A 61,458-nucleotide genomic window follows, 5' to 3' on the forward strand; every position below is an offset into this window, starting at 1 on the left:
AACATCGTTTGAGAAGAAATTATGCCATTAGCTATGACTGATGATAATGATAGATCAACCCTCTTATGTAAACAATGGATGTAATACTTTATCTAGGCAAAATAGGAGGTTATGGTCGTGGGACGGGAAGATAGATTGTTCAGGCCCAAGATTTGCATTATTTGAGCCTAAGAATAGAAGTCTAAGAAATGTTCAGGACTTGATTATGTTAAGCGTGGAGTGATTTTGAAAGAATATGTCATGAGTACTTTGAAAGAAATAGCAAGCGAATAAATATAGATATGTAAGAGAGAAGATAGATACACATATAAATGTGGAAATAAGCCTTTATGAGGATGGAAAGAGAGATAAGGATGCTTTGAATGAGTTAGTCTTACCCCTCCTAAATTCGATTAGCTTAAGACAATAAATAGTCAACATATGAAAAAATGCTTCTCCAAATAATGCACATAAAGTATGAAGTTGTCAATCGGGATTGTGAAAATCCCTTTAGACTTTGCGCAAGGTTATCTAAATTGACTTAATACACCAAGGGTATTTATCCATCCTAGGTTCAATCATGATGCATGCAGCTAGTCTCTAAGAGATTAGGTTTCTAAGGGTCTAACAGAGACTCTCAAGCGAACAACTTGAGAGGGGAAGGCACGGGACCGTCGATTACACCGCTGATCAACTAGTCTTTCGCTAATAAGCCTTTCCCAATTTAAGGGTATTTTGGAATGCGCGATCACTCATCAAGCTCCGCTATGTTCATAATAGGTACGAGTGAAATATGATATTGAAAGCGTGCTCATGAAAGCGATAACACATAGCCACGTAATTTTGCATGATAAGAAAGCACATAAGAACGAAATTTAACAAAGCAAATAAATATAAATAAGAAAGAAAAAGAGAAAGGAAAAGAAAGATAGGTAGCATAATTCTCAAACATAATCAGATATTGAAGCAAATAAAGAGAATGGGAAAGGGAGATACATGGAAGGAGACAAAAATAATCGACAATTAGATACGATACACAATTTAGTAGGCTTGGGAAAGGAATATGCGAGATAGATGAAACAATAATTGGAAAAAGGGAGGGGATATGCATGGAAAGCATAATTATAAATCAAACAAATAAAGAAAAAGGGAAAGGAAGGTACGTTGCAAGAAGTAAAGAAAAGAAAAACGAACAATAATTACAATAACCCCAAAAATCCCACATAAAAATAAAACTCATTATGGTAAGAACCTAAATATCCCCAGCAGAGTCACCATGTTGTCGCGCCCCGTTTTCTCGTGAAAGCGGGCTTCGACGTGTGACAACTCTTTTAAAGGAGGTATTAAAAGAGAAGAGTCGCCACCTAAAGATTTTTAAGATGCGTTAGGGCACCTATTTGCAAATAACTTAGTTTGACTAGTTTATGTCACCAAAGATTGGGTAAGTGCTCAAATTACCTCAAAGAGAAGGTGTTAGGAACTCTTCGATGTCCACAACTCTGGATCCCGACGAACTTTAAACTATGTGGATTACATGATTAGGCTAGGTGATCAAATAATCAAAGGGAATTATAGAAGTTGAAGAGTCTTATCATAACACATTGGGAATTGGTACAAATCCTAAATGATTACAAGGATACATATGCATTGGTCTATGTTAAATGACTAAATATAAATACCAAGTATATAAAGGAGGGGGGAGGGGTCCTAAGTTTTTATAGCTTAAATGATTACCCTGCGCAACATAAATAATACTTCACAACTCTGTGTGCACTATCCGTCCTATGCCTATGGTCCAGGAGGCTTTGGACTTCTATTTGGGTGGTTCTAGACTTAACTAGGTTGCTCAAAATGATAAAACTAATCACGCTTTCAAAACAAATAAGACTATATAGAAATACAATGGATGGCTCAAGTTAGCCTCCACACACAAGCAACAAAAGCTCGCAGACAGATTTCACATTAGGCAGTAGACAGTTTCAGAATCGAGGTATCGTTTAAAACCTATAGGCATGGCTTCTAAGTGACCACACAGTTTAAGAATATCTCATGGGCAGTGCTGCTATTTGGATTATCTAGATTACAAATTACAAGTTATAAAAACCTATAGACATGATCTCTAAGTGATTTGTGCAATGGGGCAGTGAAAGCCATTGGAAAACTCAGAATTACTCGTATTTGATCCTATTGGCATGCTTTCTAAGCGAGTAGCAATATTTATAACCAGGTTCTCTAAAAATTGGTATTTGAATGCAAATTTATCGTGCTTATTCCTATTGGCATGTTATCTAGGTGGGCAGAGTAATAAGACAACATAAAATATTTGATTAGTTAATCAATTGAAGCCTTATAGACATGGTATCTAGATGAGTATATACAAAGGCATATATTAATACGATCCTACAGGTATGCTATCTAATAAGCACACGACAATTGCACAAATTGAGAGAATAGATATTGATGCTTGATTCCTATAGGCATAGTATCTAATAACGCATAGGAGTAGACATGTGAACAAGTAAAGCACTTAAACTCATGCTTCTGATAATGTGTGGGCATTAGATAAGTTGAGTGAGTAAAGTGTTTGAATTCCTATAGGCATGATCTCTATTAGTGTATAGAAATAGGCATATCAAACAAAGTAGCATATAAACCCTATAAGCATGTTATTTACCCATTCATGCGAAATTTAAAGCATCCCAGCTCCCCTTTTATTAACTTCCCCATCATTCGTTATTACAAGTTATTACAAACCATATTGAATGATTACAGACCCAAACATGAATACAGAATAAACCATCAACACATCTGGGCCTTCGAACAAGCTTAGAACTTCATATGGATTGCAGGTCCAAACTCCAAATGCAGACAGTGCATCCCAGACTTCCAGTACCATGATAGGTCCAACATACCAGGCCCAAATGAATGACTTACTTTACCCAAATGGATGCCAAGTCCAGCCATACAAGCGACAAACTATTTATAGAATTAACTAGACATCTTAGACACTTAGTTCTTAAAGCTATAGATAACAACATCTCTAGTTAAGACATATAAACAGGACTAGGCTAGATTGAAGGCACACAAGATACATATGAGGCAAGTTGAGGCTTGTAATTCCCGAAAGAAAGTTTAAGAGCGACAAAATTGACCACTATAGGATAATGAACCATTCCAAAAAGTGTTGCAAAGTAAAGCATTATCCAAAATTAGCCTAGAGGACTTTAGACACAAGAGTTTTACATGAAGGTCTAGCAAAATCAAGGATAGGAACAAGTGAAATATCAGTCTACACATAGCAGTTCTAACATGGGAGCCTAGTGAGCATGAAAAATAGGCTAGTGGGCATAGTCTACAATGGTTGACAAGCAATCACATGGGAAAACTTAACATGCTGAGCATCAGTCATAATACCAAAGTTCAAAAATATTGCCAAGATTAACTGTGTAGGTAGGCATCAAGACTTAGACTAGTTAAACATGTATAAAAGAAAAGGCTATGTACTGAAGTCTTAAGCAATATTTGAGGAACACAAACTTGAAAAAATTAGAAACATACATTATACTTCACAAGTAGTAAGGAAACATGTCATGCTGGTTCAGAAGTTCAAGAAATATTAGCATTTAAAAGTTACATGCATAGATCAACCATAAAGAAATTAACAAGATGTATAGGAATGACGTAATAGGAAATAATACATTAGGACAAATTCTGGGTGTGAATTAATCTATCAATAGAATTTGAAACAAGCAAGGAGATGAACTCATGACAAGAAGCAGAATAGCATTTAGCCATACACAAACACACTAAGCTAAGCATGCTTAAGACAGTACGAAAGTTAGAGCTTTAGGCAAGTTCTGATACTAGGAATCAAAAGGCTACTGGATAACTTCAAAGCAAAGAGGACCATAAATATAATAGCATATTGGTTCATCAAAGTTTGAGTGACATAGATATACAGAGCATGAACACAAGCACAGAAAAATTGAAATTGCGAGAGTTAAAGGTACTTACTAGTTACAAATTAACGAGCAAACAAATGAGAAGAGCAATTTTCAGAGGTAATTCAATTAACAGTAGCAAAGAGAAGCAGAATCCCCAAAATCCCAGTGCGTCAGAGTTCCTAATGGTTTTGAAGGAACCCCGTGTAGTGCTCGCACTGAGAAAGAACATAATCGAATTCGAATGGCCTTGGCTTTCAGCCGGCCAAGGTCTCAGATTTCAGAGTATAACGAGTGAGAATGAAAGAATAATAGTCCTTTGAACGAACAAACAAGGAAAAGAATCGATTAAACATAAATAAGGAAAGAAAATATCGCATGCAAATCAGAATCAGTAGCGGAGATGTAGAATCTCAAACCCTAATTGGGTCCAGTTGCTTGAAAATCAAATCAAAGGTGCAAATCGCTCCTTGTTGAGCGTATATAGATGAAAAACCGCCTAAAATCCAAAGATTCGAGTCGTTCCAGTCCGATCTTGAAAGTGGTACTTGCCATAGTTAGGCAAGTACCTATGTGATACCATAAACGGACGACGAATAACGGGAGAGGGCTTAATAAGGTCAGAGAGAATCAGGCAACTGATACTAAGGTTTGGGGAAGAGAGGGGAAGGTTCGAGAGAGTATAGAGGCGGCTGGCTAATAGGAGGGGTCTCTAAGGTTAGGGTTATGGGGATATAAGGAAAGGAGGGGGATTATTATGGGCCGTTATTCATTTGAGATCAACGGCAAGGATCGAAAAGGGAGTGGGGCGGGTCGTTTAAGCAGGTACCGACCGGGTTAAGATTAAGGGGTCATTTGGCTTGGGCTGGGGAGTTGGGCCAACGATTTGAGGGGTTTGGGCCACTATTGTAGTACGAATAATTGGTATAATTCAGGCTACAAATTAAATACACAAAATATTGTTAATAAAAATAATTTATAAAACTATTTAATATATAAAAAATATTACTTGTGAAATAAAATGGTTGAAAATAATAACTTAATATTATAAAAATATAATAAATGCCATTTTAGCATGAATAATGTAATAAGTGCAATTACGCACAGCGTATAGGCTATTATTGTAAAATTATGTAAATAGCCTAAAAATATAAATATAATTATATAAATGAAGTATAAATATTATGAAACATATATGTGGATACAAAATAATAATTTTGGTTGATTAAGTCATCATAAAATAATATAAGAGATAATTAATAAATATTCAAGTAATTTAAATGCAAGAAAAAATTAATTTTAAAACTCTAAGAATTATGGAAAATTATAGAAAATGCTCATATGACTCTTGTAGACTAAGTAATTATATTTTGAAAGTATATATAGTATTTGAAAAAATATGAGGGCAAAATTGGGTATCAACAAAAATCATATACATTTTTAAGTTAAATGATAAATATTTTTCAATTCAAGATCACACTTGACGCCTTTCATGATAATAACAATGAGACTAAGTAAAATAAATATATTTTCATGTATGTCATGTACAACCCCATTACTACAACGTTTCACAACTATCTATGGAGTCTCTATACCAAAGAATAGAATTAAATACTTGGGCTAATACCCGACTAGCTTAAATTAAGAAAATAACATGATAGGTACCACAAAATATGAGTGGTGCCTCACCATATACCTCAGGAAGAGAGTCATCCTAGCCCTGACCGCATGTCACGTATCATACCTCATCCTGAAATATGTAAAGTAAGCGGGGCCCTAGGAGGGACCCCCTAAGGGCTGAGTACACCACAACGGTACTCAATAAGTGTCATAGACTTTCTCTAACTTAAGTTCTTGGGACAAACTTTATAAAAATAATGCACCAATATTTGATATAAAATGATAAGAAATTTTATCAATTCATTATCCTTGTCATTTTAAATAAAAGCCAAGTGAAATATAATCCACAATATAAACTTTTAAAACATTTATATCAACCCAAGATTTTGGATAAAATCATACAAAATCATTCCATTTACTTTAAGTCATTGAAACCACTTTTGGCTCCTTAGGCCTAAACACAAGAAATTCATCCTTACCTTTCACTGGGAGTACTATACCATCACCGACATAAGAAGGTCAACTAGGTTATATACCTAGCGGCAAGTATCTTATACCCTACTTGCTCAGGTCGTCTTATCGTAGTGTCGTACGAATCGACTCATCCATGATAATAATAGCACAAAATAGTACCATCTCGAGGGAGAGCGCTCTACCGTAGTCTATACCACAAACTGGCTATCTACGCCTACACCGACACATGTAGTTTCATGACGACGAACACAATATATCCGAAGTCAATCTTGGTGAACACAAGTAACTCTCAAAATATTTGATACTTCAAAAATAGATTTATAGCATAGTAGCCTCAAAGGATCTATTTTTATCAAATCATAACATTAATAGAAAATCTAAGCCATTTGAACAAAATTCAAATAAACAACCTTTTACATGTTAAAGCCTTTAGCAATTTAACATCAATCTTTGAAAGATACTACAAGTGCTATTCTATTTATCAATTTTTAAAAGAAATACTTTTCATGAAAACTTTGAGTGTCAATTTTCCAACAAGATTTAAAATAAAATTTTATAACACAACATGACACTACATATACAACGTAATATTTTAGTATATGGAGACATTTGTACTTGTTTGGCCCCACAAGCATGAAAGCACATTTGCAAATAACTTAAGCATTAACTCGAAACATGCTTTTAGAAAAAATCATCACCAACAAGTCGATATCTACAATTAGATATCCCAATTACATCAAACTATGATCTAAAATAATGATCAATATCCATTTATGACTCATAAGTTGGCTGCAACCCTCCAACAACTCAAATCGCCGAATAGAGTCACATGCTAGTCCATTCAACTTCATTCTTATATTTTAACACCCATTCGAAGTCCTTAATGACACTACATCAATTGTCCAATGCCACCAAGTTACTATTCATCATCTTCCATAATTAACATGTAATGACCCGGCCGGTCATTTTGAGTATTACAACCACGTTTCCCCATTTACTGCTCAAATTATGCTTACGGTTGTTATTTGATTTGTCGGGGTAATTGGTTCGGGTCCGGTGGGGTTTTGGAATGATTTGGAACACTTAGTTCTAAGGTTTAGAACTTAAGTTGAAAAGGTTAACCGGATGTTGACGTATGTGTAGCGACCCTAGAAAATTTTGCTAAGGAAATTAATGTTTCATGGTGCCGAACTAGGCTTCGGCTCGGACTTTTTAGGTTGAACAATGCACTGGGGAGTAAAGAAAATATTTTGGCAGAAGAGGACATTTCTGCAGCCCACTATGCGGTCGCAGAACCACTCTAGGGACCTCATAATGGCTGCGGAGTGAATCAGAGACGGGGCAAGATTGTAGGAAGTCTGCGGTGCATTATGCGACCGCAGAATAGGTCTGCAGGCAACATAATCACTGCAGACCCACCCAAGCAGCCCCCATTTTTGGAGCTTCAGTTATGCGATCGACTTGAGGACCGTAGATCTGCGTCGGGGCTTCAATATTTCTAATTTTTGACTCGATCCTATTTCGATATATTGAGGCAAAGGGGCTCTTTAGGAGCAAAAAAATGATATTTTTAGAGAGAGGTGAGAGTATTTTAGAGAGAGAAAGAGAAGACCTAGTCATTTGTCCATCAATTCTTGTTCAAGGTTGGAAGATTTCACAAGGATCTTGCTAGGACTTCAAAGAGGTAAGAATATCTTCCCCCAATTCTTGAATTTCGAATTTGGGTAAATATGAGTGATTGAGAGTATGATTCTTGAGTGTAAGAGTATTATTTATATATACACATACCGGTAAGGTTTGTGGAAAGATTGTTGAGTTCAAATGGGTAAAGGTTGGGTTGAAAATGGTAGAAATCTTTAAAGACTTTAATTGAAGATTTGAGGGTCGAGTTGATGTCGGAATTTGGTAAAATTTGTAGGGTTAGACTCATGGTTGGATGGGTGTACATAGTTTGAAATGTTTGTCATGTTCTGACGATTTCGAATTTTATTGGAAAATTAGTATTTTCTTATGGAATTAATTTCAATAATTTGTATTGACTGAATCGAATGAATTGTGGCTAGATACGAGACTTTCGGAGAACAATTCGCGAGGCAAGGGCATAGCGGAGTAAGAAATTACGTGATTGAGGTAAGTAACATTTCTAAACTTGGTTCTGATGCTATAAATCCCTAAATTTCGTGTTGTATGAATTGTTTAGAGATGACGCACATGCTGGGTGACGGGTGTATGGGCGTGCATCATGAAAATTGTGGCTTAAATTGATTCCGTGGAGTTGCATAATTAAATAAATATCATTATCCGCATATCCTCCACGTGTTAGAGAAATTGAGTTGAGACTCATGTTAAAGATCATGATTTGTCTACTTGCCGATATATTTTTGGGACACACATGGGTCGTATTGCTGTTGAATTATTTGTTTAAATTTATAATTTTGTACTCAGTCACATCTATCACTTGCATATCATATCGCAGTCTCTGTTATCATTCATTGATACTTCATATCATCATGTCGGGTGATTTTTCATGTCATTGAGAGCCCGAGAGACTGGGGATTTTGAATGATAGTTATGTTTATTTATTTATGCCTGGATCTGGCTATTATAGCACTTGGGCTGAAGGAGCCCCTCCGGAGTCTGCACCCCCACAGTGAGCATAGTTGATATATATATATATATATATATATATATATATATATATATATATATATATATATATATATATATGGGATGGATCTTCCCTAGGCATGGATCTTGCCATAGATATATATTGAGGGATGGATCTTCCCTGGGCATGGATCTTGCCCGAAGCATTTATATTGAGAGATGGATTTTTCATGGACATGGATCTTGTCCGAATCATTGATATTCGGGGATGGATCTTCCCTTAGACTGGATTGGCCTTATAGAGTATTGAGTGGCTGACTGTCAGTTGATGGATATACATATATATATTTGAGATGGATCTTCCATGGGTTGGATTGGCCACATAAAGTACTGAGTGATTGAGTATTTTAGATTGTGAGTACACAGAGTTTTCACTAAGATGCATTATATACAGTATGTACATTGGCATGTAGATACACATTTGTCATATTCCTCGTATTGTTCAGAATTGATATGTTTTATTTGTACTGAAAGCAACTGTTGAACTTGAAAGCATGCCTAAATTTCTGTATTGTTATTATTTATAATGGACTGTACCTGCGGAGCTCGTCACTACTTTCATCCTAGAGGTTAGTCTTGTTACTTATTTAGTTAGATGTACTCATACTACACTCTGCACCTCGTGTGTAGATCCAGGTGCTTTCGGACACGGAGACTATCAAGGTAGCTGCTTGGAGTCCGTTGACCTTGACTCTCTTTCTTTCAGTTATTGTACTGTTCTATACTTTCAGACAATGTTTTGTCAGTCAGACTTTGTATTCGTATTAGATGCTCATGTACTCAGTGACACCGGGTTTTGGGAATGTATCTTATCTCAGTAATTTGTGAGAGTTTTCTATGGAAATTCAAATATTATGTTTTTAAACTTCAAAGATATGGTGGTTTATTGAGATTGTCGGCTTGCCTAGTATTGAGATTTGGCGCCATCACGACAGGTGAGATTTTGGGTCGTGACAAGTTGGTATCAGAGCTTAGGTTACATAGGTCTCACGAGTCATGAGCAGGTTTAGTAGAGTCTTGCGGATCGGTACAGAGACATCTGTACTTATCTTTGAGAGGCTGCCGAACCCTTAGGAAAAAAAATCACTTTCTTGTATTCGGTCGTGCGAACTTGTTGATTCCGGAAAAACTAAAATTCTGTTATTCTATTCTCTCACAAAAGGTGAGAACATATAACCAGATCGGACGGTCAGCTACTAGTGCCGCCATATAGGGCTGCGAGAGGTCGGGGCCGTGGTAGATGCCGGGGCTGAAGTAGAGGTCGAGGTGTCGCTCGTACAACAGTTGGAGAAGCACCTGTAGCACCACCAGTTGCTCCAGCTCAGGAGCCGATTCCAGATATAGTTGAGCCGATGGGACCAGCTCAGGCACCAGTTGTGCCCATTCAAATTCGAGGCCTACAAGAGGCTTTGGCTCAGACATTGACAACTTTCACTGCCTTGCTCAGGTGGTTTCGACTCAGACCGCACCTTCCACTTCTCAGGTCGGGGGAGGTGCTCATACCCCTGTTGCCCATACTCCAGATCAGGTAGTACAGGGACTTCAGATACCGGGGGCACTACCAGCCCAGCCGTCTGTAGCTGCTCAGACCCCGGTAGTCCCCGTTATGGCAGATGATGAGCAGAGGAGACTTGAGAGATTTGGGAGGATTCAACCTCCATCATTTAGCGGTGTTGAGTCAGAGGATGCTCAGGGTTTTCTAGATAAGTGCCAGCGGATACTTCAGACAATGGGTATTTTGGAGACCAGTGGGGTCTCATTCACTACTTTTCCATTTTCTAGGGCTGCCTTCAGATGGTGGGAGACTTATGAGAGGCGCAAGCCGGTCGGTGCAGTACCACTTACATGGCATGAGTTTTCTATTCTCTTTTTAGAGAAGTTTGTGTCGCAGTCTCGTAAGGAGGAGCTGCGCAGACAGTTTGAGCAGCTTCGACAGGATGGCATGTCTATGAACCAGTACTAGATGGGGTTTTTTGAGTTGGCTCGTCATGCAGTTTGGTTGGTTCCTACTGATAGGGAGAGGATTAGGAGGTTTATTGATGGCCTCATATATCAGTTGCAGTTACTTATGACTAGGGATAGGGTATCTAGTGCCACTTTTGACGAGGTGGTTGACATTGCTCGACAGATAGAGGTGGTCCGTAGTTAGGAGCGTGGTGAGAGGGAGGCCAAGAAGCCTCGAGGTTCGGGCATTTCTGGTGGGGTGCCTTCTGGAGGACAGTCCTACCACAGCAGGGGTCGTCCTTACATACACGCTCAAATGGGTCGTCCAATTCATCATGGTGCATCATCTAGCCATGGTTCATACAGTTCTCATCAGGGTCAGTCATCTCTCAGTACACTTCCAACCCAGAGTATGCCCTGTGCTCCTTCAATTCAGGGATCATCTGTACCAGGTTCTTTTGGTAGTTATTCTAGTTCTCGAGGTCCGCCTCAGAATTTACTAGCCTTTTTAGAGAGGGGTTTCTTTGAGTAAGGATACTTGAGCCACATAAAGAGATATTGCCCCCACCTTACATGAGGTCCAGTTCAGCAGAGGAGTCATGTTAAGACTTCTGCACCAGTTGCTCCACCACCTGCCCAACCATCTCGGGGTGGGGATCGGTCAGCTAGAGGTCTCCCAAGAGGGGGAGGCCGATCAGGTAGCGGTCAGACCCGATTCTATGCTTTTCCTGCCAGACCAGATGTTGTTGCTTCAGATGCAGTAATCATAGGTATTGTCTCAGTGTGCCACAGGGAGGCATCTATATTATTTGACCCTGGTTCTACTTACTTGTATGTATCATCATACTTTACTCATTATTTAGATATTCCCCGTGAGTCCTTAGTTTCACCTGGACGTGTATCTACGCTGGTGGGCGATACTATTATAGTGAACCGTGTCTATCGGTCGTGTGTGATAACTATTGGGGGACTGGAGACTACAGTTGATCTCTTATTGCTTAGTATGGTTGATTTCGATGTAATCCTGGGTATGGATTGGTTGTCCCCATGTCATACTATTCTAGACTGTCACGCAAAAACTGTGACGTTGGCAATGCCGGGGTTGCCAAAGGTCGAATGGAGAGGTTCTCTAGATTATGTTCCTAGTAGGGTAATTTCTTATTTGAATGCCCAATGTATGGTGGGGAAGGGTGTTTGTCATATTTGGCCTTTGTGAGAAATGTTGATGTAGATATCTCTACTATTGATTTAGTACCGGTAGTGCGGGACTTTCCGGATGCATTTCCTTTAAACCTGCCGGGTATGCCACCCGACAGGGATATTGATTTCGGTATGGACTTGGTGTCAGGCACACTACCCATTTCTATTCCTCCAAATCATATAAAACCAGTTGAATTGAAAAAGTTGAAAAAGCAACTCTAGGAACTTCTTGATAAGGGGTTATTAGGCTTAGTGTCTGACCTTGGGGTGCACCGGTTCTGTTTGTGAAAAAGAAAGATGGTACTATGCGGATGTGCATCGATTACAAGCAACTAAACAAAGTTACAATCCAGAATAAGTATCCTTTGCCTCGTATTGATGACTTATTTGACCAGCTTCATGGAGCGAGGGTATTCTCCAAAATTGATTTTAGTTCCGGGTATCACCAGTTAAAAATTCGAGATTCGGATATTCTAAAGACGACATTCAGGACTCGTTATGGTCACTATGAATTTCTCGTGACGTCATTTGGGATGACCAATGCCCCAGCAATATTTATACACTTGATGAATAGTGTATTCCTGCCATATCTTGATTTATTCGTCGTAGTATTTATTGATGATATCCTGGTGTACTCATGTAGCCAGGAGGAGCGTGCACAACACTTGAGTATTGTATTACAAAGGCTGAAAGAGGAGAGACTGTATGCCAAATTCTCTAAGTGTGAGTTCTGATTTAGTTCGGTGGCATTCTTGGGACACATAGTGTCTAGTGAAGGAATTAAGGTGGATCCGAAGAAAATAGAGCCAGTACAGAGTTGACCCAGGCCATCTTCAGCTACTGAGATTCGGATTTTTCTTATCTTGGCCAGTTATTATCGTCGCTTTATGGAGGGTTTCTCGTTTATTGCATCTCCTATGACTAAATTGACCCAGAAAGGTGCTCCGTTAAGATGGTCAAATGAATGTGAAGAGAGCTTTCAGAAGGTCAAGATAGCTTTGACTACAACCCTAATATTGGTGTTGCCTACAGGTTCAGGGTCTTATACCGTGTATTATGATTCGTCGCGTATTGGTCTAGGCACAATGCTGATGCAAGACGGTAGGGTGATTGCCTATGTGTCCAGACAATTAAAGGTACATAAGAAGAATTATCCGGTCCACGACCTTGAGTTTGCAATTATTGTTCATACCTTGAAAATTTGGCAGCATTATTTGTATGGTGTCCATTGTGAGGTCTATACCGATCACCAGAGTCTACAACATATGTTTAAATAGAAGGATCTTAATTTGCGGCAGCGGAGGTAGTTGTAGTTGCTTAAGGATTATGATATCACCATTTTCTATCATCTCGGAAAGGCCAATGTGGTGGCCGATGCCTTGAGTCGTAAGGGGGAGAGTATGGGCAGCTTGGCATACTTACCGGTAGCAGAGAGGCATTTAGCCTTGGAGGTTCAGGCCTTGGCCAACCAGTTTATTAGATTGGATATTTCCGAGTCGAGCCGAGTTCTGGCTTATGTGGTTTCTCAGTCTTCTCTTTATGATCATATCAGAGAACGTCAGTACAATGACCCTCATATGTTTTTCCTTAAGGACACGGTTCAGCACAGTGATGTCAAGGAAGTCACTATTGGGGATGACAGTGTATTACGGAAGCAGGGCAAACTATGTATGCCTAATGTAGATGGTTTGCGTGAGTTGATTCTCCAGCAGGCTCACAATTTGTGGTACTCCATTCATCCAAGTGCCGCGAAGATGTATCATGATTTGAGGCAGCACTATTGGTGGAGGCGAATGAAGAAAGATATAGTTGGGTTCGTAGCTCGGTGTTTAAATTGTCAACTAGTGAAGTACCAGCATCAGAGACCGGGTGGATTGCTTCAGAGACTTGAAATTCTAGAGTGGAAGTGGGAGCGTATTACCATGGACTTCGTAGTTGGGCTCCCATGGACTTTGAGAAAGTTCGATGCTGTTTAGGTGATTGTAGATCAGTTGACCAAGTCCGCACATTTTATTCCAGTTGGAACTACTTATTCTTCAGAGCGGTTGGCTGAGATTTATATCCGTGAGATTGTTCGCCTACACGGGGTGCCAGTGTCCATCATTTCAGATAGGGGCACGCAGTTTACATCATAGTTTTGGAGAGCAGTGGGCGAGAACTGGGCACACAGGTTCAGTTGAGTACATCAGACGGACGGACAGTCCGAGCGCACTATTCAGATATTGGAAGATATGCTACGCGCTTGTGTTGTAGACTTTGGGGGTTCTTGGGATCAATTTCTGCCACTCACGAAGTTTTTTTACAATAATAGCTACCAATCGAGTATTCAGATGGCCCTGTATGAGGCTTTATATGGGAGACAGTGTCCGTCTCTGGTGGGTTGGTTTGAGCCGGATGAGACTAGTCTATTGGGTACTCACTTGGTTCAGGATGCTTTGGAGAAGGTTAAATTGATTCAGGAGCAGCTTTGCACGGCGCAGTATAGACAAAAGAGTTATGCAGACCAGAAGGTCTGTGATGTTGCTTACAGGGTTGGGTAGACGGTTCTGCTCAAGATTTCACCCATGAAGGGTGTGTTGAGGTTCGGGAAGAAGGGCAAGTTGAGCCCTCGATATATTGAGCCTTTTGAAATACTTAAGAAGATTGGAGATGTGGCTGATGAACTTGCATTGCCGCCTAGCCTATCGAGTATTCATCCAGTGTTTCACGTATCTATGCTCCGAAAGTATGTCGGGGATCCGTCTCATGTTTTGGATTTCAGCACAGTGCAGTTGGATGATAATTTGATATATGATGTGGAGCCGGTGGCCATTTTAGACCGGCAGGTTCGAAAGTTGAGATCAAAGAACATAACTTTAGTGAAAGTGTAGTGGAGAGGCCAGCCAGTCAGAGAAGCTACTTGGGAGACTGAGCGGGAGATGCGGAGCAAATATCCACACCTATTTGAGACTCCATGTATAATTCTAAACCCGTTCGAGGACGAACGTTTGTTTAAGAGGGGGAGAATATAACGACCCGGCCGGTCGTTTTGAGTATTACAATCCCGTTTCCCCATTTATTGCTCAAATTGTGCTTACGGTTGTTATTTAAATTTCCCAAGGTAATTGGTTTGGGTCCGGTGGGGGTTTTAAAATGATTTGGAACACTTAGTTCCAAGGTTTAGAACTTAAGTTGAAAAGGTTAATCGGATGTTGACGTATGTGTAGAGACCACAAAATATTTTGCTAAGGAAATTAATGTTTCGTGGAGCCGAATAATGCTTCGGCTCGAACTTTTTGGGTTGAACAATGCAATGGGGAGTAAAGGAAATTTTCAGCAGAAGAAGACATTTCTGCGGCCCACTATGCGGTCGCAGAACCACTATGCAGACCGCATAATGGCCGCAGAGTGAATCAGAGGCGGGGCAAAGAGGTAAGAATTTCTTCCCCCAATTCTTCAATTTTGCGTTTGGGTAAAGATGTGTGATTGAGAGTATGATTCTTGAGTGTAAGAGTATTAATTATACATACACGTACCAATAAGGTTTATGAAAAGATTGTTAAGCTCAAATGGGTAAAGATTGGGTTTAAAATGGTAGAAATCTTCAAAGACTTTAATTGAATATTTGAGGGTCGAGTTGATGTCAGAATTTGGTAAAATTTATATGGTTGGACTCATGGTTGGATGAGCATTCATAGTTTGTAATTTTTGTTGGGTTCCGAGGTGTGGGCCCCACGAGCGATATTTGAGTTAAATTTTGGATTTTATAGGAAAATTAGTATTTTCTTATGGAATTAATTACAATAATTTTTATTGACTGAATTGAATGAATTGTGGTTAGATACGAGACTTTCGGAGACCAATTCGCGAGGCAAGGGCATATCAGAGTAAGACGTTACCTGGTTGAGGTAAGTAACATTTCAAAACTTGGTTTTGAGGGTATAAATCCCTGAATTTCGTATTGTATGAATTGTTTGGAGATGCCGCACATGCTGGGCGAAGAGCGTGTGGGCGTGCATCATGAAAATTATGACTTAAATTGATTACGTGGAGTTGCATAATTAAATAAATGTCATTATCCGTATATCCTCCACGTGTTAGAGAAATTGAGCTGAGACTCATGTTAAAGATCATGATTTGGCTACGCGCCGATATATTTTTGGGACCCACATGGGTCGTATTGTTGTTGAATTATTTGTTTAAATTTATAATTTTGTACTCAGTCACATCTATCACTTGCATATCATATCTCGGTCTCTGTTGTCATTCATTGATACGTCATATCATCATGTCGGGTTGATTTTTCATGTCATTGATAGCCCGAGAGACTGGAGATTCTGAGTGATAGTTATGCTTATTTATTTATGCCTAGATATGGCTATTATAGCGCTTGGGCTGAAGGATCCCCTCCGGAGTCTGCACCCTCACAGTAAGCGTAGTTGATATATATATTGAGAGATGGAGTTTCCCTGAACATGGATCTTGTCCGAATCATTGATATTCAGGGATGGATCTTCCCCTGGGCTGGATTGGCCTTATACAGTATTAAGTAACTGACTGTCAGTTGATGGATATACATATATATTTGGGATGGATCCTCCCTGGGCTAAATTGGCCACATACATTACTGAGTGATTGAGTATTTTAGATTGTGAGTGCAAAGAGTTTTCACTAAGGTTCATTACATACAGTATGTACATTGGCATGTAGATACAAAGATGCCATATTCCTCAGATTGTTCAGAATTGTTCTGTTTTATTGTACTGAAAGCAATTGTTGAACTTGAAAGCATGCCTACATTTCTGTATTGTTATTATTTATACTGGACTGTACCTGCGGATCTCGTCACTACTTTCATCCCAGAGGTTAGTTTTGTTACTTATTGAGTTGGTTTTACTCATACTACACTCTGCACCACGTGTGCAGATCCAGGTGCTTTCGGACACGGCGACCGTTAGATCTCAGAGTTCTATCAGTTGGAGACTATCAAGGTAGTTGCCTGGAGTCCGCTGACCTTGACTCTCTTTCTTTCAGTTATTGTATTGTTCTATACTTTTCAGACAGTGTTTTGTCAATCAAACTTTGTATTCATATTAGATGTTTATATACTCAGTGACACCGGATTTTGGGAATGTATCTTATGTCAATAACTTGTGAGAATTTTCTATGTAAATTCAAATATTATGTTTTCAAACTTCAAAGATATGGTGGTTTATTGAGATTATCGGCTTGCCTAGTATTGAGATAGGCGCCATCACGACAGGTGAAATTTTGGGTCGTGACATAACACTTGCAAAATATACAATTCGGGTGATTACTTAGTTGATCACTTCCAACATTTGCTAACAAATAATCCAATAGGTTCATTGTATTCATAAATTTCATCGCCAAGATTACTATTTATCTTCTCTCTTATTTTATCAAAAGTACTATTCATGCCATGAACTTGTGTTTTATAATCCAATCTTTCAACCATTAAAACATGTAACAAATGCTTCAAATACTTCTAACTACTCATAATAAATGAGTTTGAAGCATAGAAATTACCTATAGTAGATCAATCTTGACAAATCACAACTTTGGTGATTTTTGTGTTCTTGAGGATTTGATGATGAAATCTAGTATTTGGATGCAATAATGAAATTAGAACTCATGTATATTGAGTAAGAATCAACCCAAAATATCATTAACAACTTACCTTAGTTGGTTGGACTTGATTTGATTTTAAAATCGCCTTTTCACCACAAGAACCCTAACCCCCAATACTCAAAATAGTCTCTCCCCCGAATTTTTACTTATAGGCCCAGATTTACGGGTCTGGACGTGGCCCCGGACGCTTCGCATCTCCAGTTCACTCCTCCTCCAAGCTCAGATGCGGACTCGGACGCTATGGCAGTACTTCACTGCCAGCCTTTGGTAATTTGATCATAACTTCTTATAGGAATGTCCAAATGACGAACGATTTGAAGCATTAGAAACTAGACTCAAAGATATTTCATTTTATAGGTTATCTACAACATAAATCCTTATTATATCTAGATATGATCGTCCAAAGTTAGGTCTTGCGTGTACTCATTTGGAACTTTAGTCTATCATGTAATTTTTAACTTGACTTGGACTTAGGGCTCTTCTTAAACCCCACGTCACTAATAATATGCCTCTTACACTTATTATCATATCAAATTAATATTCATAATATTAATAGTCCTCGTCTGCACACAAAATAATGTAATTAGCACATATCAACTTTTTTAATAGCATTTAAGAACTTCGAAATTTTTTCGGGGTGCTACACATACACTCCTCCGAAAGAGAGTGTATTTTATTCTTATCTTTCTATTAATCTAGAGGCTTCAGATAATTGGCGAGTTTCAACGGCCGAGACATCAGATGGCACTCTGCGGATTCCGAAAGGGAGACACTCCTCCTCCCCTAGGGATCTACAGAAGGGGGTGAGTAGTTGTGCCTCAAATATCCGTGGCCAGGGGACTAGGGGGAGGGACATCCTCATCTCAAGCGTCTGCGGCTGGTGGGGGAGATGTAGCAATTGCTGGTGATGAAGGTATGGCCGACGTGGAAGGACATGAAGCTGATGATATTGCAGGTTGAGAAGCAGCTGCAACAAAGGCAGTGTTGTTCGTAGGTTGCTCACAACCGAAGGCGGAAGAAGCCCGTTAATCAGCCTCATAGTACCGGGTGCAGCGACTAGGACCGAAAAAAGAGAATTAGCATTCTCCACTAAGTCAAATTCTCCCAAGAGCACTCAGGCATCGTCATCGGTTGGGGTTCTAAGTTCTTCAGATTGAGCATTCTGTTGAGCTGATGAAAACAGTTGTCTCTTTTGAAGGGAAGCCTCTTCATCACTAGCTTCCCCATCATCATCAATAACCATAGTAGTTGTGGCTGGCTCGAGCATGACGTTCTTAACTTTTTAATTTTTACCCTCGGCCAAGGAAGAACGCTGCCTTTTTGGTTGCTTGTTCTCTGGCCGGGGACTCCGAGAAGAAGCACCTGCACCTGAAGTAGACTCGAGGGCACCTGTTCGGGTGAGAGCCTCCTGCAACAACCTCGTAGCCTGTGCGAGATCGACCAAAACATTCTCCTCAGGGACGGAAACAGAACCCTGAGGGATATCGAAATTAAACAAAAAGGTAGGGTTACCCAGGTTTGTTATATACAAAGATGAAATGAAGGCAGAGTCAATTTTACGAGTCAACTTACCATGGTTCTTGGCCCTCCATCCATATTTTGGGGCCAATTCCTTCCACCGGCGAGTTTCGGGCGTAGTGATGTCCAGAATCTTCTGTACCCACCGATACAGGCCTTCAACCCTTGGAGGTGTCCACTGCGTTGTTGAAATAACGAATAAAGAAAGGTTAACAATGACATGAAACAACCCATGTCTTCAGAGAAAAATATAAGTTGTATACTTACGTAGACAAGTCCAGGATTCGGGGAAAGACAGAGTTGTAGCGGGGATGATGTCCCTGGTGGTAATGACAACAAACCGCTCCATTCACCCACGGTCGTTGTCGTCATCCATGCTGGTGAGCAAAGCATGGTGGCCACGCTTGCTGAAATTTATTACTCCCCCACGAAAAATCTTGGGGGAGTATAGGTTCATCATATGAGCCAAGGTGAGGGGCTCCTTAGTTTCCTGGAATAGCCGTCGCAGACAGGACATCGTTCGCCATACCGAAGGGCCCACTTGTGCCAAATAAACCTGGTACCGGTGGCACAATTCTAAAATCAGGGGGTCAAGTCCCCCGCTCAAAGAAAATGCACCCAAAGTGAAGGGTACATGTAAATATACGTGAAGCCCTTCATGGTGAAGGTTACTCGCTCCACCAGATCAGGAGCAATGATGTTTAGGTCGTGGCAATCACAGTCCTCCTTTACAACATGAATATTGGAAGGGCGAATAGAAGAAGGATATTTACCAACAGCCCAAGTACGAGAGTTTGAAGTGGGGAACTTCTCTTCGAAATCCTTGGTTGTTTTAAGATGCTTGGGGATGATGGTGCTCACAGTAGGAAGGTCAACATCAACATCGATCTCTTTATCTTTGCTCATCTTTGGGCCCCCACCGAAGAGAAGACCAGTGTTCTTGGAAGAATTAGTTTAAGAAGCCATAATCAGCAGAAGGTGATAAGAGTTTTTTGAAGAAGATCGAAGAAAGATAGAAGCGGGAAGAAGTTTAATGCAAAGAAGTTGAGAAGAGTTTATGAAACTGGTAGAAGTGAAAGAAGAAGAATGAGGCGTATAAGTAAAGGAATATGCGGCTAAAATCGTGGCCATGATTACCTCGAGAAGTGAAAATATTGATAAATCGTGGAGTAACACGTGTTCGGGGTATTAAATATGAGGAGGCGTGTGTCTTATCAAGCGTCAGAAACTTTTCAGAAGAGTTCAGAAAATTTTCCGCCAGAAAAGGAATCTTCACCAACTTTCTGGTGAGACAAAGATGTGCCACCGGAAAGCAACGAGACTATCTGTATAGGGAAAAATCGGTTTGTATTAAATGTTCGAATGATAGCATGACACGTGAAACTGGAGGTAGACGGAAGATAAAGAAAGTGGAAACTAAGGCCGAGGACAACGGCTTTGGTTGGCACCAGTTAGATCCCGAAGGGAACAAACGAATATTTGTCACCAAATGTCATTGAATGAAGAATATTCCTCAATATTAAATACGCGGCCGTTACAGAGAATTTTGACATTCATGACCTGCCGTTACATATTCATCAATGGCCCCTATTATTGTCATTTAAGAGAGGCTTGATACTAAGACCTTGTTCCCAAGGTATAACTATAAATGGTGACTTGAGCAACCATTATAAGACAAGAAAATTTTAACACGCTTATGCTATACATTGTTCCCAAACTAAATATTATTTTATTTTATGTCTAACGTTATTCTTATTGATGCCTTCGGGAGCCTTGCTCTTGGAACCAAGCTATCTACTATTTATCTCGATTTCAACGCTAAGTTTTGTATTTTATTTAACTAGTTTTTGGACACGTGCAAAGCACGTGTATCCCATATCATAAGTTAAAGCTAGATCTCTGATTATTTTATAGCTCAAATTTCAAAATGAATATCGTCTAAAATAAAGATGAGCTAGTAAATTAAGTTAGTAGTATGTAATTACAGTATTTATATTTTATGGGAACCAAACATGTTATCTTGGTAGATATTACCATTTACCCGAATTGACCCGACAATTATTTAATTTAGATGGGCTAAAAGGTACATGTCCATTCACTAAAATTACAACACCTCTGAATTCAATAATCCAAATGGATTGACAACCGAAGATACGTTATCTGGTTATATAATTATGATACAATACGCATACAAACACAAACAACGAAACAAAACTTATATATTTCAAACCCCGTAAGCAGCAAGAGAATAGATCAACAAACAGAACAAAGAAGATATATGAAGAGTTTTCTTAGGGCAGAAAAATACATACCCTTGGCCTTGGTAACAATGCGGGACCTCCCAACTTGGAAGAAAGTACAGGCAGGGGCGGATCTAGCGTATTGGGTACGGGTTCAATTGAACCCATAACTTTCGACAAAAATCGAGCATATACTGTACAAATTCAACGAAATTTGGTTATATATTAAACTATGAACTCATAAACTAAAAGAGGCTATGGGTTCAGTGGTGGAAAACATCATCCATTCCTTGCTTGGAGATCCGAGTTCTATTCCCCACTTTCACTCTTATTTTATATTAGAGTTGTAAGAATCTTTTTCGTCCTTTTCTTAGTTTGTAACACATCAGCACATGGGATCCTTTTGGTTCATTTTCATTAAAGAGTGCTTTTTTCATGTTTCCTAAAAGTTATGGACCTATTTAATCATTAAATACTTTTTACTGTACTTCATTGACATAATGGACTTTTATACTCTTTTCAAAAATATAAAAAATTAAAGGGAGTCTTATTCTTCTGTGGCATTAAGAAATTGAAGCTTCTTCAACCCCAAACTTCTAAAGTTAGGGTTTCAAAAATCAAAGGCCTACAATCAATCTTCTTCTTGATTTTGCTGGTACGAATCTATGGCTTTATGGTTATGATTCTCTATTATGATGTACTTTATATATTATAAGTTATAATAATGGTACAGTTGCTCATTATCTACTTCTTATGGATGATTTATTTATTTATTTATTTTGAAGATTTTTGCTAGCAATTAGCAAAAAAAATCATTTTCTTCTCTCAATGATAAAAGTATAGAGAAGAAAGTTAATACCTTTAAGTCTTCAATACTTAATATTCCGAAAAAAACTTGTAACCCTATAAGATTTTAAACACTTTTTTAGGGATAATTTATTAAACTAATATTGATAATAAAGTTGGTTCATATGTAACTAGTTTAGTTGGGCATTTCAATTTATAGAAGATGATTATTGAAAATTTAATAAAGTAGATGACTGACTATCTTATTCAAAATCTATTTTGCAGGGAACACTTTGCTTCTTATATATATATATATATATATATATATATATATATATATATATATATATGACGATCACGAGATTTTTCAAGGCTATTCTAACTCTTCCAAGTTCTGGTACTAGCTCTCCTTTGCCAAGTACTTCTCTATGTCCAATTATTCATGATAATATTAAGCCTTCAACAGAATTAAACAAAGATGAAATGTTGAATTTGGATCTTAAACCTGATCCTGCTGAAAGAAAGAAAATATCAGAATATTCTCCTAATCTACGTGATCGGGTGAGGAGATATTATATTAAATAAGGACCATGTCAACCTTGTAATCATAAGTTTCCAAAAAGAAATTTTGGTGGCCTAATGCGTCAATTTAATCCGGAGTGGTTTAACACTTCATATTCGGGTTGGTTAGAATATAGTATTAAAGTTGATGCAATATTTTGCTTATGTTGCTACTTATTTAAAAATGGGCATGGACGACATGGAAAGGTCGGGGATTTTTTCACAAAGAGTGGATTTAAAGCTTGGAATAAAGCTACAGAAAGGTTTAATGCACATATTGGTGAAGTGAATAGTCTTCGTAATCGATGTTTCAAAATGATGAGAGATTTAATGAATCAGGAACAATCAATTTTAACCTCTTTTGACAAGCAGCCTGAGAAAGCTAAAAGTGAGTATCGACTTCGGTTGACTGCTTCGATTGATGTGGCAAGATTTTTCTTAAAACAAGGAATGCCTTTTCGAGGCCACAATGAAGGTGGAACATCTACAAAAAGAGGAAACTTTCTAGGACTCTTGCAATGGTATGAAAATAGAGATGATGAAGTGAAAAAAGTTATGTAAGAAAAAGCTCCACAGGAATAATATGATGATTTCTCCAAATATCCAAAAAGAGATTGTGAATGCTTGTGGAAAAGAAACAATAAAAGCAATTATTGAAGAGATGAATGGAGATTATTTTGAAATATTGGTTGATGAATCTAAGGATGTCTCTCATAAGGAACAAATGGCTCTTGTTCTACGATACGTCAACAAAGAGGGAAAACTTATTGAGTGATTCCTTAGTATTGTTCATGTTAAAGACACAACTGCATTGTCATTGCAAAAGAAAATCTATTCTCTTCTTTTAAAGCATTCATTAAGTCGATCACAAATACGGGGACAAGGTTATGATGGAGCTAGTAATATGCAAGGAGAAATCAATGGGCTTAAGACGTTAATCTTGAAAGATACTCCTTCAGCTTATTTCGTACATTGCTTTGCTCATCAATTGTAATTGACTCTTGTAGCTGTTGCAAAGAAACATTATGATGTGGATCAATTTTTTAATATTGTTGCTAATGTATTGAATACTATTGGAAGTTCTTTTAAGCGCAGGGAAATCAAGAACTTGGACTTCAAAGGCCAGGAGATACCCGTTGGGGATCTCATTTTAAGACAGTGCATAATTTTATTGCATTATTCTCGTCAATTATTCATGTTCTTGAAGTTCTTGCAAGTGAAGGTGCAAATTATCTTGAGAGATCAATGGCAAAAAGTCTAGTGAATGACATAAGATCTTTTGAGTTTGTGCATTTATTGCATTTGATGTTAAAAATATTAGCAATTACAAATGACTTGAATATCGCTTTGCAAAGAAAAAATCAGAATATTGTAAATGCTATGAAGCTCGTTGGTTTGGCCAAGAGCCAATTGGAATCAATGAGAGAGTCTAAATGAGAATCTTTGATAGCCGACGCCTCTTCATTTTCTGCGAAATATGGTATTGTGATCCCTGAAATGGATAAGAACTATCATCTTGGAAAGTCAAAGCGTAGGAGTTCAAGTGTGATATACTCTCATCATTTGCGTGTAGATATTTTTAATGTTGTCATTGATTTACAACTTTCAAAACTTAATAGTCGTTTTGATACAGTGAATAGTGATCTACTTCTTGGTATGGCTAGTTTGAGTCCGGATAATTCTTTTATAAATTATGATAAAGAAAGAATTATGAAGCTTGCTAAACTTTATCCTCATGAGTATAGTATTTCTAGGCTTGAAGATCTTAGCTACGAGCTTGACAGCTATATTCTTTATGTAAGAGAAGACCGTAATTTCTCTAACTTGAAAAGGCTTGGAGATTTTTCAGAAATACTAGTTGAAACAGAGCTGCACAAGACTTGGGGACTTGTTTATTTGCTTGTGAAGTTGAGTTTGATATTGCATGTCGTTACTGCAACGGTAGAAAGAGCTTTTTCTTCAATGAAATATATCAAAAATAACTTGCAGAGCAGAATTGGTGATGAGTTTATAAATGACTGTTTAATTTGTTATATAGAAAATAAAGTATTTGAAAGTGTACCTAATAATGCGATCATTGATCGTTTTCAAAACATGACAAGTCGCAGGGCACAATTGTAATGGTGATATGTACTGAATATATGTTATGTTTGGTGGTTTGGTACTTTTTGAATATATTGAATATTAACACTCGTAGTTATTATTGTATAGTGTTTTGAGGTTTGTCCTAGAATTTTAAATCTTGAACCCATAAAGTTAAATTCCTGGATCTGCCTCTGAGTATAGGGCAAAGATAACCATTCACTTTCCGTTTCTTCTATATTAGAACCTTTGAGGTTAAAGTTAGAACCATCTTTTTTTGGATAACTTGTTCGTGGAGTCTGAGCTGCCATCTTTCCCCTGGACTCTCGGCTTGATGGATAATAATAAGCAGCAGAAGCAATCCCAGTATCAAAATCACATGTAATCTAGACAACTAGCATAAACAGAATTTCACGGGGTACCTCTTGAATCGTGAACAAAGCTCCTCTATCACGTGAGCCTCCAATTCCACAGTAACGCAATGAATTCTCTATCATCAGCATGATAAAGATTCGCGAATGTTCCACGGTCTTCTACTGTGTTGCCCAAATAATATCCGAAAATAGTAATTTCGTGTGGACAAAATTTTCTAGGAAAAAGGCTGAAAATTTCAGCCACCTTGTTCTTCCTCCTATAGGTGAAAAACCTTATGTATTTATAGCACAAGTTTTAAGGGTTAAAACCCTTTTTCAAAACCTGTTGGGTTTTCTTTTCCACAAAAAAAAAAGGATTTCTTTATTTCCTATTATTTAGGCACAACAGAGACCACAAAATTTGATTAACAAGGCTTCCAATTATGGAATTAATTTCTAATTTTCGAAATTAATATCCACCATAATTAATTACGAATTATTCCACTAAAAATTCGTAATTGCACTCCTTATTTAATTTCGAAATTCATTCATTAAATCTTATTTAACTCCCCATGTTAAGATTCAGATACTAATCAATTAAATTAAATTATTGACGATTTAATTTATTGATTATTTCTTTTAGACTTTCATTTAACTTATTTCATATGTCGGATACAAAATCCACCGGCCGGGTTTACACATGGAAATTTATAAGCTTTCATAAAGGTGTATCATCAATCTCTAAACCGAGACATGAATTCCATCAACTAACTGTTACTTTGCCAATGTACATTATTATTATCCAATTTACCTGGCATATTGACCCACGAAAGAATCTCGCCTTTTAATAAATCAAAACAATCATAATATACACCGCTAATAATAATTATATCAAGATTAAGAGTATAAGTACATTTAATGGCTAGAGAGTTTATTTTATTAAGTCAGTATAAAATACTTATCTCTATTTGGTCCGTTCAATACATACAAAATATACTAGCACAAGAAGTTGAAATTAAACCATTCCCATAATCAAGATAAATTATATTTAATCTTGCGCTACAATCATCCATGATGGTTTGTCCAATTCCATCATTAGATTGTGAACTCAAACTTTATACTTATAAGAACCGATAATTTAATCTATCGTGTATAAGCTAAACTCTATACACTAAATCATCTACTATATAAGCAAAGGACACAGACTAATATATGATCTATTTAAAATATTATTAAAACTGAATAAATAATTATTTCATAATAAATACTATATCTAAACCAAACCCATGGTTAATAGTATATATCCCAATAATCTCCCACTTAGACTTTTAACCATGATAATTGTTAGAATGTACTATATCCAAATGCATGGTTAATAGTATATGCTCCAACAATCACCCACTTAGACTCATAACCATGCATCTACAACTTTCTTTGGCATTCTTTTACATGACTATTAAAAGTATTCACCAAATAAGATTTTGTTAAAGAATCTTGCCAAGTTATTTATGATGCAATCTTTGTCCAGTAGTTCTTTGTCGTCACTATCTAGTTTGGTATTAAACTCTTCAGGGATCATGTTACCGAAATGTCACGACCCCAAATTTCCTCCGTAGGAGGTCGTGATGGCACCTAGTCTCTAAGACTAGGTAAGCCTATCAATGCGGAATAATCATAAATATCTAAAAATAAATAAAATACAATTCAAATGATTACAACTCCCAAAATCCGGTAGAAATAAGTCACATGCTTGTAAAAAAATTTATTCTCAATGTTTCTATGTATCAAGATCTAAAGACAAATAAGGAAGCAACAATAAATGATAGAAGGGGACTCCAGAGTCTGCGGACGCTGGCAGATATACCTCGAAGTCTCTATGCACAGGTAACTCACTGACGTCTAGACTGGTAAGTTGTACCTGGATCTGCACAAAAAGATGTGCAGAAGCGTAGTATAAGTACACCACAGCGGTACCCAGTAAGTATCAAGCCTAACCTCAGTAGAGTAGTGACGAGGTCAGGCCATGCCCTACTGGAGAATAGATAATGACATGAAAAAATGTTTAAACAATTTAATAAGAAAAAATGACTATGGAAATGAATCAACAACTTGAAAATTTGCAACAGCTTTTGCAGCAACTGTTTAAGTCCCATTTTTGATCCGTTAACCATCCGAAACTCACCCGAGGCCCTCGGGACCTCAACCAAATATACCAACAAGTCCTAAAATATCATACGAACTTATTTGAAATCTCAAATCACATAAAACGACGCTAAAACCACGAATTATGCTCCAATTCAAGCTTAATGAAACTTAAAATTTTTAACTTCTACATTCGATGTCGAAACCTATCAAATCAAGTCCGATTGACCTCAAATTTTGCACACAAGTCATAAATGACATAACGGAGCTGTGAAAATTTTCAGAACTAGATTCCGACCCAAATATCAAAATTCAACTCCCCAGTCAAACTTCCAAACTTTAAATTTCTTTTTAGCCGTTTCAAGCCTAATTTCACTACGGACTTCTAAATAAAATTCCGATCACGGTCCTAAGTCCAAAATTACCATACGGAACTGTTGGAATCATCAAAACTCTATTCCGGGGTCGTTTGCACAAAATTCGACATCTGTTCACTATTTGAACTTAAACTTTTAATTTTCTATCAAAATTCCATATCTCGAGCTAGGGACCTCAGAATTTGATTCCGGGCATACGCCCAAGTTCCAAATCACGATACGGACCTATCGGAACTGTCAAAACACTGATCCGAGTCCGTTTTCTCAAAATATTGACCAAAGTCAACTCAGTTGAGTTTTAAAGCTCTAATTCACATTTTAATCAATTTTTCACATAAAGACTTTCCGAAAAATTATACGGACTACGCACGCAAGTCGAGGAATGATAATAGTGCTTTTTGAGATCTTAGAACACATAATTAATTATTAAATTTAAAGATGACATTTTGGGTCATCACATTCTCCACCTCTAAAACAAACGTTCGTCCTCGAACGGAGTTAGAAAAAAAAGAAGTACCCGAGCTGGTAAATAAGTGTGGATAACGGCTGCGCATATCATGCTGGATCTCCTAAGTCGCCTCCTCGACCGGATGACCCCTCCACTGAACCTTCACAGAAGCAATGTTCTTTGACCTCATCTTTCGAACCTGCCTATCCAAAATAGCCACTGGTTCCTCAACATAAGATAGATCCTTGTCCAACTGAACCGAACCGAAGTCTAACACATGAGACGGATCGCCGTGATATTTCTGAAGCATAGAAACATGGAATACCGGATGAACCGCAGAAAGACTAGGTGGTAGTGCAAGTCTGTAAGCCACCTCTCCAACTCTCTCAAGAATCTCAAAAGGCCCAATATACCTAGGGCTCAACTTGCCTTTCTTCTCGAACCTCATCACACCCTTCATAGGCGAAACCCGGAGCAATACCCGCTCACCAACCATGAATGTAACATAATCCTTAAGCAACTCCAACCACCTCCACTGCCGCAAATTAAGATCCTTCTATTTAAACAGATATTGTAGACTCCGATGATCGGTGTAGATCTCACAACAGACACCGTACAAATAATGCCGCCAAATTTTTAAGGCATGAACAATAGCTGCTAACTCCAGGTCATGTACAGGATAATTCTTTTCATGCACCTTTAGCTGTCTGGATGCGTAGGAAATCACCCTACCATCTTGCATCAACACTGTGTCGAGACCAATACGCGACGCATCACAATACACAGTATAAGATCATGTACCCGTAGGTAATACCAATATTGGGGTTGTAGTTAAAGATGTCTTGAGCTTTTGGAAGATCTCATCACATTCCTCGGTCCACCTGAGCGGAGCACCCTTCTAGGTCAATTTGGTCATAGATACAACAATAGAAGAGAAACCCTTTACAAATCGACAATAATACCCAGCCAAACCAAGGAAACTCCAAATTTTCGTAACTGAGGACGGTCTAGACCAACTCTGCACTGCTTCAATCTTCTTCGGATCTACCTTGATCCCCTCGCATGAAACTATATGACCCAAAAATCCCATTGAATCAAGCCAGAATTCACACTTCAAAAATTTTGCATATAACTTCCTTTCTCTCAAAATCTGGAGCACAGTCCTCAGGTGTTGTTCATGATCTTCCCGACTCCTGGAATACACCAGAATGTTGTCAATAAACACAATGATGAAGGAATCAAGATATGGCTGAAATACACTATTTATTAAGTGCATAAATGTTGCTGGGGCATTGGTCAGCCCCAAAGACGTCACAAGAAACTCGTAATGACCGTACCGAGTCCTGAAAGCAGTCTTCGGAATATCCGGCTCTCGAATCTTCAACTGATGATAGCCTGAACGCAAGTCAATTTTAGAGAATACCCTGGCACCCTGAAGCTGATCAAATAGGTCATCAATACGTGGCAATGGATACCTGTTCTTCACTGTAACCTTGTTCAACTGGCGATAATCAATACACATCCGCATAGAACCATCCTTCTTCTTTACAAATAAGACAGGAGCACCCCACGGTGATACACTAGGCTGAATGAAACCCTTATCAAGCAATTCCTATAACTGTTCTTTTAATTCTTTCAACTCTGCTGGGGCCATACGGTATGGTGGAATAGAAATGGGCTGAGTACCCGATAATAAATCAATACCAAAATCAATATCCCTGTCGGGTGGCATACCCGGAAGATCTGTTGGAAATACATCAGGAAAATCCCTTACTACAGGAACTGACTCTACAGTAGGAGTATCAATACTAACATCTCTCACATAGGCCAGATACACATCACACCCCTTCTCAACCATTCGTTGAGCTTTAAGAAACGAAACAATCCTGCTAAGAACATGATCCGAGGTACCTCTCCACTCTAGTTGCGGTAGACCCGGCATAGCCAATGTCACCGTCTTGGCGTAACAATCAAGAATAGCGTGATAGGGCGACAACCAGTCCATGCCCAAAATAATATCGAAATCCACCATACTGAGCAATAATAAATCAGCTCTGGTCTCAAAACCACTGATAACAATTAAACACGACCGATACACACGGTCCACAATAATGGATTCACCCACGGGTGTAGATATATAAACAGAAGAACTCAAGTAATCACATGATACGCCCAAATACGGGGCAAAATAAGATGACACATAAGAATAAGTGGAGCCTGGATCAAATAATACTGATACATCTCTATGATAGACCGGAATAATACCTGTGATAACAGAATCGGATGCAACGACATCTGTCCTAGCAGGAAGGGCATAATATCTGGCCTGGCCTCCCCCTCTAGGGCGACCTCTACCTTCCTGACCTCCACCTCTAGCTGACTGTGCAGGTGGAGTGGCAACTGGTGCAGTAATCATGGCCTGAGAAGCCTGAGGACCCTGTGGAATAGGTGGGGCCTGGAAAATTTGTGGAGGTGCGCCCCTTCTAAATATGGGGCAATCTCTCATAATATGACAAGTTTCACCACACTCAAAACAAGCCCTCGGAGGACGTGGCTATTGGGACTGGCTCGGGCCTGATCGATTAGACTGTCTGCTGAAAGCACCCCGTACAGGAGGTACAGAAGGTACTAGTGGTGCATAATATGGAACCTGAGGTCTGGGAGTAGTCGGAATACCACTAGAAGCTGGAAGTGCTGAATGAATAGGATGACTCACATAACCTCTACCATGATGGGCTGCAACTGGGGCACGAGAATTATTATATGTTCCAGAATCTCGGGGTCTCTTAGCTTCCCTCTCTTCCCTCTCCCGAGTCCGCATACCTTCCAATATTCTAGCAATTGATACTACCTGTTAGTATGTGATGTCCATCTATAGCTCTCGGGCCATACTGTATCTGATACTAGGGTGAAGACCCTCAATAAATCTGCGAACCCGCTCTCGAACAGTAGCAACTAAGGCTGGTGCATGCCTAGCCAAATCACTGAATCAGACCGTATACTCTGACACGGTCATAGAACCCTGGCGCAACTGCTCCAACTCTGCGCGCCATGCATCCCTAAGACTCTGAGGAACATACTCCCTTAAGAACATATCCAAAAATTGAGTCCAAGTGAGTGAAGATGCCTCAGCGGGACTATCCAACTCATATGCCCGCCACCACTGGTAGGCTGCTCCTCTATACTGGAATGCCGTGAAAGAAACCCCACTGGAATCCAAAATACCCATAGTACGAAGGATACGGTGACATTCCTCCAAAAAACCCTGAGCATCCTCTGAAGCTAAACCGCTGAAAGTGGGAGGGTGGTACTTCTTATACCTCTCGAGCCTGAGCTGCTCCCTCTCTGAAACTATTGTCCTAATATCAGGCCGAACTGGGACAACTGGTTGCACTGGTATAACCTCTGGGGCATGGTCAACTTGGGCACGTGACTCTGGAGTACGGGCGGCGGGAGTCTGCGCTCCTCCCCCAGCCTGAGATATGGCAGGAGCAAGTTGAATTAATCCTGCCTGAGCTAAAGTGCCAAACATGCTCAAAAACTGGGCAAGAGTCTCCTAAAGTGCAGGAGTAGTAACAGGCGTCTCAGGTGCCTGCCCTCCAACTGGAGCTACTGGTGGCTCTGGTGCAGCAGTTCGTGCAGATGCTCTGGCTGCACCACGTGGTCTTCCTCGGCCTCTGGCCCGACCCCTGCCTCTTGCGGCTCCAACAGGGGGCGCGGGTGTTTGATCATCAGATCCAGTTGTGAGTGTCCTAACCATCTGTGAGAGAATAGAAAGACAATTATTTAGAACTTTGAAATCAACAAAGGCGCACGATAAGGAATCAAAGAAGTGAATACTTCCTAACAGTTCCATAGCCTCTCGAAGATAAGTACAGATGTCTCTGTACCGATCCGCAAGACTCTACTAAACCTGCTTGTGACTCATAACACCTATGAACCTAGTGCTCTGATACCAACTTGTCACGACCCCAAATTCCCTCCGTAGGAGGTCGTGATGGCACCTAGTTTCTAAGACTAGGTAAGCCTATCAATGCAGAATAATTATAAATATCTGAAAATAAATAAACTACAATTCAAATGATTATAACTCCCAAAACCCGGTAGAAATAAGTCACAAGCTTCTAAAATAATTTATTCTCAATGTTTCTATGTATCAAGATCTAAAGACAAATAAGGAAGCAACAATAAATGATAGAAGGGGACTCCGGAGTCTACGGACGCTGGCAGATATACCTCGAAGTCTCCGTGCGCAGGTAACTCACTGACGTCTAGACTGGTAAGTTGTACCTGGATCTGTACAAAAATATGTGCAGAAGCGTAGTATGAGTACACAACAGCGGTACCCAGTAAGTGCCAAGCCTAACCTCAGTAGAGTAGTGACGAGGTCAGGTCAGGCCCTACTGGAGAATAGATAATGACATGGAAAAATATTTAAACAATTTAATAAGAAAAAATGACTATGGAAATGAATCAAATAGTATGTCACATTTAATGACATCTCGTGGAATCAAAACAGAATTTCGTTTCAACTTTATGAAATTCACAACAATTAATCGAAGGCAACTATGGCCATAAATCAATATCAACAAGGGCACTACCGAGGTACCGCCTCGTAGTCCCAAATTATAAATAAATTTCACAATATCTCATTTCCTTATCTCACCGCGGGAGCCTTCACAATTTATTTTAAAGAAAATATTTTTCCCGAAATAGCATCCCGCGTTTTAGCCATCCTTATCACAACGCATGACTTCTAGTAGTTCCCCCTACTAGCCACGTGTATCAAGCCACCCTTATCTCACCACATGCGTTTCAATACCCAGACCTTATACCACCGCATGCGTATCAATATCACAATTTGTACCTCAGGTTCTCAAATAATTTAACTTGCCAAAATAATTTATCAACAATATTGTTTCATAATAAAGAGTTCACGGATCATGTCAAAATAATTCAACAATAATATGTTTCTACAATAAAGAGCTCACTGCTCCATAACAATGAGTACGGAAATCTTACAAAAATATTCAAGAGTAAATAATTCATGAAAATAATATTTCAAAATCTTTAATACGTTGCTTCAATATCAAGTTTAAAAATGTCAAATACTTCATATTAATAATATTTAATTTAAAGAAAATCAACCTTTAAATAATGCACAGAATAAAAGAAACCAAGTTCCAACTAAACAGATAAAACAATTAGCAAGAAAAGATCAAATAAATTTAAAATATATATCTCAGATCAATGATGAAGAATATAACAAGATAAAATAATTTAATAAATGCGCAACAATGATCTACACAATTTAAAAATATAATCTTTCATATTTAGCCCGTGTACACACTCGTCACCTCATGTACACGACTTTCAATACATTTCAATAATCACATTAATATCAATTCTAGGGGAAATTTTTCCCAAACAAGGTTAGACAAGTCACTTACCTTGACTTGCTCCAATTTAACCAAGTATTATGCTTTTTCCTCGATTTTCCGACTCCGATCGACTCGTATCCCAATGTTTTTCCTTGAAGATATATCAAAAATTGCCTCTGCTCAAGCTCCAAGTTGTTAAAAATGGCGAATGGGACGAAGCCCCCCCTGATTTTATAACTTACAGATCTGTCCAGGGTGACCTCGATCATGGGGTCCGATCCTGGACCTCGATCATGGGGTCCGATCCTGGACCTCGATCATACGAGTCCGATCATGGTCCTCGATCATGGACCTCAGTCATGGCCTTCGATCATAGCTTCCATCATGGTCCTCGACCCTGGGGCTCGATCACAGCCATCAATCCTGGCTATCGATCATGGCTTCGATCTTTATGGCCTTCGATCACTGACCTTGGTCATAGCCCTCGATCCTGGGCCTTCGACCAGTGTCCTTCGATCACTGGCCTTCGAGCTTGCCTTCGATCATGGCCCTCGAGCCTGCCTTCGATCATGGATCTCGAGCCTGCCTTCGATCCTCGGCTCGATTTCTGGGGGCTCGATTGCACAGCAGAAGAAAATTTGCAGCAGCTGTTTAAGTCCCATTTTTGATCCGTTAACCATCCGAAACTCACCTGAGGCCCTCGGGACCTCAACCAAATATACCAACAAGTCCTAAAACATCATACGAACTTATTTGAAATCTCAAATCACATAAAACGACGCTAAAACCACGAATTATGATCCAATTCAAGCTTAATGAAACTTAAAATTTTCAACTTCTACATTCGATGTTGAAACCTATCAAATCAAGTCCGATTGACCTCAAATATTGCACACAAGTCATAAATGACATAACGGAGCTGTGAAAATTTTCAGAACTGGATTCCGACCCCAATATCAAAAAGTCAACTCCCCGGTCAAACTTCCAAACTTTAAATTCTTATATAGCCGTTTCAAGCCTAATTTCACTACGGACTTTCAAATAAAAATCTGATCACGCTCCTAAGTCCAAAATTACCATACGGAGCTGTTGGAATCATTAAAAATCTATTCCGGAGTCGTTTACACAACATTCGACATCCGGTCACTATTTGAACTTAAACTTTTAATTTTTTATTAAAATTCCATATCTCGGGCTAGGGACCTCAGAAGTTAATTCCGGGCATACGCCCAAGTTCCAAATCATGATACGGACCTACTGGAACTGTCAAAACACTGATCCGAGTCCATTTGCTTAAAATATTGACCAAAGTCAACTCAGTTGAGTTTTAAAGCTCTAATTCACATTTTAATCCATTTTTCATATAAAGACTTTCAGAAAAATTATATGGACTGCGCACGCAAGTCGAGGAATGATAAATAGTGCTTTTAAAGGTCTTAGAACACAAAATTAATTATTAAATTTAAAGATGACATTTTGGGTCATCACACGAAACTATCCTAAGAGTGTACACCGAACTATGATTTTCCTTGGTATTCTCCCACTACGACGAAGTGCTACTAATATTATCTTCATTACCTTACGGTATTGAAATATTAGCTACTTCTTACTATAGTGTTCATTGTTCAAACATCACTCCTACTCGATAAAGGCATATTATGTCTATTAACGTTCTCCCACTATTTAAATGCAATGGAACGTCAATTCCGACGTGTGGGTTTTGATGTTCTTGAACATCTAGTTATTTCTTTGCCCAGTTCCTGTAAAAATAGTTTACTTCTAGGAACATGGTTTATTAATTAGTCCTTATCTAGAAAAATATATTTGTTTTAACAATTGCCTTGTTTTCTTTAGGACAATAAATTAAAACTCCATTCGTTTTCTTGGATATTCAATAAACATGCACCTGTCCATTCTTAGTTCCAACTTACATATCTGCTTTCTCTTTCAGCACATATGCGGGGCAATCCCATATCTGAGCATGCCATAGACTGAGCTTACATTTAGTCCACAGTTCTATAGATGTCTCAGGTACTAACTTTAAAGAACTAAATTCAGAATGTAATTTGCAGTTTCCAGGAAATATTCCAAAAATAAATAAGGCAAATCTGAATAACACGTCATTAATCTATCCATGTCCAAAAGAGACTTATTTCTTCTTTCTACTACACCACTCTATTATGGAGTTTACGGTGTAGTCAATTGAGATGTAATCCCTTATTCTGATAAGTAACAAAAGAACTCTTTAGAGAGGTGCTCGCCACTACAATCAAATTGTAGTAACTTAATATATTTCCTTGGTGCTTCTCCGTTTCAAGTCTTAAAAACCTTGAATTACTCAATTCATTAAGACTTACGGTGCATCAAATAAATATATTAATATTTTGAGTAATCATTTATGAAAGTCACAAAAATACTCAAAACTATCTCTTACCAGTATGTTCATTTAACCATACAAATTAGAAGGGATTCATTCTAGCTTATCATTAGCTTTATTTCCTTTTGAAGGGAAACAATCTTTAGTCAAATTTCCTTTCAAACAGAATCTACAAGCTGGTAATGCCTTTACTTTCAATGAACCTTAAGGTCCAACCTTGACCAATTTGAAATCCTATCCAGATTAATATGACTTAGACAAAAGTGTAGAAATAAGTTTTTCTCAATTTTTGAAGAACATATTCTCTTATGAGGTAGACTAATATTGTTCCATTCAGGAGAGACATTAATATACAATAACAAGGTCATGCATTCATGTACCACAAATGATAAAAATTTTATCAAGCTCAATAACTCAAGAGTTATTCGAAAAAGAAAATAAATAGCCATCTCTTATTGTGATGACCCAAAATATCATCTTTAAATTTAATAAGTAATTCTGTGTTCTAAGAACTAGTAAAAAAAAGTACCATTTATCATTTTTCGACTTGCGTGCACAGTCCGAAAAATTTTCCGAAAAGGTTTCATGTGAAAAATGGATTAAAATGGGAAATAGAGCTTTAAAACTCAATTAAGTTGACTTTGGTCAACATTTTGAGCAAACGGATCCGGATCAGTGTTTTGAAAATTCCGGTAGGTCCGTGTCGTGATTTGGGACTTGGGCGAATGCCCGGAATTTAATTTGGAGGTCCCTAGCTCAAGTTATGACCATTTAACGAAACTAGCAATTTAAAGGCTAAATGTTCCAAGTTTGACCGCGGGGTAGACTTTTTGATATCGGAGCCAGAATCCGATCCTGGAAATTTGAAAAGCTCTGTTATGTCATTTATGACTTGTGTGCCAAATTTAAAATTATTCCGGATTCATTTAATATGTTTTGGCACGAGGTTTACAAATTGAAAAGTTTAAAACTCAAAGTCCGAATCGAGGTGTAAATTGCAATTTCGATGTTATTTGATATGATTTGAGACCCCGAGTAAGTCCGTATTATGTTACGGGACTTGTTGGGATATTTGAATAAGGTCCTGAGGGGCTCGGGTGAGTTTTGGACGAAATTCGGATTGTTTAGAGCATATTGAAAGCAGCATGTTCTTGGCAGAACCTGGTGTAATCGCACCTGCGCAATGGTGGTCGCAGGTGCGCAACCGCATCTGCGAGAAGCTGGTCGCTTCTGCGACCTAGGTAGTGGCCAGTTACATCGCTTCTGTGGATAAATGTGGCGCAAATGCGCGACCGCTTCTGCGAAGGATGAATCGCTTCTGCGGTCGTTTGGTCGCTTCTGCGACGTCGCAGGTGCGATAGAAATGTCCGCAGATATGGAACCTCGCCTGGAAGCCCCACTTCGCAAATGCGAGACCGCAGGTGCAAAATTATAGCCCACAAATACGAAAATGCTGGGCAGAATACATAAAATCGGGTCTTAGCCATATTTACTCATTTTTGAGTTTTAATTCTCGGATTTGGGCGATTTCAAGGGGAATTTTCACGACTTTGAACTGAGTAAATGTTCTTTATCATAAAGTGATTATATTTCACAAATCCATGTCAATATTCATCATTTATTTCGGATTTAGATGGAAGAAATTGGAATTTTTGTAAAACTTTCCAAAAATGAAAAATTAAGATTTGAAGGTCCATTTGATATCGGAATTGGACAAATTTGGTATGGTTGAACTCGTATCAAAACGGGTGTTCGGATTTCGTGAGTTTTTCCGGAATTTGAGACGTGGATCCCACTACAGAATATTTTAATGAATTTCAGATTTTTATCCGGAAAAATTATAAATTCATATGGAATTAATTCCTATGATTAGTATTGAATATATTGAATTGTTACTGAATAGATTTAAAGCTTTCGGAGGCAAATTTAAAAGGTAAAGCTATGGTTGAATAATTGATTGGAATTTGCAAAGCGAGGTAAGTGTCGGGGTTAACCTTGACTTGAGGGAATAGAATCCTTAAATTATTTGTTATGTGAATTGCATGTAAACGACGTATATGCGAGGTGACGAGTGTCTATACTTCATCCAATTAATTGTTTGCCTGCTTACTTGAAAATTCATAAATTATTTTTAATCATAAATTAATTATTATAATAATTGTTTCTCTCTTATTCTTTGCAAATATAAATTCTTGAATTCCTGCATTAATTGTTACATGCTATTTGAATTATGTGCATTAATTGTTATTTAACATTTAGCATAATAAATATTAAACTGCCTATTTGCTTCCTAATTTCCATAATAATTTGCTATTTGTCATTGTTTGCTTCATAATTAAACCATAATTATTGTATGCTTGTTGTCTCGTAATTTTATATTAATTGTTACATTTATTGGGAAAAATTTCTTCTATAAGAATTGGTAAATGAAACTGTTGGAGGAGCGGTTTGCATGCCGCAACATGATTGATTATAATGAATATATTGGAGGATCGGGTTGCACATTGCAACATACTTATTAAAAGTCAATATTGGAGGATCGGGTTGTACGCCGCAATAGACTTATTAAAACTCAATATTGGAGGATCGGGTTACACGCCGCAACAGACTTGATTAAAATGAATATGTTGGAGGAGCGGGTTGCACGCCGCAACAGAACTGAATGTGGATATATTGTGAGAGCGGATTGCACGCTGCAACAGAAATAATGGAAATGATAATTGGTTATGACTGCTGAGTTGCCTTCAATTATTATAAATGAATTACCTGATTTATTCCTATTATTGTTGTTGTTACTAATATTGCGTATAGGTTAATGTAAGTGAACCGCCTTAGCCTCGTCACTACTTCATCGAGGTTAGGCTCAGCACTTACCAGTACATGGGGTCGGTTGTACTGATACTACACTCTGCACTTCTTGTGCAGATTTTGGAGTTGGTCCCAGCGGCGTACCATAGACTTGCTCGAATTTCAGCTATCAGAGGAGACTTGAGGTATAACTGCATGGCGTCCGCAGTTCTGAAGTCCTCGTCTATTGTACTTTAGCTGTGTGTTTATTTTCAGACACCTTTATATTATTCAGACCTTTATTTGTATTTATTCTAGAAGCTCGTGCACTTGTGATACCAATTCTGGGATGGCATTTAGACACCGTTGTTTGATGGATTATTTCACTATATTTCAAACTTTGCTTCCATATTTGTTTCCTTGTTATTAATAAATTTAAAATTATTTTAAAAATGGATAATATTATTGTAACGTTGGCTTGCCTAGCAAGTGAAATGTTAGGCACCATCACGGTTCGAAGGTGGGAATTTCGGGTCGTGACAGTTGGTATCAGAGCACTAGGTTACATAGGTCTCATGAGTCACGAGCAAGCTTAGTAGAGTCTGAAGGATCGGTACGGAGACATCTGTACTTATCTCTCAGAGGCTATGAAGTTTAGGAACAATATCACTTCTTTCTTATTCTGTCGTGCGATTTTATTCTATCATCGATGATTGAACCATTCTACTCTTATTCTCTCATAGATGGTGAGAAAACATAATACTTCTACCGAGGGACAGGGACCAGAACCCCCGGTGGCAACTATGGCCAGGGGTAGAGGTCGAGGTTGTGCTAGAGGTCGAGGCAGAGGCTGAGGTATAGCTCAGTCCAGAGCTCGAGCAGCTGCACCTGTTGTAGAACCTCAGGTTGACCTTCAGGAGGAGGTCCCAGTTTAGAATGTACCAGTTGGACCAGTTCAGGTCCCGGAAGGATTCATAGCCACTCTAGTGCTTCAGGATGCTCTAGTCTAATTGGTGAGTCTTATGGAGAGTGTGGCCCAGAATGGTACGTTTCCAGTGGCACCAGCCATCTCACAGGCTGGGGGAGGAGCACAAACTCCCACTACTCCCGCCCCGGAGCAGATGGCTCCCCAGAATCAGGCTCCAGCAGCCCCGCCAGTTGGGGTAGTTCAGCCAGTTGTTGCGGCACAGACCGCTGATAGGCCCGCAATGTCTTTTGAGGCCTTATTGAGATTGGATATTCACTAAGCTCTTTCCAGTTCACTTCAGTGGTATACCTTCTGAGGACCCACATGATTATCTTGAACGTTGCCATGAGGTGCTGCGGAACATGGGTATAGTTGAGACCAATGGGGTTGATTTTGCTGTATTCCAGATGACGGGTTCCGCCAAGAGGTGGTGGAGAGATTACACATTGACCTGACCAGTCGAATCACCTGTACTTACCTGGGAGTAGTTCTCTCAGCTATTTCTGGAGAAGTTCCTCCCTATCACACTGAGAGAGGAATTCCGCAAGCAATTTGAGCATCTACAGCAGGGCAGTATGACTGTTACTCAGTATGAGTCCCATTTTGTGGATTTGGCCCGTCATGCTCTCCTTTTACTACCTACGGAGGGAGAGAGAGTGAGGAGGTTCATTGAGGGACTCAAACACCCTATCAGACTTCAGATGGCCAAGGAGACCGGAGGTGAGATTTCTTTTCAGGCAGCTGCTAATGTCGCAAGGAGGATCGAGATGGTTCTTGCACAGGAAAGAGGGCAGATGTCCGATAAGAGGCCTCGTCAATTTGGTGGTTACAGTGGTGCCTCGTCTTGAGGCAGGGGTAATTTTGGTAAGGGTTATCCTCCCAGACTGTTTCATTCAGCACTTCATGTATCTCTCGGTGCTTCAGGGAGTCACGGTCCTATTATGCCTTACTCTGGGCAGCTAGTATTCAGTGCACATCCAGCTCCTATCAGTGCACCACCACTCCAGAGTTACTACAGTGGTTATCCGGCCCATCTGGGTCGGCTTCAGCTTCAGCAACCATGACATCAGGATGGGTGTTATGAGTGTGGGAACATTGGTCACATCAGGAGGTATTGCCCTAGATTGGCGAGTAATAGATCTCGGCAAGATTCTCGTGCCATCATACCGACACCGGTTGCTTCACCGCTTGCTCAACTAGCTAGAGGTAGGGGTCAGGCAGTTAGAGGTGGAGGTCAGGCCATTAGAGTTGGAGGTCAGGCCATTAGAGTTGGAGGTCAGGCCATTAGAGGTGGAGGTCTGACCGTTAGAGGTGGAGGCCAGCCAGTTAGAGGTCGTCCCAGAGATGCAGTTCAGAGTGGTGGGGCCCAGCCCCGATTTTATGCTTTTCCAGCTAGGCCTGAGGCCGAGTCATCTGATGCTGTGATCACAGGTATTATTCCAGTTTGCCATAGAGATGCTTCAGTTCTATTTGATCCAGGATCTACTTATTCCTATGTGTCCTCCTATTTTGCTTCATATTTGGTTGTGCCTTGTGATTCTCTAAGTGCTTCTGTGTATGTATCTACACCGGTGGGAGACTCTGTGGTAGTAGATCATGTCTACCATTCGTGTGTGGTTACTATTGGTAATCTTGAAACTAGTATGGATCTTCTACTTCTTGATATGGTAGATTTTGATGTCATCTTGGGTATGGATTGGCTGTCTCCTTATCATGCTATATTGGACTGTCATGCCAAGACAGTGACCCTAGCTATGCCGGGGTTACCTCGATTAGAGTGGAAAGGAACTCCTAGCCATTCTGCCAGCAGGGTTATTTCTTATATGAAAGCTCGGCGTATGGTAGAGAAAGGGTGTCTAGCCTATTTGGCTTATATTCGCGATCCCAGTGCAGATGTCCCTTATATGGACTCAGTACCAGTTGTTCGTGAATTTTCAGAAGTATTTCCTGCAGATCTATTAGGGATGCCACCCGACAGAGATATTGACTTCTGTATTGATTTGGCTCCGGGCACTCAGCCCATTTCTATTCAACCATACTGTATGGCCCCGCCAGAGTTGAAAGAATTGAAAGAGCAGTTACAAGCCTTGCTTGATCAGGGATTTATTAGACCCAGTGTCTCGCCCTGGGGTGCACCAGTATTATTTGTAAAGAAGAAAGATGGCTTGATGCGGATGTGTATAGATTATCGGCAGTTGAACAAGGCCACTATCAAAAACAAATATCCGCTGTCAAGAATTGATGACTTATTTGATCAGCTTCAGGGTGCCAAAGTATTTTCGAAGATTGATTTGAGATCTGGTTACCATCAGTTGAAGATTAGGGCGTCTGATGTCCCTAAGACAGCTTTTCGGACTCGGTATGGGCATTATGAGTTCCTAGTGATGTCATTTGGGTTGACAAATGCTCCAGCAGCATTTATAGATTTGATGAATCGGGTGTTCAAGCCTTATTTGGATTCTTTTGTGATTGTATTCATTGATGATATCTTGATTTACTCCAGCAGTCGGGAGGAGCATGAGCAGCATCTTCGAAGTGTGCTTCACACCTTGAAGAATAATCAATTATATGCCAAATTTTCAAAATGTGAGTTTTGGTTAGACTCAGTTGCCTTTTTGGGACATGTTGTATCGGCAGAAGGCATAAAGGTGGATCCTAAGAAGATTGAGGCTATTCAAAATTGGCCTATACCTACTTCGGTTACAGAGATCCGGAGTTTCCTGGGTTTGGCAGGTTATTATCGTTGGTTCGTGGAAGGGTTTTCATCTATAGCAAGCACCATGACCAGACTAACCCAGAAGGGTATTCCATTCAGATGGTCAGACGAGTGTGAGTTGAGCTTTCAAAAGCTCAAGACCGCTTTGACTACGGCGCCAGTATTGGTATTACCCACATGCTCAGGATCATACACGGTATATTGTGACGCATCTCACATTGGGCTTGGTGCAGTATTAATGCAAGATGGCAAGGTAATTTCATATGCGTCGCGGCAATTGAAAGTTCACGAGAATAATTATCCTGTTCATGACTTAGAATTGGCGGCCATTGTTCATGCGCTGAAGATTTGGAGGCATTACCTCTACGGTGTCTCGTGTGAGGTATTTACTGATCATCGTAGCCTTCAGTATCTGTTCAAACAAAAAGATCTTAATTTGAGGCAGAGAAGATGGTTGGAGTTGTTGAAAGACTATGATATCACCATTTTGTATCACCCCGGAAAGGCCAATATGGTGGCCGATGCTTTGAGTAGAAAGGTTGTGAGTATGGCCAGTCTTGCGTATATTCCGGTTGGTGAGAGGCCATTAGCTGCAGATGTTCAGACTTTGGCTAACCAATTCGTGAGGTTAGATATTTCAGAACCCAGTCAGGTTCTAGCTTGCACAGTCGCTCGGTCTTCTTTATATGAGCGCATCAGAGAGAGGCAGTATGATGATCCTCATTTACTTGTCCTTAAGGACACGGTGCAGCGTGGTGATGCCAAACAGGTTGCCGTGGGGGAAGATGGAGTTCTGTGAATACAGGGCCGTATTTGTGTGCCTAATGTGGACGGGCTTCGTGAATTAATTCTTGAAGAGGCACATGGTTCTAGGTATTCTATTCATCCGGGTACCGCCAAAATATATCAAAATTTGCGGCAACATTATTGGTGGAGGAGAATGAAAAAGGATATAGTTGCATATGTAGCTCGGTGTCTGAATTGTCAGCAAGTTAAGTACGAGCATCAGAGACCTGGTGGTTTACTTCAGAAGTTAGAAATTCCTGAGTGGAAGTGGGAGCGTATCACTATGGATTTTGTTGTTGGACTCCCACGGACTCAGAGAAAATTTGATGCAGTTTGGGTCATTGTGGACAGGTTGACCAAGTCAGCCCATTTCATTCCAGTAGCAGTTACCTATTCTTCAGAGAGGTTAGCTGAAATTTACATTCGTGAGATTGTCCGCCTTCACGGTGTGCCCGTGTCTATTATTTCAGATCGAGGTACGCAATTTACCTCACATTTCTGGAGGGCTGTACATCGTGAGTTAGGCACGCGGGTGGAGTTGAGTACAACATTTCATCCACAGACAGACGGACAGTCAGAGCGCACTATTCAGATATTGGAAGATATGCTCCGCGCTTGTGTTATAGACTTTGGAGGTTCTTGGAATCATTTCTTACCACTTGCGGAGTTTGCTTATAATAATAGCTACCAGTCGAGCATTCAGATGGCTCCATATGAGGCATGATACGGAAGGCGATACCGATTGCCAGTTGGTTAGTTTGAACCAGGAGAGGCTCGGTTGTTGGGTACCGATTTGGTACAGGATGCCTTGGATAAGGTCAAGATTATTCAGGATCGACTTCGCACAGCTCAGTCTAGGCAAAAGAGTTATGCCGACCTTAAAGTTCGTGATATTGCATTCATAGTTAGAGAACGAATATTGCTCCGGGTTTCACCTATGAAAGGTGTAATGAGGTTTGGAAAGAAGGGCAAGTTGAGCCCTAGGTATATCGGACCCTTTGAAATTCTTGAAAGGGTGGGTGAAGTAGCCTACAGGCTTGCATTACCACCTAGTTTATCAGCGGTTCATCCGGTGTTCCATGTGTCTATGATCCGAAAATATCATGGTGATCTGTCCCATGTGTTAGATTTCAACTCAGTCCAATTGGACAAAGATTTGACTTATGAGGAGGAGCCGGTGGCTATTCTAGCCCGGCAGGTCCGACAGTTGAGGTCAAAGAGTTATCCTCCAGTTTGGGTACAATGGAGAGGTCAGCCGGTAGAGGCATCTACCTGGGAGTCCGATTCAGACATGCAGAGTAAATATCCACACCTTTTCTCCAGCTCAGGTACTTTTTCTAACTCCATTCGAGGACGAACGTTTGTTTTAGAGGTGGAGAATATGATGACCCAAAATATCATCTTTAAATTTAATAAATAATTCTATGTTCTAAGACCTCAAATAAAAAGCACCATTTATCATTCCTCGACTTGCGTGCACAGTCCGAAAAAAATTCGAAAAGTTTTCATGTGAAAAATGGATTAAAATGGAAGATAGAGCTTTAAAACTCAACTAAGTTGACTTTGGTCAACATTTTGAGTAAACGGATCCGGATCAGTGTTTTGAAAATTTCAGTAGGTCCGTATCGTGATTTGGGACTTAGGCGTATGTCCGGAATTTAATTTGGAGGTCCCTAGCTCAAGTTATGACCATTTAACGAAACTAGCAATTTAAAGGCTAAATGTTCCAAGTTTGACCACGGGGTTGACTTTTTGATATTGGAGCCGGAATTCGATTCTGGAAATTTGAACAGCTCTGTTATGTCATTTATGACTTGTTTGCCAAATTTGAAGTCATTCTGGATTCATTTAATATGTTTTGGCACGAGATTTGCAAATTTAAAACTCAAAGTCCGAATCGAGGTGTGAATTATAATTTTGATGTTATTTGATGTGATTTGAGACCCCGAGTAAGTCCGTATTATGTTACGAGACTTGTTGGAATATTTGGATAAGGTCCCAAGGGGCTCGGATGAGTTTCGGACGAAATTCGGATTGTTTAGAGCATGTTGAAAGCAGCAGGTTCTTGGCAGAACTTGGTGTAATCGCACCTGCGCAATGGTGGTCGCAGGTGCACAACCGCATCTGCGAGAAGCTGGTCGCTTTTGCGACCTGGGCACTGGCCAGTTGCATCGCTTCTGCGGAGAAATGGGGCGCAAATGCGCGACTGCTTCTGCGAAGGATGAATCGCTTCTGCGGAAGAGACCGCTTCTGCGGTCGTTTGGTCGCTTCTGCGACGTCGCAGGTGCGATAAATATGTCTGCTGATGCGGAACCTAGCCTGGCAGCCCCACTTCGCAAATGCGAGCTTTGTCTCGCAAATGCGAGACCGCAAGTGCGAAAATATAGCCCGCAAATGCAAAATATAAATTGGGTCTTAGCCATTTTTACTCATTTTTGAGTTTTAAGTCTCGGATTTGGGCGATTTCAAGGGGGATTTTCATGACTTTGAACTGGGTAAGTGTACTTTATCATAAAGTGATTATATTTCACAAATCTATGTCTATATTCATCATTTATTTCGGATTTAGATAGAAGAAATTGGAATTTTTATAAAACTTTCCAAAAACGAAAAATTAAGATTTGAAGGTCCATTTGATATCGGAATTGGACAAATTTGGTATGGTTGAATTTGTATCAGAACGGGTGTTTGAATTTTGCGAGTTTTTCCGAGATTTGAGACGTGGATCCCACTGCCGAATATTTTAATGAATTTCGGATTTTTATCCGAAAAAATTATAAATTCATATGGAATTAATTCCTATGATTAGTATTGAATATATTGAATTGTTTGTGAATAGATTTGAAGCTTTCGGAGGTAAATTTAAAAGGAAAAGCTGTGATTGAATAATTGATTGGAATTTGCAAAGCGAAGTAAGTGTTGGGGTTAACCTTGACTTGAGGGAATAGAATCCTTAAATTGTTTGTTATGTGAATTGCATGTAAACGACGTATATGCAAGGTGACGAGTGTCTATACATCGTTAAATTAATTGTTTGCCTACTTACTTAAAAATCATAAATTATTTTTAATCATAAATTAATAATAATTATTTCTCTCTTATTCTTTGCAAATACAAATTCTTGAATTCCTGCATTAATTGTTACATGCTATTTGAATTATGTGCCTTAATTGTTATTTGACATTTAGCATAATAAATATTAAACTGCCTATTTGCTTCCTGATTTCCATAATAGTTTGCTATTTGTCATTGTTTGCTTCATAATTAAACCATAATTATTGTATGCTTGCTGTCTCGTAATTTTATATTAATTGTTACATTTATTGGGAAAAATTTCTTCTATAAGAATTGGTAAATGAAAATGTTGGAGGAGAGGGTTGCATGCCGCAACATGATTGATTATAATGAATATATTGGAGGATCGGGTTGTACGCCGCAACAGACTTATTAAAAGTCAATATTGGAGGATCGGATTGCACGCCGCAACAGACTTATTAAAAGTCAATATTGGAGGATCGGGTTGCACGCCGCAACAGACTTGTTAAAAAGTTAATATTGGAGGATCGGGTTGCACGCCGCAACAAACTTGATTAAAATGAATATGTTGGAGGAGCGGGTTGCACGCCGCAACAGAACTGAATGTGGATATATTGTGAGAGCGGGTTGTACGCTGCAACAGAAATAATGGAAATGATAATTGGTTATGACTGCTGAGTTGTCTTCAATTATTATAAATGAATTATCTGATTTATTCCTATTATTGTTGTTGTTACTAATATTGCGTACATGTTAATGTAAGTGAACCGCCTTAGCCTCGTCACTACTTCGTCGAGGTTAGGCTCAGCACTTACCAGTACATGGGGTCGGTTGTACTGATACTACACTCTGCACTTCTTGTGCAGATTTTGGAATTGGTCCCAGCGGCGTACTATAGACTTGCTCGGATTTCAGCTATCAGAGGAGACTTGAGGTATAACTGCATGGCGTCCGCAGTTCTGAAGTCCCCGTCTATTGTACTTTAGCTGTGTGTTTATTTTCAGATACCTTTATATTATTCAGACCTTTATTTGTATTTATTCTAGAAGCTCGTGCACTTATGACACCAATTCTGGGATGGTATTTAGATACCGTTGTTTGATGGATTATTTCACTATATTTCAAACTTTGCTTCCGCATTTGTTTCTTTGTTATTAATAAATTTAAAATTATTTTAAAAATGGATAATATTATTCTAACATTGGCTTGCCTAGCAAGTGAAATGTTAGGTGCCATCACGGTCCGAAGGTGGGAATTTCGGGTCGTGACACTTATTTTGCCCAGAAACCAGAATTAAATTCCTTCTAACAAAAGGTACATATATCACATCCTTTAAATTAATGTCTTATCACTAAAAAAAATTTTAGCAAGTAATACGACAAATTGCATGAAGTCATTGTGAAGTTGAGATAAAAATATTAAATAGATCATAATAAGTCAAAACACTGAATAGTAAAATTTAGACTACATTCAATATTTATATATATACATGCATCTCGAATAATAAATTTCGATGGGAAAAGAATCATTCATGCAAAGTATATTATATAATGCAAGAATTATACAATCCAAAAATAAATAGAACCAACTCAGATGGAGAGTATACTGTTATTTTAAGTCAATTGTATATAACCTTTTAATACAAAAATTATAAACACACTACACATATATGTCATGCATCTTGAATAGCAATTTTGATGGGAAAAGAACTACTCATGCAACATATATATATAATGCCAGATTATTTACTCCAATAATTAAAACAGACCCAACTCAGATGGAGAGTATGTTGTTAATGTAAGTCAAGTGAACATCATAATTAATAGCTCTAGTTCCATTGATCCAACATGTATACTCAGATGGAGAGTAAGTACACGATATCAATTACTAGTATTTCACCTAGGGAGCTTACAATAAATTTATCCGATATAGAGGAAGACCTTAAGTCAACGCATAAATTTATTACTCACTTGAAATTAATAGTGGAAGACCATAGAAATATATTTCTATCACCACTTAATCATGATTGTATTTTAGTTACAAAATTGATTCAACCATTAAACTCAAATAGAGAGTTAATACAGGTTATCAATAACTAGTAACTATACCTAGTTAGTTCATAATAAATTTATCCGATATGGAGAAAAACCTAATGTCAACGCGTAAATTTATTATCTCACTATAAATAAAAAATGGAGACCATAGGGGTTAATTCCTATCACCATTTTATCACAACCACGAACTTTTCTCTGAGGATTAAGTTCCAGAATTTAAAAAATACTCAAAACCCCATTTAAACAGTCGTAAAACGCTAAAATTAATGTTTTTCACTGCATAGCAGTGGAAATTGATCACTGGGCTATTTCTGATAAACCTACCAAATTTCAGATCAATCGAAGATCGTTAAAATCACAATCTCCAAAAATTGCGATCAAATTTGAAAAATTATCATTTTAAGCATTTTTTAAGAATTTAAAATATGACCTACATTCTTATCATACACCAATTCATGTCAAATCAACATGTGTTATCATGTTCCAGATTAGACATAAATAAAATGATAGAAAGAATGACTTTTCTTATGTAAATCACATTTTAATCCGCCAAACCTCCAAAAAACTTATCTAAACGATCTCGAATCGTCAAAATACGATGTGATTCACTGCATAGAAGTGAGTTCTTCTTAACTGATCATTTTCGATGATCATACCGAATTTCATGTCATTCTGAGATTGTGAAATTCACAATCGCCAAAAATTAGACCAAATTCGAATAAATTATTTTCGGCGTATTTAGGATTAAATCCATGTGATTTGTGTTCTTGCTATATATCATATCTAGTTAAATCATCATGTTTCAGATTTAACACAAATATAGCCGATATATAAAGAATAAGTTTTCATATTTATAACAAATTCAATTTAATAAACTGCTTGAAAACTCATCTAAACGACCTCAAAATGCCGAAAAACAACACGATTCACTGCATTGCAGTGAGTTTTTCTCACTAGATCGTTTTCGATGAACCTACCAAGTTGCAGGTCAGTCGGAGTTCGTTAAATTCATGACCACCAGCCTGTAACCAAACTCGGAGAATAACCGTTTTAAGTAGTTTCATGAATTAAAATAAATATGATATTGATTTTCATTCTTCTTATAATTATACTATGAGCTCAAGGCATATATATTATATTCTTCCTATTTTTAGGATACATAATATCTCCTTTTGTAATAAATTATCCTTTTATTAAATACACAAGAACCTAAGATATTATATTTTCTCCCGTTCAGCGAAAACCCCAATATATCTTCTCATGGGTGGAGTTGGTCTCACTAATACCCAAAGATAAAAAGTCTTTTTCTAGTTAAGAACCTCCACCACTAATGTAAATTTATCAAGGATAATTTTCACATGGTACATTAAGCAGATTTTAATGACTCAAATAAATAGACTATTTTGTGGATCCTACTTATTAATCATAATGCTCAATCCATGAATAGACATAATTTCACATGTACAAATTTATTAAGAATTTTTCATGAGTTCAAATAAACAAACCACTTTAGTGGTAACTATTTATTACTCACAAAATTCTCAATTTTCAAGTGAATATACATGTAGCTCATAAAATTATTTTATGGCAGAATATTGACCATAGCTTAAAAGACATACCAATAATATAAAACTCATACAAAATACCATCATATTTCACTTAATTACAACTTCCAACCAGAGAATATATATTTTTTTCCATCAAAAATCCAAGACTAGTAATCACGTAGGGCATGGAAACATAAACTAAAATTTGGGAAATATTTTATGCACAAATATGCCAAACGCACCAATCATTAGTCATCCAGGATATCAAACAGAGAATTTCACTTTCTTACAAAATAATTATATCATCATATAATATCAAGTATACCTTATAAGACATAATCAATAAAATCCTATACTTCTATTATTGAGTTTAATACAACAACACATCTATTTACTAATAGCTAATGTGTAAACCAATTGTATCACTAGTATTTAATCATGGAGACCATGGGGAGTCACCCCACCACTATTGAATTAAAAACGAATTAAAATTATTAAGAAATAATTTTCAGAAAATAGAAAAACGTCCAAAATACAGTTCAAAGGACCTCAAAGCGCCGAAAAATACCATGATTCACTGCTAAGGCAGTGAGGTTTTCTCACCACGTCGTTTTCTATTGACCCACCAAATTTCGACTCAATCGGAGTCCGTCAAGTTCGCTGACCTTCGAAAAAATCGGCAATTCGGTCAAAATCAGGTTTTGCGTTTTTCTAGGGTTTACGAAAAAAAAATTTAGATCATCCCAATCAAATATCAATAAAAAATAGATATCTTATGATTATAAGAATAATCCAAAATTTTATGCACAGTTAATTCACAAACAACAATGCAGTTTTTCAGAAAATAACATATACATGTAATTCAAAAACGCACATAAAAATGATATTCTTGTTTCATGAAAAACCTAGTTATCTAATTAGATGTGAGTGGGCTCTGATACCAATTTATGGATAATAATAAGCAGCAGAAGCAATCTCAGTATCAAAATCACATATAATCTAGACAACTAGTATAAACGGGATTTCACGGGTTACCTCTTGAAGCGTGAACAAAGCTCCTCTATCACGTAAGCCTCCAATTCCACAGCAACTCAATGAATTCTCCATCATCAGCATGATAAAGATTCGCGAACGTTCCACAGTCTTCTACTGTGTTGCCCAAATAATATCCAGAAAAAGTAATTTCGTGTGGACGAAATTTTCTAGGAAAAAGGCTAAAAATTTTGGCCACCTTGTTCTTCCTCCTCTAGGTGGAAAACCTTATGTATTTATAGCACAAGTTTTAAGGGTTAAAACCCTTTTCCAAAATCGGGTTTTCTTTTCCACAAAAAAAAGGATTCCTTTATTTCCTATTATTTAGGCACAGAAGGGACCACAAAATTTAATTAACAAGGCTTTCAATTATGGAATTAATTTCTAATTTTCGAAATTAATATCCACCATAATTAATTGCGAATTATTCCACTAAAAATTCGTAATTGCACTCCTTATTCAATTTTGAAATTCATCCATTAAATCTTATTTAACTCCCCATGTTAAGATTCATATACTAATCAATTAAATTAAATTACTGGCGCTTTAGTTTATTGATTATTTCCTTTAGACTTCCGCTTTAACTTATTTCATGTGTCGGATACAAAATCCACCGGCCAGGTTTACACATGAAAACTTATAAGCTTTCATAAAGGCGTATCATCAATCTCTAAACCGAGACATGGATTCCATCAACTAACTGTTACTTCGCCAATGTACATTATTATTATCCAATTTACCAGACATATTGACCCACGAAAGAATCTCGCCTTTTAATAAATTAAAACAATAATAATATACACAACTAATAATATTTATATCAAGATTAAGAGTATAAGTATATTTAATGGCTAGAGAGTTTATTTTATTAAGTCAATATAAATTACTTATCTCTACTTGGTCCGTTCAATACATACAAAATGTACTAGCACAAGAAGTTGGAATTAAACCATTCCCATAATCAAGATAAATTATATTTAATCTTGTGCTACAATCATCCATGATAGTTTGTCCAATTCCATCATTAGATTGTGAACTCAAACTTTATACTTATAAGAATCGATGATTTAATCTGCCGTGTATAAGCTAAACTATATACACTAAATCATCTACTATATAAGCAAATGACACAGACTAATATATGATCTATTTAAAACTATATTAAAACTGAATAAATAATTATTTTATAATAAATACTATATCTAAACCAAACTCATGGTTAATAATATATATCCCAACACGGCTTTAATGTCTTAACCGGGATTAATGCTACTTCCATCAACTGAAATGCTTACTCCACAATTGAAACGCCTGCATTCTCTACCAATTATATTAACAAACTGTGAATGAAGAGTGGTGTTGTCCCTTGGTTTCGGCATCTCATCGGCCCTTGAAAATGGTGGAGTAGCACTTAATAATTGCCTATCAGATACATAATAGGAGAAGCAAATTAAAGTGAAGTAGCATATAAACAAACAAGAGATGAAATAATGATAATATAGCTAACTCAGGGAAACCTTTTCAATACCAACATACTGAAGTATATGAAATGATAATAATTCATTCATGTCATGACCATCATTGTCCATAATACTAACCAGAGTCATGAGTTGCTATTGCTGACCAATGAAATAATATTATCACACAAAAATCTTGTAAAAAAGTAGTACTTGTAAGTCAAGAAGTACATCTAAGAATTATGTAGAAATCTCAAAAGTCACATTGAAGAAAGGTCTCAAAGATATCTGTCGGATTTCTTAACATCTGTTACATGCGAAGCATACATGATTACGTTAGAGACACTTCAATTTCCAGAAGAGCAATTAATTAAATTCAAGTTTGCAGTTACTGTTTAGAAGCTGCAGCATGTAACTCCATACACCAAGGAGTTTATTACGTTCTGGCCGATTCATAGTACTAAATGTAACTTACAATTTAATGGAAACTGTAGCGATTACTTCTTAACAAAACTGCAATGTATATTACATATTTGTACAATAATAACAACAAAATATATATATAATTGAAGGATAAAACCATCGTCCAAATTTTGAAGGATATTTTTATAATTCAACTTTGACAGTTGAAGCTTCCTACTTTTAGTATAGTATGATTTATTTACCATTTTGAGATCAAATTGATTCGCTTGTCGATAAACCACGCGATAAATTTAACCGTATCAATTTGCGGGTAAACATTTTTATTTTTTAACATTGAACATAATAACTAGCAAAGAGATGTTGTAACGAGTGATATGTCATAACACGGACCCGAAATTTGACCTTCTGTTCACTTGTATATTTTCGATCAGGTCACACACAATTCTATTATTTTGGTGTGACAAAAATAGTTTTGTATAGTGAGAAAAGTTCAATGATTAGTGGGCGTTTGGACATACGAATTGTAAAATTCCGGAAAAAGTGAAAACAAATTTAAGTGAAAATGATATTTGAAAATTAGAGTTGTATTTGGACATGAATATAATTTTGGGTTGTTTTTGAATTTTTGTGAGTGATCTGAGTGAAAAATTTTGAAAATCAGTTTTTTGAAGTTTTTTAAATTTTCGAAAAATTTCAAATTTTATTTTCAAGTGAAAATTAGAAATTTTATGGCCAAACACTTATTTCGGAAAAAAGTGAAAATTTTCCAAAAAAAAAGTGAATTTTTTTTCATGACCAAACGGGCTCTGAAGTTACTCACAAGGCATAATTAGAGCCCGTTTGGACATAAGAATTTTTTCGTTTTTTTAAAAAAAAAAAATTCAAAACAATATTTTGTTATGAAAATTTTACTTTTTTCAAATTCAACTTAAAAATGCATTTTCGAATTTGAAATTTAGTATTTTTAAGTTTTATAAATTTATCCTATATTTTTGAAATTTATAAAAGGACCCTAATCACTTATTAAACCTAGGTAACACCTATAGAGTAGTCTTGAACTATATTTTGATATCCATTGTTGAGATATACAATTTATACTTTTACCTGAATGAGCCACTACAATTTCTATTAGAGATTGCTCGTATAGTTAAACAATCAACATGTTTAATTGTTTATTTCAAGTAGGATAATCAAGTGAAGGTGATTTTGATAGTTTTTTTACAAATTATGGGGTATAAATCATGTTTCATGGTTTTGAAAAAAGTACATCCAAATATGTTGCAAAATTTATAACCAAACACAATTTGAAATTCCAAATTTGAAAAGAAATCTTAGAAATTTATGTCCAAACGCCTACTAAGAATCTTGACAAATTCTCCGTTTTCCCATAACAAGTATATTTCATACAGCTTTCTTTCTTTGAGAATTTAGTTACATATGTCTAATCATAAAGCATTTTTTTACTTTTCATCATACAAAATTTACCCTTAAATAGTACTTGCAAGAGAAATATAAATTTTTTGATATTTTTATCTATCACCCACAGAAGCTTAAGTGTGGTATAACTCATAAGAAAACAGAAAAGGGTGAAACCATTCAACCTCAGGAGTCAAAATCTAATGACTTACACCAAACATTAAGGATTCAATGAATAATTTATTTCGTTATTTAAAATGAACGCAGCAACTGACGGACAATTTTACAAAATTAATTAAAGAGAAACTTATGAAAAATTACACAGCGATCTTCCAAATTGCTCTGGCTACAGATTCTTCCTACTCTGTTAAAAAAAAACAGTGTTAATAGCTCAATAAGTATAGTAATTAATAGTACTTCTATTTCAAGAACTTTTATCTTTATCAAATTAACATACTTCTAAATAAATAATAAAAGCTTTAAATGAGAGTGGATGTAGTCGTATTATCTGAGTTACCTGAATTCTGATTACTTGATGAAGAGCTTGAAATCAGCAATTTGATATTCTTCAACTATTTTTTCTCGGATATCCCTTGCTGCATTTACAACAGATTCGTTGCACTCCCTTACCTCAATGGACTTTAAAGAAGAGATATCTTCGAAACAAGAAGGGATCTTCTTCAGATTTTCTAGTCCACGCAGAAACAAGCGTTCAAGGCTAGGAAATGCGTCATCGGAAACAGCCCATTCTTCAAGACTGCGACAAAACATTAGTTTCAAGACGTTGAGTCCAGGAAACTCGTCATCGCTCACTTCCCATTTTTCATCGTCAAATTCAATGGCTAGCAGTTCTAGCACCTGAAGGTTCTGAAGCTGACCAATGTTTGATAAGTGCTCGTGGCCCAGTCTAAAGACGGACAGTTTCAATATTTTGAGATTTGATGCGGAGATGCATACAGGATACCGATGTTGGAGCTCTAAGACTTCACCAATAATGTGTAGCGTCACAAGCTGTGCTGAACAATCCAATACAGGGAACAGAGAGCTGCAAACACCCTTGAATTTGCATTCCAGCTCCCGAATATTAGGTGCTTTTCTCAACATCAATTCAACATCCTCGACACAAGAAAAATATGGCTGAGAAATAGTGTCCAAATCATAAAATTTTGAGGAGTCCTCAAGTAACTTTTCCGCATTATTTATAATGAAGAAGTGACTAATATGCACATGTCTCAATTTACTCATCTTCCTAAGAGTAACCGGTAACAACATTTGTCCCCAAGATTTTAATATCAAAGTCTCAAGGTTCCAAAGATTTGATATGGACGTTGGGATTGACTTCTGCTTAGTTTCTGCATAAATATATCTCAAGTAAACTAGCTCAGTTGGAAAAGAATCAATAACAACGTTCTGCTCCAAATCCAACACTTTTAGAAACTTGAAATTCCGTAAGATGCGTGAAATAGCGAAAGCGGGTTTAGGTACGGAAATTCGGGCAAAGAAATCTGTATTACTCCTGAAAAGTATTGAGCCAACATGTGAGCAAGAAGAGCTCCATTCTTCAAGATTATCCACTTCACAAAAGGCCAATCGACGTTGCACATGCTGCTTATGAGAGTAAATGCAGGAAGAAGGATTGGCATTGTGATCCCTGTGCATATTAGCAGTATCATAACATTGATTTTCAAATATAACTGATATAGTTGATCCTTGTGACTATATAAATTAGTAAAATCATGTACAATTAATTTTCACATATAACTTGAAATTTTGATTTATTGAACAAATATAGTATCGTAATTGGTATATATATTACCGTATTATCCATAGCAGAAGATTCTCCTCCGCTGCTTTTTCCTTGCAAAACTCGAGCAATACATCATGAAGGCGACATGCTTCTACCTTACCATCTGAACTCCTCTTAGCATCCATAACTAGATTTCTTCCCATAAGATTCTCCAAGTAACCTTCGGCTATATCCTCCAACCTCTTGCCTTCACAACTTTTTAGAAATCCTTCTGAGGTCCATAATCTTGTTAACTTGGAAACATTAATCACTCTATCCTCTAAAAATGCTCCAAAATAAAGGAAGCAAGGCTTAAGATGACATGGTAAATCCTGATAACTTTGTTCCACAATGGCCTTTGAATCGCCGTGAATGTGGGAACTTAAAGTTGTAGCCACTTGTTTCCAACTCTCTTCGTTCTTCGCCATCCTTGCCAGAATACCAGCCACCAAAACAATTGAAAGAGGAAGCCCTCCACACTTTGTTGCTACTAGTCGCCCAACTTTTTCAAGGGAAAGGGAGCACCTTTCTTCACCAATTACTTTAGATTTTAGTAACTCCCAGCTTTCATCTTTGCTCAATATTCGGAGATGAACAGGTTTACTAACAGATGTAGCATAATTGGCAAGTGCAAGATGCCGCGTTGTTAGAAGGATTCTGCTTCCATTTTTGGCATCATAGAAGCAAGGCCTTAAATCATCCCACGCACTAGCTTCCCACACATCATCAATAAGGATAAGATATCTTTTTGCCTTCAAAGTTTTCTGAAGCTTTTCTGCTACATCAGCTTCAGTAGAGATGCTAGGGCTTTCGCCAATGGCATCGTTCAGAATGGCCAAAAGCAAATCGATACGTTTATACACTTGAGACACACAGCATTGTGCAAGAATATCAAAGTGTTCAACAACTGAACCATCAGAATAGAGGTTTTGGGCCAAAGTTGTCTTACCTAGGCCAGGCATACCGATAATAGAGATAACATCTAGTTCTCGGCATCCTTTTGTTAGTTTGTCTCTCAATTCGTTCCTCATGTCCTCGAGACCAACAATTGGTTGATTCACCATTGGAGTCTTAACCCATTGTGATGACTTATGATTAGTGGCAGTATTGGTATCATCTAGTACTGAACTACACATTTTCTTTTCTTGAATCTCTTCTATCTCTGCTTTGATACAAGTAATCTCCTCTATGATTTCGAGGAGCCAACGCTCAAGACACCAGTCAGGAACTTCTTTGCTTATACAAGCATCAACCACATATTCCACCTCATATGCTTTGCTAATCAACTGTGTAGCACAATCTTGAAATATCTTGAGCTTATTGTGTTGGTCTTGTGAAACAGTCTTTAGAAAAGGTTGCAAGCTCTCAAGTTCCTTCTGAATTATTTGAAGTTGGTTCATGACAAAAGCGAGGGAATCTGAATGGCGGCTCTGGAACTCCTTCAAGTTGTTTAAAAAGAAATCAACATAGCCTAGTCCATGAATCCTCGGCAAGTTAGATTGAAACGCCTTTCGAATGATGAGGTATATCATGGCTTTGACAGGCTGAATGTTTCCCGGAAGATCAAGACCAAGTGCTTGGTTAACATCCTCCATCGTCATGCCTTCTTTCTCCCCCTCACTGTCATATATAGAGTAAATTAGAAGTCCGGCATCAACAATAACAGTGTCCATATCTTGACAATGAAACTCACGACCTAGTATTGGCAGATGGATGAGATTGGCTCTCATAAGGCTGAGCATATCCTGAAGGATTGCCATTTGATCATTTGAAGAAACTGTCCCACTAGGATTACTAACAGTGGGTAGCTTCATCAAATTGTGTGCGGGAGCCTCCATAAATTCACTTTCAGTTACATGCTTATTTTGAATATTGGGATGCCATCCTGGTTGTATAATCGACTTCAAAGCGCACAGGACATCTGTATAAATTTTGCGAATACCTGGCTGAATGGGCCTAATATTCATTTGCAGGAGATTAGAAAACAAAGCATTCATTTCACCAGGAGCCACGTCTTGATTTTCCTTGCCATGGATGGGCAAATACAACCATGCAACCATTGCTGCGTGGCTGGACGCAATTAAAACGTGAGTGAAGAAAGTATGTCCGCTTTGAGCTGGCTCTGTGCATTTGTTTGAAACAAAGCAAACGAAAAACCTCAGCAAATTCAACTCCTTCAAAACCTCTTTTAATTGTTCCTTTGGTTCCGGAACATAAAGTAGCGAACAAGGATCATCAATCTGCACTAAAACATTGAGATTCTCTATAACAACATCGATGAATTCCATTAGAAATTTGCGGGGAGGAATATCATCCTTGTTGGCTGGAATTGCTATTGATGATATATCGGGAAAGGAGTATTTTGATCTAAATTCGAGCTTAGTCTTCCAAATTTCCGTTGGCACGTCATAGGCAAAGGGATCAAAATTTGGATCAGCGGACCACTCCCTGTCAGAACCAGAAAAGATAATTTGGAGAGTAGCCTGCTGTACTGTTATGGATTTCTTCCAAATTTCTTTCATTTTCTGCGGGACATCTACGAAGGTGAAGCTCTGCAGACTGAGAAAACCCTCCAGGAAATTTAACTCCCATAGAAAGAACTCCAATCGATCCCTTGAAACATCATCGATGTTAGAGGGTCGAAATTTAAAAAAGTCATGTCTCAGTTTAGACAAATCTTTGTCTAAAAACATGACTCTCCGTCTTTCCAGAAGTTGTGACAAAAGAGTTAAACTGCTATGAACTTGAACTGCAAGCGGAAAAAGAATAAGAGAAGTTGAGATACAAATCAAATGTATTCGCACAACCTTTTGTTGTTTCTTACTTCACTTTGATTTCCTCTTGCTCAGAATTTTACTATTCCATTTATATATTTTAGTTGCATCAATTATAAGCAGCAAGTCAACTTATTGTAAGTAAGTCCACATTATTTATTCCTTGTATGCACATGGGTAGATTCCTTCCCATTTCGTCTTTACCAATTGTCATATTAAATGCAGCAGCATTATTGATGTATCACATAAGATTAATTAGATACACATGGGCACACAAAGTAATATTATATATACTCATTAGAGATGTGAATGATAATCAAGCGACCATTTAAGAAATCGAAGAGCCAGGTTATATAAAATTAAAAGGGAGCAGAAGAGATAAACACGGAAAAATTAAGTAGTAAATAAATTGAAAGGACAGCCCGATATATTAAGCTTCCGTTATGCGCTAGTCCGGGAAGGTCAGGACCACAATGGTCTATTGTTCGCTAACTTAACTTGCATTTTTGCAAAAGGACTCAGAACTTGTGATTTTCTGATCACATGGCAGCAACTTTAGGCCCCGTCAACTTTAGTAAATAAATTAAGTAGAAGCAAATTATAACTCAAAAATTCGAAAACTTTTAACACAAATTGTAAGGAAATTAATCCAATATGTAGACTAATTAAGAAATTGCCGGCCTTTTCCTATAGTCAAGGGTTCCTATAGAAGAAATATTAAAAATTTGTAGCTTAATTATCAGATGAGGTCAGTGATGTTAAGATACCTCAAATCAAATAGTCCATTGCTGTAGACATCAGACGCTTACCCTGCGACCAATCGAGCCAAGATCAGAAACACAACCAAACCCTTGGAAATTGAGAAAATTGTTTACAATATAGAAGTCGTTCAGTTCTAGAAAATTTTCAGTCATGGTGGAATTTCTAGTACTGATTACTGAACACTTCACACTTCTATATTGTAATGGCTTTTCTTTTCTTTTCAGTATTGATGTACTGACGTGTCATAATTCGGTTTGAAAATTTGGTCCGAGAAATTTTATCTTAAGGATATAGTCATTTATATTTTTTTAGTACTTCACCCATAATTCGGTTATATTTATTAGGATCGGGAACCCGGGTAGTGCGAAATTTAGTCAAACAACGATATAATGACAATAACAAAGACAATGGAAGTTGATAACAACGACAATTAAAGTAGATAAAGAAGACACAAATTTAACGTGGTTCAGTCAAAGTGACCTACGTCCACAAGCGGAGAGGGCAATTTACTATAACAATAAGAGTACAAAAGAGAGTACAAAATTAGAGTAAATACTCTAATTAATCCCAAATACCCTAAGGGAATAACCTCACAAGATCACTCCAAAGAAAGGGTTCACACAAGTGCTTCCCAACACTAACTCTCATACAAAACACTCTTAATAAAGGAAGAAAGGAAGAAACAAGAAATGAAGACTCAAGTCTTGTTGGTGTATCTAAAATGAACTAATGATCTTCCCTTTTATAGGCAAAAAAGTCTTAACCTCTTAGGTGTAAAAGAAGAGATACAACTTGTGCAAATGATGTCCAACACACAATGCAATATTTTTGGGTCCCAAAGAATATTGCCAACAAAGTATACACTTTGCAAAGATGCTTATGCTTATGTAAGATGGACTCCATTTGACAAAATAATGGCCATATTATAAATCTCCACCTTAGCCTAATTTTGGATGATATAGTAAATTTGCTCCACCTTCTCCGCAAAAGCCCCAATGGGCATATGTCAAAATTTAATGCCATCAAAATCAGACAAATTGTCTGATACCAAAACTGTAGTAGGGCCTATAACAGTGGATCCCAATAAAGTATACAATGAACCAGATCTGTGTGCTTTCATGATCAAACGAGCACCTTGAAAAATTTTTAGAACTCCACCTTCACCAGTGAATTTGCACCCAAGGGATTCTAAAGTGCCTAGAGAGATGAGATTTTTCTTCAACTCAGGAACATATCTAACATCGGTGAGAGTTCTCACCACATCATCGTGCATTCTGACCTGAATTGTACCTTTGCCAATAACGTTACAAGTAACATTGTTACCCAATTGAACAACTCCACCTGTAACTGAATCATATGTAGAAAACAAGTCCCTGCTAGGACACATATGATATGAACAACCGGAATCTAAAATTCACTCATTGTCTAATCTGAAACTAGTTTCAGTTGCTAAAAATATAGTTCCCTCAATCTCATCAGTTGCTACACTAGCTTCAGCGGTGTCAGTATTTTTGTGCTCAATTTTTCTTTCTTTGTGCTTTTCTTTATTTTTCAGTTTATAGCATTCAGAGATATTGTGACCTTTCTTATGACAATAGCGACACTCTAAATTATTGTATCTGGAATTGGAGTCGGATTTGCCCCTAACAAACAAGCCAACTTCCGCTTGAGTTCCACTAGCTTCTCCAGTAATATCACTATCTATCTGTTCTTTTGATTTTAAGATAGATTTAATATCCTTATAAAAGATATTATCCTTTGCATAAAGCATAGTATCTCTTATATGCTTTAAAAATGGGGATAGAGAACAAAGCAGTAACACAGCTTGATCCTCATCTTTAATTTCAGCATCTATATTACTCAAATCCATAAAAATGGAATCAAAGGTGTCAAAATGAGAGAGAATAGATCTACCTTCACTCATACGAATTGTATAAAGCTTCCGCTTTAGGTAAAGTCTATTTTCCACCGTCCTCTTCATATATAAGGTTTTCAATTTTTTTCACATGCCTTTAGCTGTGGTTTCTACAGAAACTTCACGTAAAACCTCATTTGAGAGATTTAAAATAATACCTGCTTTTGCCTTTTTGTCTATGATGGTAAACTCCTCGTCCGTCATTTTATCCGGCTTCTTCTTCTTTCCTTGCAACGCTAAGTCTAAGCCATCCTGAATTAGGATAACTTCCATCTTGAATTT

The 61,458-nt window shown here is 37.9% G+C and overlaps 4 protein-coding genes across 4 annotated transcripts in view; 3 read left to right on the forward strand and 1 right to left on the reverse strand.

The window, feature by feature from the left end:
- Window positions 1-10,644, forward strand: part of LOC138900221 (uncharacterized) — a 20,515-nt gene extending 9,871 nt beyond the window's left edge. Inside the window, exon 2 of the mRNA XM_070186941.1 lies at window positions 10,129-10,644. Coding sequence (XP_070043042.1) covers window positions 10,129-10,644 — 516 coding nt within the window. The remainder of the gene's footprint in view (window positions 1-10,128) is intronic.
- A 12,818-nt stretch (window positions 10,645-23,462) lies between these two features.
- LOC138900222 (uncharacterized) lies at window positions 23,463-23,995 on the forward strand. Its single transcript, XM_070186942.1, has 2 exons — window positions 23,463-23,525; window positions 23,654-23,995. The coding sequence occupies exons 1-2, from the start codon at window positions 23,463-23,465 to the stop codon at window positions 23,993-23,995; spliced, it is 405 nt and encodes a 134-aa protein (XP_070043043.1).
- A 60-nt stretch (window positions 23,996-24,055) lies between these two features.
- LOC104091204 (uncharacterized) lies at window positions 24,056-24,679 on the forward strand. The gene has a single exon (XM_009596487.1). It carries the CDS (start codon window positions 24,056-24,058, stop codon window positions 24,677-24,679), a length of 624 nt encoding a protein of 207 aa, XP_009594782.1.
- A 29,480-nt stretch (window positions 24,680-54,159) lies between these two features.
- Window positions 54,160-59,427, reverse strand: LOC104102731 (late blight resistance protein R1-A-like). The gene is made up of 4 exons (XM_009610538.3): window positions 59,267-59,427; window positions 55,756-58,474; window positions 54,457-55,590; window positions 54,160-54,303 (listed from the first exon to the last, which is right to left on the reverse strand). The coding sequence occupies exons 2-3, from the start codon at window positions 58,416-58,418 to the stop codon at window positions 54,468-54,470; spliced, it is 3,786 nt and encodes a 1,261-aa protein (XP_009608833.1). The 5' UTR covers window positions 58,419-58,474; window positions 59,267-59,427; the 3' UTR covers window positions 54,160-54,303; window positions 54,457-54,467.
- Window positions 59,428-61,458: the final 2,031 nt, after the last annotated feature.

The sequence above is a fragment of the Nicotiana tomentosiformis genome, chromosome 10 (assembly GCF_000390325.3).
Source record: "Nicotiana tomentosiformis chromosome 10, ASM39032v3, whole genome shotgun sequence".
Taxonomy (NCBI): Eukaryota; Viridiplantae; Streptophyta; class Magnoliopsida; order Solanales; family Solanaceae; genus Nicotiana; species Nicotiana tomentosiformis.

Excerpts from the sequence above, each read along its gene's own strand:
- LOC138900222 (XM_070186942.1), top strand. The coding sequence starts at position 23,463 with ATGCAAGGAGAAATCAATGGGCTTAAGACGTTAATCTTGAAAGATACT. Across the intron at positions 23,526-23,653 it reads ATACTCCTTCAGCTTATTTC|GGAAATCAAGAACTTGGACT; the intron begins GTACATTGCTTT and ends TTTTAAGCGCAG.
- LOC104091204 (XM_009596487.1), top strand. The coding sequence starts at position 24,056 with ATGGATAAGAACTATCATCTTGGAAAGTCAAAGCGTAGGAGTTCAAGT.
- LOC104102731 (XM_009610538.3), bottom strand. The coding sequence starts at position 58,418 with ATGTTTTTAGACAAAGATTTGTCTAAACTGAGACATGACTTTTTTAAA. Across the intron at positions 55,591-55,755 it reads CTTCTGCTATGGATAATACG|GGATCACAATGCCAATCCTT; the intron begins GTAATATATATA and ends TAATATGCACAG.